Genomic DNA, 72089 nt, shown 5'->3' with positions numbered 1-72089 from the left:
TAACTGATGATACCGTCCGTGGCTCAGGTGAGGTGCACCTTCTTCCGTATTCTAAAGAGACTTTGTGCAGCAGATTCTCCCAGTGCAACACTTTGCATGATTTCTCAACTGCTGCTTCTATGAGCATTGATTGTGGATCCAAGCAAGTTTAAATCCTTGGCAACATCAGTCTTTTCTTTTCAATCCTGCTATCGTGATGTCACCTGTTTTGGTCTGGTTGTGAAGGTTTTTTGCTTTTGTTTTTACCTTGAGATGCAATCCACACCGAAGGTTGCAGTCCTTGATCTTCCTCAGCAAGTGCTTCAAGTCCTTGCATTCAGCAAGCAAAGCTGTCTCATCTGCAGATCGCAGGATGCTAATAAGCCTTCCTCCAACCCTAATGCTGAATAATCTAGCTTCTTGGATTATTTGCTCAGCATGCAGATTGAGTAAGTATGATGAAAAGATACATTCCTGATACACATTGCCTGATTTTAAGCCACACAGAATTCCCTTGTTTTTCTTCAAACACCTGCCTCTTGGTCCATGCACAGGCTCCACATAAGCACAATGCAGTGTTCTGAAATTCCCGTTTTTCCCAACTCCATCTACAATTTGTCATGATCCACACAGTCAAATGCCTTTGCATAGTCAGTGAAACACAAGTATCTTTCTTGTCTTCTCTGCTTTCAGCCACGCTCCATCTGATGTCAGCATTGATAACCCCCTTTGGCACGTCCTCTTCTGAATCCAGCTTGAATTTCGGCAGCTCCCTGTCAGTGTACTATTGCATCCATTGTTGAATGATCCTCAGCAAATTGGACTTCCCTGTGGTATTAATGGTATCGTTCAACAATTTCCCCATTGCGTTGGGTCACTTGCCGCTGGAATGGGTACAAATATGGATATGAGTCAGTTGATCAGGTCGATGCCTTCCAAATGTCTTTGCATAAATGAATGAGTGCTTCCATTGCCTCATCACTTTGTTGCTATATTTTGATTGATATTCTGTCAATTCCTGGAGACTTTTTTTTGTTTTGCTAATGCCTTTGGTGTAGCTTGGATTTCTCCTCTCAGTGCCATTGGTTCTTGCTCACATGCTACCTACGGAAATGGTTCAGTGTGAACTAGTCCTTGTTGGCGCGGTGACTGTGTTCTTTCCATTTTCTTTTGAAGCTTCCTGCTTCATTCAACATTCGACCATAGAATTGTTCAATATTGCAACTCAAAGCATGCATTGTCCTCAGTTCTTTGAGTGTCTTCTCGCTTTTCCATTTTCTAACTCCAGGTTTTCACACTTTCCATGATCATATTTGTCTTCTTGGGCTGCTTTTTGAACTTTTTGATTCTACTCTTTTGTTGCCTAATTTCTTTCATTTTCTTTAGCTACTCTACGTTCAAGAGTAAATTTCAGGATCTCCACCCATTCTGATCTTTTCTTTCCTTCCTGTCTTTTGAATAACCTTTTGCTTCATGTATGTCGTTCTTGCTATCATTCCACAGCTGGCCAGGTCTTCTGTCATTAGTGGTTAATGAGTCAACTCTATTCTTGAGATGCTCTTGAAATTCACATGGGATATTCTCAAGGCTGAAGTTTGGCTCTTGGGACTTTAACATTTTTCTCCACTTCAACTTCCATAACAGTCAGCCCCTAGTCTTGTTTTGGCTGCTGATCTTGAACCTCTCGATTGTCTATTTGACTTCTGTGTTTGCAGTTGTTTCTTCTCAGTTTGAGTTGTGCCATATCAGCAAATGAAGGTTCTATCTGATGAGAATCTGTGTATAGTTGCCAATTATGTTATTGAAAAAAAATGATATTTGCAATGAAGGAGTTGTTACTTGTGCAAAATCCTATCATGCCATTTCCAACTTCATTTCTATCACGCAGGCCATGTTTTCCAACTACTGTTTCTTCCTCTGTTTTCAACCTTCTTATGCTCATCTCTAAGGAATTATCAATGCATCTTCAGTATCACATTACAGAATTTCATAGAATTCTTTCATTTATTTATCACTAGATTTAGTGGTTGGTGTGTAAATTTAAATAATAATTGTGTCAATTGGATTTCCTTACATTTGTTTAGATAGTATCCTATCATAGACAGCGTGGTAGTTACATAATCTGCTGTCAATTTGAGGATTAAGAGTGTAGGGGTGGGGTCTAGCCTGTCAATCAAGATATAGCCAATGAGGCCTCTGTGTGGGCATGGCCTTCCCCTGAGATTCTGGGAACTCCGGTATTCCTCCTTGGAGGCAAGAGAATCTCTCTCTTTCTTGGCTTACTCCCTGGGATACATCCCTGCAGAGAAGACACATGGAGAGAAGCTCACCTCTGGAGTTGGAGAAGCCACATGGAGCCCCTTGCCAGTGCTGAGATGCTTACAATGCCACTGGCTCCACAAGACATCCCACCTACTGACCTGTGATCTTTCTGCATTCGGTGTCATTGCATGTGATTTGTGAGTCTGAAGAGGCTTTATAGATTGTATTGGACATATGAGCTAATATTAGACTTATGGACTTGATCTGGACTGGGCTGGGATGTTTTCTCAATATTCAATTGCTCTTGTATATAAAGCTCTTTCTTATACACTGTGTTAGTCTGGGTAGACTAGAGAAACAAATCCATGGACACCATATGTATGTAACGGAGAGGTTTAGATACAAGAGCAATTGAACATTGAGAAAACATCCCAGCCCGGTCCAGATCAAACCTATAAGTCTAATATTAGTCCTTATGTCCAAGACCAATCTGTAAAGTCCTCTTCAGACTCACGAAGCACATGCAATGAAGCCAAATGCAGGACAATCACCAGCCAGTGGGTAGAAAGTCTTTGGGTAGTGAGCATCTCAGTGCTGGCAGAGTTCTCCACGTGGCCATTCCAGTTCACAGGGCTACATCAGGGTAGGTCCATGTGGCATCTCCTCAGGGATGCTTCGCAGGAAGTCAGCCTTGTCAGTAGAGAATCTCCAAGGTAGTGAACGAGAGAGATAGTATATCCTGCCTCCAAGCAGGAATTCCCAGATTTCCCAGAATTCTCAGAAGGCCATGCCCACATAGAAGCCTCATTGGCTATCTCCAGATTGACAGCCTAGACTCCACCCCTACTCTTAATCCTTAAATTGACACCAGATTAGGTGACTACCACATACACATATGAGTCTCCCTGGATTTGTTTCTCCAGACTATCTGGACTAGCACAGACAACAATGTATTTCAGATAGATGTTGAAATATTCTTCTTGGATATGCCATTCCTCTTGAATTTTAGTCATACTAAATATAGTATATCATATGATTATCTGATTCAAAATGACCCAATACCTGCCTGTTTTAGTTCACTAATGCCTGCCTGGGATATTGATATTTATGGGTTCTGATTCATTTTTGATGATGTACAAATTCCTGGATTTGTACTTCATATTTCCACTTTATGATTAATAATAGATGTGCACAGTTGTTTCTATTCTGTTGAGTCATGCTCCATCAGCAAACGAAGGTCCTGAAAGCTTTACTCAATCTGTAATTATTATGGTGTGCTCTATTATTGGGTAAATCTGCTGCATAAGTCATTTTTAGAGCGTTAAAAAGCAAGGAGGTGACTTTGAAGACTAAAGTGCACCTGACCCAAGCCACGGTATTTTCAGTCTCCTCATACACATATGAAAGTTGGACACTGAATAAGGACGACTGAAGAGGAATCACTGCATTTGAATTGAGGTGCTGGACAAGAATATAGAAAGTACCATGGACTGCCAAAAGGAAAAACAAGTCTGTCTTGGGAGAAGTATGGTCAGTGCTAGCCAGCAGTCTCTGTGTGGCAGTAGCCTTTGCACCTGATGCTGGAATGTGAAGTCTGCAGGGCAGGCAGCTGGAAGATGATGTCAAATAGGGCAAAGTGCTTGAGCGATGGAGGTGTCCAGGCCCCTGGAGTGAAGATATGCTTTCCTGGCAATTCTGTAGTCACCTTCTTATTTGGTTAGGTCTTCATGGTTTATCAGTTTTCAATTTCTGTGTACAAATATTTGGTTTCTTTCCTTCACTGTAGGTCAATAAGAAGATATTACTTGATGCATTTATAGCTTATCATTTAGGTTGGACTGGTCCGGGGTTTTGTTATGGCTGAGCTTGGGAACACCTCCTGAGATTTCTCTGACATAATGATTTATCCCTTTTCTCTTGGGAAGAAGATAGAAAATGATAAACTGTGACAGGCAAGATTCACACAGTTGATTTAAGAAGCCCCTCCCTGCCTTGTCTAGAAATTATGTTTACATTTAATATTTCTTTTAGAGAGAAAAAAAAGAGTCCTGGGTGTCTTGGGACTTCAAATGAGGTAGCCCAAATTAAGCCAACCCAAACTGGTTGGCATCAAACCAATTTCAATTCATGGCATCTCGTGTCTTACACAGAAGACCTACTCCATACGGATTTCCTGTCTATAAGCCTAAGAAGGTTGCCAGCCCTTTTGTCTGTGGTGGGTGCTGATGATGGACTTGAACTACAAGTGTTAACAGCTTGTACAAAGCCAAGCACAAAGCATTGGCATCACTCAAGGACCTTGCACAGGAGACCAGACTTATTATTGGGCATTGCCATTGAACTCAGGCTCAAGTGAGATTATAATGGAAAGTACAACTAACTATCATTTTGGAACCAGTTTTTCCCATCGGGGATATGATAAAAGGCAGACTGATCATTTTCCCATTAAAGCCTGTTACTGTGATGCTTGGTTATAGGCTACTGCCAAAACTCCATCCTTGCCTAGACCACCCAAGCCCCTAGCTTGGAGGTCCCGCAGGGCCAGGAGCATTCCACTTTCTACCTTACCACGAAGCACAAGTAGAAAGGCAATGAGGACATTCCTTGAAGAAAGGGACAGGAAATTTCTCTTGGACTCTCTCTGTTCTTGAGGTCCTCAAGAATCCATCTGAACAGCCTAGAGAAGAGGCAGCCCTGATTTTGGCTTCAAATGCATAGACTCAGAACCTTATTACAGACCAGACCCCCTGCTTCCTAACAGTGTGCGTGCACTGGTAATTATACATTATAATCCTTCAGGTTGGTCAATTTTAACTTCTGTAACCACGTTTTGAAGGAGGTTTTGTGGAAAAATAACTTACACATTGAGCTGCTTAGGCTAGCAGTTTGAATCCACTCACTTGCTCCTTGGGAGAACTGTAAGACTGTTTGTTCCCATAAAGATGTAAGACTTTCCTCTGTCCTGTAGGGTTAGTACGTCAGCGTTAACTAGAGAACACAGTCTAGCTTAATGTTTCAGATTGAAGTAGTGAATCCTTTTCAGAAAGTGGGGGTTTATTATGCTTTCTGTGTAGGAATAGTAAAGATTTTCTGTGAATATGTGTCTATGCTTTTTGAGTTAATGATTACTTAATATTGTATAAAGACACCTGTGCTGTTGAATGGAATGTGGTCCCTTTAGCTGTTAAGTACTATGCACAGGTGGCTCCTGAATACTTGAAGTATGGAGAAGTCTTACTTAAGACACGCGGTGAGTGTAAAAGACACAGCTGGCTTCACAGCTTAGCATAAGAAAAGTAAAGTAATCTCATGAATGATTTTCATATTGAGCACATGTTGAATTTATAATAATTTAATGTGGTTCAAATAAAACATGTACTATTAAATTTAATTTTATTCATTTAAAATATTAATACAGCTATTAAAATATAAAATTACATATGTACCTTGTATTATGCTTCTGTTGGACAGGGATGATACAGCATGGTGAATTTATACAGAAAATATCAATTCAAAATTCTAAAGAATGTATACCTGGAAATATGCCTTTTCACTATTTCTTGACTGCTCTACCACTGCCTTTGGCCATCCATCTCTAGTTAAGCCCAGTCAGGTTCAAAATCTGGGTTCTCTTGGTAAAAGCCAATTTCTCCTTCCAGGGGAACTGGGGAGTGATTTTCAAGAAAGGAGGAAAGGGGTTGTACCTGGGCAGTCCTTTCTCTATCTTGTAACAACTCCATCCTGTAAGAGTCAAAGCTGCTTCTTAGAAAACCTGGAAAAATATTCAGCTGACCCTTTGAGAGTGTTAGAAACCCAAAGAGTCCATGACATTTCCGTGTTATGGTCTCCTTGGTTAAATAATATGAGCACATTTCTTAATTAGGCAAGGGTTCTTTTTACTGTTGAGTAATTTTCCTTCTTCTTCTACTCAACATACCAGATCTGAGAACGTGTTCTGTCAGTTTACTTTTATGTACTAGTGTGATCACTGGTGGAGCAGTGGTTATGCTTTGGGCTGCCATCCTCAGGGTCTGCAGTTTGAAGCTACCAGCTGCCCTGAGGGAGAAAGACAGAGGTCTCTACTTCGGTAAACAGTTAGTCTCAGAAACTCACAGGGGAAGTTCCACCGTCCCATAGGGCTGCTCTGAGTTGGCGTTGACTGGGTGGCAGTGACTCTGTGATGGCTTCATTATTGTTGTGAGGTGCCACGGTGTCAGTTCCGACCCATTGTGCCCCGTGAGCAGCAGAAGAAAACTCTGCCTGGCCCTGCCCCGTCCTACCTGTGCTTGGGTCTGTTGTGGCAGCCAGTGAGTCAATCCATCCTTTGAGGCCTTTCCTCTTTTCTGTTGCCCCTCTACTGGCCTAATGGTTATGAGTTGGGCTTCACATGGCCAGGTCTGAAGTTCAAAAGCACCAGCCACTCTGCAGGAGAAAGACTGCGCTTTCTCCTCCAATAAACAGATATAGTCTCAGCAACTCACAGGGACAGTTCTACCCTATCCTATAGGGTCCTTCTGAGCTGGCATTGACTCTATAGCAGTGAGTTTCTACTTTACCAAGCATGATGTCTTTCTTCAGGGACTAGTCTCTTCTGACATGCCCAAAGTATGGAAGGCAAAGTCTTGCCAGCCTTGCCTTTAAGGAACAGTCTGGCCTGACTTCTACCAATATAGATTTTTTTTTTGTCCTTTACATTTCCCATATTCTTTGCCAGCACCATAATTCAATGCGCTGATTCTTTTTCAGTCTCCCTTATTCACTGCCCAACTTTCACAAGCACACGAGGTGATTGAGGAAACCGTGGCTTGGATCAGGCACATCTTAGTGCTCAGAGTAACCTCCCAGCTTTTCAGCACTCAAAAGAGGTCTTGTACAGCGGATTTACCCAATGTGCCTTTCGACCTCTTACTGCTGTTTCCATGAGCATTGATTGTGGATCCAAACAAGACAAAATCCTTGATAAGATCAATCGTTTCTCCATTTATCTTGATGTTACCTATTGGTCCAGTTGTGAGGACTTTGTTCTTTTTGACATTGAGTTGTAGTCCATACTGCAGGCTGCAATCCTTGATCTTCATCAGCAAGTGCTTCAAGTCCTCCTCACTTTCAGCAGGCAAGCATGTGTGCCCTGCTTATAAGCCTTCCTCCAGTCTTGATGCTGCATCTTCTTCATGTAACCCAGCTTCTCTGAACATTTGCTCAGCAAATAAGTGTGGTGAGAGGATATGATCCTGACACATACCTTTCCTGATTTAAAACCATGCTCCATTCCCAAGTCCTCTTAGCACAACTGCCTGTGATCCACTTGCAAAGTGTCCTGGAATTCCCATTCTTCTTAATATTATCCATGTTCGTTATATGATCCACAGACTTTATTATATGACTCACAAGTCAAATGCCTTGGCATCGTCAATAAAGCACAAGTAAACATCTTTCTGGTATTCTCTGCTTTCAGTCAAGATCCATCTGATTGCCTTCCAATTTCAGGTATTAACAAAATGGTAAGAGGAAATTAAATGTGTTCAGCCTGGGTCAATGTATTCACACTTTTACCTTGTCAACAATTCAATCAACAGTACCTGAATGAGAGACATCACTGTTGCTGGAGAAAACTTAAGAAAAATAAATCCATTTTCTATCAGTCTGTGTAGTTGAGAAAGGGAGACTATCAATACTTCTGAAATTACCTTTTCTTGTCTCCCTATAATTGCTTATAAGAAGTTCTTTTTGTGAAGAAACAAGCTTATTACTTCCTCCACCTCCACCCCCCCCACTGCTTTGAGATGAAAATAGTAACACACATAATGTAACTCAAAGGGAATTGTTTGGTGAATACGGTGTTCTTAAATTTAGGGACGCTTACAATTCTTTCAAGGAGTCCTGGTGGTGCCGAGGTTAAGCATTTGGCTTCTGGAAGGGTTGACAGTGCAAACGCATCAGCCACTCTGCAGGACGAAGATGTGGCAGTCTGCTTCTGTCCACTGATAGCTTCGGAAACATTATGGGGCAGTTCTACTCTGTCGTACTAGGTTGCTATAGGTGGAAATCTGCCCAGCAACAGGCTTGGGTTAGTTTTTGACAGCCGTCTCTAGAATGGCTATGGTTAATTTGCTAACTGGCTTTAACGTGAACAAAGCCCCTTGTTACTATGTCTAAAACTATGATACCTGTTGGCAGATACTGGCTTTGGTAGTTGGAATGAAAGGGAGGCAACCACCCCTAAAAAACTGGGTCAGCGGTTTTTTTCTGAGAAGATGTACAAGTAATGGCCAACCAAGGGCCATGTGGCAAGTCAGGTGTTACAGGGCCTGGGAGAGATCCCACCTGCCATTTGTTGAGGAGTTGCTTTAGGCAGGAAATGCTTTAATCTCTGAGGTTATTTACTCCATTAAGAAATAACCCAATTCTAACTCATAGCCATCTTATAGGACAGAGTGGAGCCTAAAAGAAGCATAGAAACCCTAACCCTTAGGGTCTCAGACTGTAAATCATTATGGAAGCAAAGAGCTTCTACTTTCTCTTGTGAAGTGGTTGGAAACATCTGCCTTGCAGTTAGCAGTCTAGCACTTAACCCATTGCGACACCAGGGATCCTCTGATAAATCATACCATTAAAAATCAAGGGCAATGGGAAAACAAGTGGTGTGATTTAAAGTCAGCAAGAATTGTAGCGTTTGAAGGAGGGTTTGACATTACGTATAAAAGTTTAAATTCTGAATACTCTTTAATTGAGCAATTCTCAACTTAATGTTTAGAAACAATATAAAATTATACAAAGCATAATTTTCAAGGATTTCCTCTAAAGTGTTGAATGTTTTTATCAGTGAAAAATTTGAAATGGTAGGATTGCTCAAAAGGGAATTGGTTAAATGAAGTATTGTCCTTCATTAAAGTCTCATCTGTCATAGCATGTGTAGATTTATGTTTATTGCTATGTAAGGCCATGCGGTATGGTATATTTTAACATGTTCCCCATGGTTTCTTGTCCCTGTGATCACTAAGACTGTGAGGATGATGGATGTTCCTGGGCGGCACATCTGTTAATGGTTAAAGGTCTGAGAAGTCAGTCAATCAAATGTACCCAGAAGCATCTTGGAAGACAGGCCTGGCCATATCTTCAGGAAGGCAATCACCTTGAAAATCGCAAGGGCCAGCTCTACTCTGCACACACACGCTTGGCATGAGTTGGAACTGAAATAAATAGTTTTCAGATGTAGCTAAGGTTATAAATCAGTTTGTTAGAAAATATGTAAATTATCTGATGGGCCTAACCTATTCACCCAAACTAAAATCAAATCATTGCCAAACCATTGCGTTGATTCTGACTCATTCTGCCCCCTATTTTCCCAGGCTATAAATCTTTATGGGAGAAGTGAATCTCATCTTCCATACTTGGATTAGCTGGTGTGTTTGAATCTTGGACTTTGTGGTTAGCAGTCCAATGCTCACCTGACAGTGTCCCCAGGGTTCTTGTAGATCTTACAGGTAGAGTCACAGACAAATATGTCAAAGGAAGGATAATAAAATGTTGGCAGCAGTTAATACTGGATGGTGAGAGAGTGGTCTTTATTTACACTGTTCTTTACACTTTCTGGATTCTCTGAAAAACTTCAAATAAGCATATATAAACCTAAGTTAAAAATGCTTTAACATCTGAAATGTTTATTAAATAAAAATAAGAAAACGTGAAGCTATTGTTTCTGACCGTATCTTCCACCAAGGTCGATATACCTCTGAAGGCAGGGTTCCCACCTCTAGATGCTGCGACTTGAAGAAGGATGACCAAAGATGGATTGACATATTTGAAATAAGGTGCTGGTGAAGAACACTGGGAGTACCACAGACTGCCAAAAGGGCAAAGAAATCTGTCTTGGAAAAAAGGACAGCCAGAATACTCCTTAGAGGCAAGGATGGTGAGACTTTATCTGTCACATGTATTGTGGACATGTCAGGAGAGACCAGTCCCTGGAGAAAGACATCATGGTTGGTACAGTGGAGCGGCAGCAATAAAGAGGAGGTTCCTTGATGAGATGGATGGACACAGTGGCTGCACCAATGGCCTCAAACGCACCAACAGCAGTGAGGGTGGTGCACCATCAGGCAGTGTTGCCGTCTGTGGTTCATGGGTGTCTGTGAGTCAGCAGTGACTGACTACACCCACAGACTCCTTCCTATCATGCTGTGCTCTTCAATGTGCACATCAGAATGGAGGTTTCGGCATCCTTATGGGACTCAGATCATGTTTTTAAATCCTGAGTCTGCAGAACCAAAAGAAGTCTGAAGGAGCATTATCTGGGCTGGGCTGTAGACTTTGTGAAGTAAGGGTTCCCAACAAAATTCTCAAAGAATGGCCTGTGATGGTTAGGATTCAATGTCATCTTGGCTGAATCAAGATCGTCAGTGGCTTGGCAGTTATGACATAGTCATTTCCCATGGGATCTGATATAATCACTTCCATGATGAGATCAAGGAATTTCTCGTGAGGGGTATGACTTACTCTTTATAGCAACACTGTGGAGAGATTTTTGTGATACCTGGTTAGTACATCTGGCTTATCAACGACTTCCAGGTTTTTGGACTTAAAATGTGCAGCCTGCTGTATTGCCTGTCAATCCTGGGATTTGTTAGCCTCTGCAGCCTTTGAGTCAGCAGTCTGCCATCTTATCTGTCCATCTTGAATTCATCTGCCTTCACAGCCTGCTCTCTGACTTGTTTATCTTTGAGGTTGATCAACCCTTGCTGCTAGCTACGAGTCAGGGGAAGCCTTCATCTAGCCTACAGACTTGGAACCTGTCAACCAGTAAGTGGTAGTCAACTTGAGACTATTCAGAGTGAAGGGGTGGAGTTTAGCCTGTCAATCAGCTTAATGACCTCATTTGGAAGCCTAAGGCGATGACTCAGCAGAGGCCAGACCCACTCTCTGTGCTTCATCTTCCTGCTGACAAGCCACATGGAGCTATGTTGATAGAGCTAGAGCCCTGGAGTTGGAGGAGCCACGTGGAGACGAGACCCACACAAGCACTGAGATGTTTCCACTGCCACTGGATCCACAAGACTTTCAACCCACTGGCCTGTGATCTTCCTGCATTCAGCGTCATTGCATGTGCTACATGAGTCTGAAGAGGAATTTATAGACTGGGTATTGGGATTATGGGCTAATGTTGGTTTTATGGACTTGATCTGGACTGGGCTGGGATATTTTCTCAATATACAATTGCTCATTGATATGTTTTTTTCCTATACATATATAAGTCTCCCTGGATTTGTTTCTCTAATCTACCCAGACTAGCACAACATACAACTAAGTAAACATTTCCTTGAGATAACGCTCCCTGTAGATACATAAGCATATAAAGCTTCACTGGTTTTGCCTTTCTGGAGAGCCTAACCTAAGACAGGCAGTCCTTGCTCTCCTTGGAAAGTGAGCAAGTGCTTTGTCATAATGAGAAAAAAAGAGAAAGAAATTCCTGTGTGCAATGTTCCCGGCCTTCTCTCCATTACTGTTTTAAATGTTCTTAAAACTTCCCCACAAGTTCCTATTATTATCCTGTGTCCTTTAAGAAAACATATCAAGATTACCTACCGGCAATCCTACCCATCCCCTCAAACAAACAAAAAAGACAGTTGCCATAACCGTCTGAGTTCATCTCTTCCTTGAATGTAACTGGCTGAGCAGGTCCCCTCGGAAACCATTGCTTTGACGGCACCGTTTTTGTCCAGTGCCATCGAGTCTGTTCCAACTAAGATGATCTTGTGTTCCAAGGACAAAACACTTGAGCCCTTTGTTGCAGCAACAGTGTCGATCCATCTCCTCGAGGGCCACCTTCTCCTTGCTGCCCCTCTACTTCCCAATGCCAGTCCTTTTCCCAATGACTGGTCTCTCCTGACAACATGTCCAAAGAACGTATGGCAAATCTATCCACCCTTGCCCTCAAGAGACGAAGACGAGTGTATTTCTGAGAGACCTTTTCTACAGCCATCCACAGCTCGCAGAATCCAGTTTAAATATGTCTTGTCTAGTATAAACCCATGTGTGTTTGAACTAGAATTCTAGCAGAAACACATTTTGGCTTACTTTCATATGATTTTAATACTCAGACAGCAAAGTAATTATTTTAAAGGGAATAAAGAAAATCATTACAGAAGTATATCTTAAATTATCCCAAAAGGTTGTAATAAATTTAAATGCTATAACTAATAATAGTATGAATCTGTAAACAGTGTAGTATGATGGATAAACAATGAGGAAAGTCATTCTAAGTCCACGATCTCTCCTCCTTACTTAGAATAAATGATCTGATTCTGTGAGGTATGTTTAATTGTGGGATTTTATTTGTAAAGAGATTTGTATGGTATAACAATGTCTGTTGTACGCTACTCATTTATAAATTTCAAATTTAACATTCTTACCAACAGAAAATTTCTTACAAGTAGAACATTTAACATTTGATCCACAGAGAGCACCACCTTAAAATTCTAGAACAAATTACCATAAAATATTAGGTTCAAAGGAAATTTCTAGGGAACCATAAAGAACCTACAGAGTCCTTTACAGTAAAACCAAAGATAAAATAATTTTTAAGCTGAAAATTTATCAAATGATATAAATTGATTAAAATGATATTTTGTCAACCTAATGGATTAAACACTTTAAAAATTATTAAAATACCAAAATATTAAATTGCATCTATAAGTTCAATAAAGGTCATCATTTCATCCATCCAAAGCATAGAAATATTTTATCAGATAAAATCCATGAGTAATCTCGATTTCTTCATAAAGATTCTTTGATGAGTTGGGCTAGCCTTTGAAAAGCCTAAAACAGAACAGAATAAGAACTGATGAAATTAGGATGCTAATTAAAAAATGTCAACTATTAACATCTGAAATTCCATAAACATCGCATCTACTTCTTAGGTTAAGACAATAAAAAGTCAAGTCTAACATCTGCTCTCTCTAGGTAGGGTATAAGCAAAATTTAAAAGGTGGAGGAAAAAGGAAAGGAAAAAAGAAAGAAAAGAAATGGGTAGTGGGGGCACAAGGCACAAACCCACCCAAGGGGAGTATATTGTTTATATCTCCACAGTTAAAGAGGGACCAGACTTCAACCCAGTGCTCCAAGATGTGAATGCAATATGCCGGCATAGAGTAGGGAAACAGTGGAGAGGTCTCAGGGGCTGGCCCCAATCCAACTACGTGGATACCTGCCCCTCCCCTCCAGAAGAATTTATTTCAGAGGACAGCACTGAATCTGCAGCTCAGGGAGAGGGACCTGTCTGATCACAGCACACTGGAGCAAATTAAGGGGAAGGAAGAGAGAGCGGAGTGTATCCTGGCCCACCAACCCTTGACGGCGAGATTTCCGCTCATAGCAGCCAATCCACAGAGAGGACCATGGCCAGGCCCCACTATGCGACATGAAATCCCTCACTGACCCATAGCCCTACAGGGGACAGCACTGGAGACACAGTGTGGGAATTCCGCCAGATCTGATCCCACCACACCAACGCAAAACACTAAGGGCGTGCAACAGAACAGCTGGGAACTGAGCAACAAAGTCCCCAGGGAATACCAAAAATAGACTTTGGGGCCAGGGCTTGTCACCCCATCAGACTTGACTGGAAAACACTTCTAAAGGTCAACAAACAGTCCTGAACTAACTACAAGCTTTTCTTTCTTGTTGTTGTGTTATGTGTGTGTGTGTGTTTTCATTAGCTTGTTGGTGTTGTTGAGTTTTATTTTCTTTTGTTGCTTGGTTTTGCTCTGTCTTGTGTTTGTGCATGTTATTATCTCTGCAGGTCTGTCTAAATAAGATAGGCTGATGAACAATCTGGAGGAGAAAACAGGACTGACGGTTCGGGGGGACATGGGAGAGGAGGAGGTGGGGGGAAAGGTAGTGGTGTTAACAAACCCAGGGACAAGGGAACAACAAGTGATCCAAATGAGTGGTGAGGTGGGAGTAGGAGGCCTGGTAGGGTGTGATCAAGGGTAATATAACTGAGAGGAGTTTACTGAAACCCTAATGAAGGCTGAACATGATAGTGGGACAAGAGGAAAGTCAATGGAAATAGAGGAAAGAGCTAGGAGGCAAAGGGCATATATAGAGGTCTACATATACATATGTAGATATATTTATATATGAGGATGTGGAAATAGATCTAAGTGCATACATGTATAGGTTTAGTATTAAGGTAGCAGATGGACATTGGGCCTCCACTCAAGTACTCCCTCAATGCAAGAATACTTTGTTCTATTAAACTGGCATCCCATGATGCCCATCTTCCCAACACAATTGCTCTAGACAAACTGGGTGCATAAGCAAATGTGAAGAAAGTTGATGGTGTCTGGCTATCAAAAGATATAATGTCGAGGGTCTTAAAGGCTTGAAGGTAAACAAGTGGCCATCTAACTGAGAAGCAACAAAACTCACATGGATGAAGCACACCAGCCTGCGTGATCACAAGGTGTTGAATGGATCAGTTATCAGGCATCAAACAACAAAATATCATATCATTGTGTCCTCGCCTCCCCGATACGATCGCTGAAGACATAAGCAAATGTGGTGAGGAAAGCTGATGGTGCCCGGCTATCAAAAGATATAGCATTTGGGGTCTTAAAGGCTTGAAGGTAAACAAATGGCCATCTAGCTCAGAAGCAACAAAGCCCACATGGAAGAGGCACACCAGCATGTGTGATTATGAGATGTTGAAGGGATCAGGTATAAGGCATCATTAGAACAAAAAAATCATATCATTGTGAATGAAGGGGAGTGCAGAGTAGAGACCCAAAGCCCATCTATAGGCAATTGGACATCCCCTTACGGAAGGGTTGCGGGGAAGAGATGAGCCATTCAGGGTGTAGTGTAACAATGATGAAAAATACAACTTTCCTCTAGTTCCTAAATACCTCCTCCCCCCGCACTATCATGATTCCAATTCTGTTTTACACATCTGGCTAGACCAGAGGATGTACACAGGTACAGATAGGAACTGGAAACACAGGGAATCCAGGGCAGATGGTCCCTTCAGTACTAGTGGTGAGAGTGGCGATACTGGGAGGTGGAGGGAGGATAGGGGAGAAAGGGGGAACAAATGACAAGGATCTACATATAACCTCCTTCCTGGGGGGATGGATAACAGAAAAGTGGGTGAAGGAAGACATCGGACAGTATAAGACATGACAAAATAATAATTTTAATTATCAAGGGTTCATGAGGGAAGGAGGAGTGGGGAGGAAGGTGAAAAAGTGAGGAGCTGATGCCCGGGGCTTAGGTGGAGAGCAAATGTTTTGAGAATGATGAGGGCAATGAATGTACAAATGTGCTTTACACAATGGATGTATGTATGGATTGTGGTAAAAGTTGTATGTGCCCCTAATAAAATGATTTAAATAAATAAATAAGAAATAAGGGTTATCATATATTTATGGTTTTTGTTGTTGTTTATTTTGGCTCCAAAGGTCTTCCTCCCCCAACTTCCTTCCACACAAGTGATTTTAACGGAATCTCATGGAATTCTTATAGAATCTTATTTTCTGAAATCTATCGCTTGGCTATATGCAGAATATAATTTCATTTGTCCAGCTCTTTTGATATATAAAAACAGAGAGGGCTTATGAGAAGTCTTCTTAGTGACGTCACTGACATATGAAAGCAAGTAGAAAAGAGGCTTCCAGAAACGACTGTCCCTACACAGGAGCATCAATTCTTTCAAGGTGAATGACACTGTTCTGTTGATGATTTTTCTTCTGGCCTTTGCAGACCCACAGTTCTTAGGAAGTACTCTCTTTGCATGCTGTTCTTTAGGCCACAGTTAGACTTGGTGATTTCTGGCTCTTGTTGAGTCCACTCTAGCTCATGATGAGAGCAGGGTGTGCCCAGTGGGACGGTATGCCACAGTCTCCGTGGCTCATGCTTTAGAAGTACAGTAATACTGCAGTGATTGAATGCAATTCACTCCAAAATCATGTTCCAATATCCAAAAGTTCAAGAAAAATTTCCCCATAGGAAATAATGGAAAACTAAATGATTGGTTCTGAGGCCCCCAAATTACACTTACAAGTTCACTATGGAGGTTTTTAGCCATGGGGCCTGTCACTGTCTTGGACACACGATCACCATGGAGCTGTGTCTGATTTACCCAAATTAACAGTAACTTTTCAACCTATTCTGAGTTCTTTGTTTCACAGTTAACAGTTTTATACCTTTCAATACATTAGCTGCTCGAATCACATTTCCCCCTAAAACTATTGATCACGTTAACTCAGCCATGTTGCATTCAGCCACGAAGACAGACCAGCAGTGCCTGTTTTAAAATCTGCAACAATTTCTTTCCTTAACTCTATTGTGGTTCTCCAAGTTTCCCCCCGTAACTTCGTAAGGAGTCCTCGTGGTGGAGGGGTTGTGCTTTGGACTGTGAGCTGTATGGTCGGCAGTTCTAAGCCATCAGCAGCTCCTCTGGATAAAGACTGGTCTTTCGAGTTGTACGAGCCTCCAATAAAATGATTATAAAACAAACAAACAAACAAACAAACAAACAAAAAACACAAAACCACAATGGGGCGTTTTGCTCCTGTGAACAGCTGTGGCGCTGGAAACGCACCGGGGTTGGTTGCTATGAGTCAGTCCTGACTCGATGGTGGTGAGTTTGGTTTGGCTTCCGTTATTGCTGGCCTCACTCACTTTCTTTGGCGCCGTGGTCGCAAGATTTTACGCAAACCAAGCGCAAAAAAAGCACAGTGGGAGGGAAAGGGGAGTTGGTGAACAAACAACCAAAGCAGGAGGGGGCAGGGAGCACTGGAAGTGACTATGATTGTACCACTCATTTTAAAGGCTATTCCACCAAGGGGGGGTAGGGATTGTACTACGATGTGGTGGTGATTGTACAGTCCCCTTGATATGATTGAACGACCGTATGATGTGTAAGTTACGTGCAAATAAAACGGTTGGAAAAACAAAAACAACGCCCACAATAAATCATTAAAAAAGCAAAAGCGCAGCGGGACGTTTTAAACGCGCTATCAAAAGTGGGACCTGCAGCTTGAGTGAGAGCGGTGCTCAGACGGAAGCGCTACCGTGGTGTCTGAGCATAGACACGACGTAGGACTCACTCGGCCGGCACAGGGTTTTACAAGTTGGATTTTTCAACAGGTTTTACGAGTTGGATTTTCAGTGCGACTACTGAGCAAAGTTAGGAACACCAAGCAGATCTGTTTTGCACTTTGCTGTCCGAGTGGTGGAAAGTTGGGGCTCGGGGCCCTTGGCCAACCCAAGGGATCACTGGAGAGGACGAAACCTTGTTTTCCGGGGTGCCCCTGAGTGGACCAGAACTTCCACTGTTTGGTTAGCAGCCAAACACGTTACCCGTTTGCACCACTCAGGGTCTCTGATGGTGATGTTGTGAATGACTACTTAACTCTCACGGGGCCAATAGTCCTCAGAGAAAGAGACGGGTGAGTATTGTGAGTTTGTATTTTCAGCCCAGGTTAATTCCATGAAAGATGGAAGAAGACGTTTTCTGCACAAACACTGCAGGTTCTGAGAAATTACTCACGAGGACAGTTTTAACTGCAACGGAGTCTCCTCATTTGCTTAGAGAAGTCTAGCAACAAAAAATGTGTGTCTTTCGTGATAGCTCTTGACTTTTCAGCAAATACCGGGTTTCTAGAAGCCCAAGGAGACATTAAATAGTGTTGGAAACTTTCAGAAGGAACACACTCACCCAAACAAACAACAAACAAACAAACAAACAAACAAACAAACAAACCAAGGCCTGGTCCCAGGCCCTACTGGAAGCCAACTGTACTTACCACGTCCATTTGCTCTGCAGACGCGATGGAGAAGGATGCTCTAAAGTAAGGCCGAGGAGCTACGCAGTCAATGAAGAATGCATAGCCAGGCACCACCAATACCTAAGAGAGTTTGCGGGAAAAAATGGTTTATCATGAGTGAAAAACGGAAAGCATGCAGAGGTAAGCCTGATGTCAGAGTGAGGAAGGGCATTTAAAGGTTAAAAGTAGTTGCAGAAAACACTAAGAGGAGAATTCAATTTTTAGAAAAATTCTGTATATCATAAAAATAAAACTGAAAACACGGCGAAGCATATTTGAAAGAGATTTACAACCATGGCAAATTCTCCCAAGAGAAAGGTGTGGTCATTGCCTCGATCACATTTATACCCTTGGAAACCCGGGGCAGATCTGCTCTGTCCTTCAGGGTAACTGCGGTCGGAATTGACGTGATGGCACTGGGTACATGCTGCTATTGAGAGGAGAGCAATTAGTGTGGTGCAAGTCCTGCCCTCCAGAAAGATGGTTTGAAGGTCAGAAACCCTCCCAAAGTGGGGGAGCCGGCATTCACATCTAGGCTAAACCCCAAGCAAACTCGCTGCCATCGTGTCCATTCAGCTCCGAGTGACTCTGCAGGACAAGCTCCGCCCCTGGAGAAGGACCGCAGGCTGGGTAAGGTGGAGGGGCGGCGAAGGAGGCGAGGCCCTCAAGGAGAGGGGCTGGCTGAAGGGCTGCCTCAGTGGATGTAGGCAGAGGAACTACTGTGAGGTGGCACAGGACCGTGAGGTGTGCCCTTCCTTTGTGCGCAGGGTTGCTAGTGGTGGGGGCTGCTTCGATGGCATCCAACAACAACAATTTTTTCTTCTTTAAATGATGCAGTCAACATTTTAGAACACATTTTAATATATATAAGTCAATGGATAATTCACGTTAAATGTTCCAGAGGTGGGTCTGAACAAACTTCTTTATAAGAAACATTCTAGTTTTTCCTTTTAAGAGCGTCTGTTGTGTACCAGTGGAGAAGTTGGGCCAGCTGATAACAAGTCTGGAATGTTTTCATTAGAATAAAGGAGTTCGAACTCTGATGGACCGACCCATTTGGGCGTTCAGAACATTTGAATCTCTATTGTACCAAAGCACCAACAGTCCCTCAATTATGACTCACAGTGACCCTCTAGAGCAGCGTGGCATTTCTCCTATGGTTTCCAGGGCTGTGGAAATTTTTATGGGAACAGACTGTCTCATCTGTCTCTTGGAGAGCCGCTGGTGGGCTCAAATAGTGACCTCATGGTTAGCATTCAGACACTGAAGCAACCCACTACACTATCAGGGTTCCTTTCTTATGGCTCAGTACCTCTTATTTCTAGCCCCCTTTTTAGATAACAAATGGGAACTACCTGTTATCAGTTGCTAGGAAAGATGAAGTGATACTTGGGGAAAATTCCAAGTTCCTACAACTTGCAATATCCAAATATCTCTTTGGATCAAAGCAGACCACGTGAAGTATAACGACCTAAATATGTAGTACCACACAAGCTATTTTAAATAAGCCCAGAGTGCACTTCCTTTATCTCAGGCCAGCTGACACAACATTAAAATGTCCTGATTGCTCTATGGGTGAGTTAAGAGGGGCATATGTTCTGGTGTTGTTTTCTGAACGAGGGTGTCACATATACCTAGAAACAAGTCTAACATTGGAGGCACCCGCCTGTGTGCGTTAGCCAGTGTTATTTAATGTGGATCTTCGGGCAGATGCCTTTGTTGCTACCACCAAAAGACCTTCCTTTTCCTGGTGCATCTGGTTAAGGAGGAGGAGGAAGCTGGGAGTGACTGTGAACATGGTGTGGGAATGCCATTCTGCTGAGCTGTCCTAGAAGCAGGAAGAGAGGACCTTATTTAAACTGGAGAAGAGCCAGGAGTGGAGCATGTCCTTTCGACCCCCACCATCCCTGTGCATCGGCCCCCTCTTGATCCAGGACGACTTTGACACCAGAGGCGCAGCAGTGGCTGAACCAGGAGCAGAAACCGAGCAAAAGGCAGAGCAGTGGACTTCCTAGTCCACAGAGCAAGGGGAGCTGCGTCCTTTGGGGCAGAAGGCTGGTTTGTGGATTACAGTGTCTCTGGGCACTTAAAAATGGGCCAGGCTAGGTCTGCTGACGCTTGGTGCTGGACCTGAGGACATTGCGGTTGAGGTTTACAGCGGAGTGGCATGCCCTTGGGGCACTCATTGGTAGCCCTAAAACAGCTTTGCAACACTGCTGATGCAGGGCATTGGCCAGGCCAAGTGGCTGAAGGCTAGAGAGAGGCCTGCCTGCAAGCATGGCACAGAAGTAACTGCACGGACAGAATACTGTATACATTTGAGTATAAGCCGACCCAAATATCAGCCGAGGCACCTAATTTTACCACAAAAACTACATAAAAAATGTGCTGAAAAACGGCTTTTACACGAATATAGACAGTAATTGTGTCCAGAGCATCTGTCATCTGAATTGTAACTGATTGCTTTCCTAATAACCCCAGAATTGGCAACAGCATCTGTGAGTTATGTGCGGCCACTACAGTGACTTGTCCAGCCCAGCACAGACGTAGGATACTTTGGGAAGGAAGGTTGGCGTTAGAGTAGGTGCAAAGAGATGGAAGGCAGAGGACAGGTCTGCCCTTGGCCTTGTGGCAACCGGTCTGGGGACCCAAGGAGGTCAGACGTGGCCCCCATACCAATTTCCACAGCAGTGAGTTTAGTGTTTGGTAAAATTTTTCTTTCTACTTTTGTGTTTTCCAAATTGGCTATCATGAGAATACTTTATCATATTTGGGGAGGTGGGGAGGATGGGAATCTATTTAAAATATTAATATGATGTAAAATACCGATAGTAGTTAAAATGTATTTAAAATACACTTTTCACTAGTCTTATTTTATTAGTCGATTTGGATAGAGTAACTTACTTAATCCTCACAGTAACCTGAGAGAGATGGATTCTGATTAGCCTCTTCTACAGGATAAGTAACTTACCTGAAACCACGTATCCAAGTAAGATGCCGAGCGGGGATTCAAACTCAGGCTCACTGACTCTAGAGACTGTGATTTTAACCCCTGAGCTACTCATTGTCAAAAAGTGATAAGCTAGAAGGCACTATTCCCACTAACATGGACTAGCTGATTAATTAGGACACCCAAAATCTATCATGATTTTAATAACGAGATAACCTATGCCGTGAGCTTCAGTTTGGGGGAAAATGGAATGGCAGGATACTGGACTTTTTGAATCCTCCTATGTGAGTCTAATATCCTGTGTGACATTAAAACATTATGCACTGAAGTACTGGACAAAGAAAAACATCTCTACTGTTATTCAAATAAAGAGTTACTTTAAAGAAAAAAAGGTGTATCTAGATAGGACATTCCCATCTCTCCACTTTACCTGATTCTTCATGGCTTTTTCTTCAATCAGTTGTTTTGTATCAGAAATGCCCTTAACTTTAATCCACAAAAACATTCCGCCAGCAGGAACGTGCCATTCCGCCAAATCTGCAGACAAAGAAGAGGATAATGATCTGGAGCCGTTTCCCATGATGGCAGATATGAGCCTTGCTGCAAGCAGTACATTGTAAGCTAGTATTTCTGAAAGAGTTTCTTCAATGGTAACATTTAAAAAATAGAACTTTAACATGTTCTGGCTTTTATCTCAAAAAAGTAAGTGATGTGGGGGGGCGGGGTGCAAGGAGAAAGGAAGGGCAGGAGGCTGAACGGTTTGTGGGGGTGTCTTTACAAGGTAGTCTAGAAGTGGGGTGCTTATCACAGGGATTGGGATGTGGGTTCCACTCACCACTCAGCCACTTGTTGGCAGCTGCCACCATTGCATCCCGCTGGCTCCTATAGAAATTAATAACCCTAAAAGAGGAACACGGTGACAGGGACGCCATCAATGTACTGACTCTAGGTACGAAAATCACTCTGGGTCTCAGTTATAAACATTTGTCTTTTATCTTGGTTAAAGCAGTGAAGGTTGAATAAGAGAACAGAGCGTATATATTCCGCTAAAGGGTAAACTTTTTACAGTTGCATTTTTGTCTTCATTTTGAAATGAGTTAGTGAAATGAAAATGAATAAAGCCAAGCCCATTTCTGAGAGAAATGGAGAATTTAAAAACAGTTCTCATAGAAGTAGCAGGATATGTCTTTTTTTTTTCATTCTTCAAAATAATTGCTGTCATTTGTCAGAAAGATGAACGTTCCGGGTCAGAGAAAATACTGTTTAACTGACAGGCACACAGACACTCCCACTTTCCTCGTTGTCCAATGGCTAGGAAGTGCCCGATTTCTGTAACTGAAAGAGTTCAGAACTTGTGCCACAACACTAGTTATTTAGGCAAACTGTATCCTCGTGTACCATACTTGAGCCATTTTCTGTGTCACGTGCCCTTCGTGGCTGGCCGATTCAATAAAAGACTCAGGCGCATATGCGTGTGTATACCCTCGAGCCAGTTCAGTAAGCGAATCTTGACCTAGCGAGGATTATAGGTGGTCTCAGCTTTCAAATCCTCTGCCCCCTGTCCCAACCTTATGCTCCCGAGGAGACTTTCTAGGTGAAGGGCAAATAGAATACAAAGAGTTTTTGCTTCTAACAGGCTGCTCCTACTGTCCCTCTTAGGACACATTGGAAGGGAGAATGTAAACGAACCCCTCGGTGTGCACCGTGCATGCACTGCGCTCCTAGGCGATTCAGGAGCTTTTCAACTAATGACCCAGTACCTCTGTACATGATCCAGGAAGCCCTCTTGTCCCCACTGGTGCAGAAGCTGCGAGACCAGAAGCTGAGCGAGAGAAAACAGTAATACACATCACGGTTTATCCCCTAAGATGTGCTTTCTTTAGGACAAATGTCAAAGCAACTCACTCATGGTCACATGTAATCCTCCATAAGACATCACATGCTGAACCCAGCTGCAGGAATGGTCAGTGGTTAAGAATGCTAATGAATAACAAGGGAAAACAACAATTCGAATAAAAAATATGGATGTCGTACTTGTGATGTGCCAGGCACTATCCTAAGACATTACTACGTTTTAATTAACTTAATCTTTAGGCAGGCTATCATTTCCAGCTTAAAGATGAGAAAACCGAGACACAAGGGAAAAGTTCACTGTGCACAGGCACGCAGCTAGGGCCAGGGACCACGTCGACGTCAGATCATGCGTTGCTGCAGCTCTAGTCACATGTCAAACAAACATTTGAAGCTGTACAACCTGTGCAGTTAGGACAGTATCTCCAAATACATTTTAGAGGGGGGAGTTCGAAATGTTTTAAGTAGATAGTGAGATTTTGGATGATAACAGACTTTAAAGACATATGAAATAGTCCGCAGCCTGACAAAACGGAGGGAGATTTATGGACAGAAGGACGCCACAGAGGCACAACATCAAGCAAGTGCTCTGTTCTGCACACACTTTTCTATTCCTTTCGTGTCCTTCAGTAGCAATTTTACCTCTGAGATCCGATTCACAAGACTGCACTGGGGTTGGATGGGAACCAATAATTTCTCAAAGCTTTGTCAGGAAATATATTCCTTCTCAAACACGATCTACCCTTTATTTTAGTTGAAATATATTCCAACCAGTGTCTTTTGGAGGGGGTAGCACATGTGTGTGGGAGGCAAATCATTAGTCACTAACAGGTTTGCAGTCTTAGCTGCCTCCCAGAGCGCAGGACAATAAGTACAAACTGTGCTACTTCACCAAGCTCAGTTCTAGTTTCCTTCCAGCAGGGGCTTTATGGATTTCCTGGACCACTGGCTAGGGACACACAAGCAAACATTCCCTGGCCATCAAGGAATTTGGTCTATGCCTCTCAAGAATACCAGGTCAATTCAACTCTCGTTTACCTTTCACAGTAGGTAACTGAATCTGGTCTTTTAATTAAGTCCATATTGGAGATGAGATTCCATAAAGTTGAGATTTTTTCCCCTCCTTATTGTCACTATAGCTCAGCCTTACTTGACAACACGTATTGTCTATTCTGGTCTGATAAGAACATTTAATTTCCTAAATTATCCTTACCTGTGTAAAAGTGTTGGGATGCATTGTTGAAACTTGTGTGTGTAAGACAACTCTTTCTATCAAGGGTTTTGGACCTGTTATAAACCCTATTCTCAACCTACACAAAAAGAGAAAAGACATGCTCACTGAATATTAACAGTTATTAGTCACATATCCACATATATTAACGACCCAGATGTACTACTTTACTGATTTCATTAGGACAAGATGGGGGACCTAAAGGACAAATTGATCTACACCAGCAGTTCTCAACCTGTGGGTCGCGACCCCTGTGGGGATCAAATGACCCTTTCACAGGGGTCACCTAAGACCATCAGAAAACACATCTTTCTGATGGTCTTCGGAACCAAGACACTGCTCCTCTATTCGTCTCCAGGCAGGTCCGCCCACATGCAGATGCACCCACATATGAGTACCCGGCGTGAAGACTGTTACCCATGCTGCACCATGCTTAAAGACAACATTTCATTGATTTGTCTTTAGAAATAAATATTTCATAATATATAATTACATATTGTTTTTGTGATTCATCACTATGCTTTAATGATATTCACTTTGTAACAATGAAAATACATCCCGTGCATCAGATATTTACATTAAGATTCATCACAGTAGCAAAATGACAGTGATGAAGTAGCATGAAAATGATTTTATGGTTGGGGGGTCACCACATGAGGAACTGTATGAAAGGGTCGCGTCCTGGGGAAGGTTGAGAACCGCTGATCTAGATATTTAAAATAGTCTACTAAAATGATTTCTTATTGAAAATGCAAATTTAAATTTAAGAGCACACTTAACATGTTATGCAATTCTGGCCTAATATAGTTCCAACTATGTGTGTTCGCCTATCAATAGAAAAACCTGAACCATCCCACCTTCACTTTAGGTTGATGGTGAGGGGGTGCCTTTGATTCCTGGTGACGGAGAGGGGGAGGAAGAGCTTATGTTCAGGTCATTAATCAGAGTGGTGTTTTAAGGCGGGTGGAACACTAGTACCTTAAATTTTTTAAAAGTGTGCACTACAAGATACTATGGTACAGCCGCCCAACTCTTTCACACAGACCCTTCAGCGAGAGACGCAGGGCTTACCCGGAGGAGAGGACTTTGGAAAACGAGTCAGCTCGGATGACGCGGCCGTCAACATCCATGGAGAGAAATGTCGGTGCCCAGGGCTTCAGGTGAGACAGAGACAAACCCAAAATGGAAGGTTTCAGAGGGCTGATCCTCACATGCACAGACTTTGCATAGAGACTGGACAGGGCAGGACGTGGGGGTGACAGTCGCACAACCAGCTCGTCCAACACCTTTACTTCACCCCGTTTGAGAGGAATTTGAAACCACGAGGTCACTTCTTAGCCTCTGCCTCTCCTCCTGGATACTTCTGTCCAACACACACATTATGCTTTCCCCTCAGCGTTTTTCCATTTGCTCCAAACCAAACCAAACCAAACCAAACCAAACCAAACCAAACCAAACCAAGCCATGCCAAGCCAAGCCAAGCCAAGCCAAGCCAAGCCAAGCCAAGCCAAACCAAACCAAACTCACTTCCATTGAGTCATTTCCTATGCACAGCTGTGCTACAGTCTGGGTAGACTGTCCCTGGGGGTTTCTAAGATGGTCGCTCTTTACAGGAGTAGAAAGCCTCATCTTTCTCCTGTGGAGCAGTGGGTGGTTTTGAACTGCTGACCTTCTGGCTAGCAGACCTAACACCACCACCACCACCAAATCCTTTTTGCTCCAAGGGTTGGAGCCCAGGTTAGAGAAGGACCAAGCAAAACGAGCTTGGATGAGATCAAAATGAAAAATGGCAGCAGTATTCACGATAATGTACATAGAGAGTGGAGAACCAGCTAGAGAGATAAAACACAAGTAAACAAATAGCCACGACCATGAGGCCGAGGAATGCAGATGAGAAATCTAGCCAGTGTCGAACACGGATTTCAGCATCTGCTTTTGAAGGAGACACACAGGTGTAAGGGGGCCCGGATTGTGCGAGGGTTGGGAGGGGGAGTAGGCAGGCGAGCAATCGGAGTTCTTCTTTCCTTTTAGGTCACTGGAAAGGGCAGGATTCAAGTGTATAAGGGGGATCCAGAAGTGTGATTACAACGGCATTAAAAGATCATGGGTTTTCCCACTAAGTGTTTGAAGCCACCTCCTACTCCCCTCCCACTGCAAATAAAGACGGTGAATGCACGGTGTTGGATTTCCAGGCATTAGGACTCTGTATCCCTACAGTGTCTATGGGAAGCCATAAGTATGGAAAGTGGAAAAGAATATGAAAGCCCGTTCTACAGATAAGATCCGAGAGGTAAGTGATCAGGATGGCAGGCATAGGGAGAGCTGCCTGGAAGGCCAGGCTCCTAGTTCCCTGGTGGACATCATGTCCACCACAGTCCTCTTTCTCCTTCAGCTTGGACACAGCTTCTGGATCCTACCCCAGATATCACTTCAGTTAGCCACTATCAAGGGACTAGAAGGGACACCCATGATGAAGGCCACTTGATGTCCCTGGTATGATGTTTAAGGAGTTGTGAACTAAAACTTGAAGTTCAAGAAGATTACCAGTTCTGAAAAACAAGGTACAGGGAGCCAGCTACTATTTTAAAGGTAATTTATTTCAGGAACAAGCAGTTCTACAAAAAAAAGAGGAAATGTATTGATTCCTTGATAAAATCAAAGTCCTCCAACTGGAATTCACTGCCATGGAGCTGATACTTGCAGTGACCCTGCAGGACAGAGTAAAGCTGCCCCGGTGGGTTTCTGAGACTGTAACTCTTTACAGGAGTAGAAAGCCCATTTTCTCCTTTGGAGGAGCTGGTGGTTTAGAACTGTTGACCTTTAACAGCCTAACTCTTAACTACTAAACACTGAGGTGGTAACAAATAAATACAAGGTACCTGGGTCAGCACAAGCAGCTCGCATTGGACTGCTAACCTGAAAGTTAGCGGTTTGAGACCGTCTAGTGGCTCCGTGGGGAAAGGCCTGTCAAATTGCTTCCACAAAGATGACAGCTAGAAAATCCCATGAAATGGCTCTATTCTGTAGCCTAAGGGCGCAACGGAAGTCAGGGGCGGGCTCGGCAGCAGCTAACAACAACAGCTACAAGTGAACAGTGTTCTCCTTGGTGGCTTAGGAGACGGCGTGAACGTTCAGAAATGGACTCGCATGCTCGCTTACCTTGCTGAACTGGAGAAAAAAGTAAGGATCGTCTTCTATGATGAGGAAGTCGTATTTTCTTGCCAGCTGAAAAGATTAAAGTGATACACTTACTTCCCAAGGACCAGCTGGGATTGGACTCATTTAAAACCACACATTTCTAAATGTACTCACTCAACAAGTGCTTATTGAACTTGATAAAGCAGAGGGCCCAGGTGAAAAAAAAAGGGGATGGGAACCTCCATGAGGTGGATTGAATAACAGCTGGGAGGCTGGTCAGTCTGGTAAGAACCCAAGTTGCCCTGGGCTTGCCCCCAGCTGACCCTATAAAGTTTTGCCCAAGACTGCCCATGTGAGAAGTTCTGTACAAATGGGACACAATGTGTCTTTGCCAGAAACCAGTGAACCCGGGACCATGATATCCACAAAGGAATCACTGAACTATTAAGTATGACAACCGAAAACGAATGCCTGGAGCGTTCATGATGCCGATCAGCCAAGGAGACCCAGCGTGTGTCTTCCACCTCAGTCCCCAGCCCATTCCTCGTGACTGTACACTACATAAAGACACGAGTTCCTGAGCAGGAGGCTGGTGCATGCTTCAGCCACAGCGGGGATGATACACTGTTCTATCTCTGCTCCTCTGCAGCCAGGCAACTTAGAGACTTCGCTGTTTGCAACCCACCTGGCCTGGTGTCTGAATCGAGTCTCTTCTTTTGATCTTACAATAGTGCAGCAATGAATTCAAATATACCAAGGATCATGAAGGTGGCACGGGAACGGGGCTGTGTGTCATTCGGCCTGCTGTGCATGAGGAGGCCAGGAGTTGGAGGCCAGGAGTTGGAGGCGCCCTGATGGCAACTAGCAACACTGTGATGGACAAGTGAGGGTGAAGAGGTACAGAAAACACCAAAGGCTCTTGTCTCCTGGAATTTACATGCGGAGTCTCTTGTAATGGGAAGCAGGCTATACATAAGCTAATGTGTAGCAAAGCAAAGAAGAGTACACAGTTGGGTTTTAAGTCCCAAAGAGATAATTAATGCTGTGATGTCTGAGAGAGACTCAGAGGACTCAGGAGTGACTGAGTGACCTGCCTCTGTGGGATCCTAAGATGTTTACGGGGAGTAGAAAGCCTCTTCTTTCTCCTGCAGAGTGGCTGGTAGTTTTGAACTGCTGACTTTGCAGTTAGCAACTCAATGCGTAACCCACTACACCACCAGGGTTGCTATGAGTCAGCACTGACTTATGACAATGAGTTTGGCTTGGAGAGGGAGAGGGAGAGGGAGAGGGAGAGGGAGAGGGAGAGGGAGAGGGAGAGGGAGAGGGAGAGGGAGAGAGAGAGAGAGAGAGACCAGGCAACTATTTCGGGTTGAATCATTGTGCAGCCTTCTTAATGAGCGAACACTGGAGCTCAAAGTACCAGAAAGAGCTGGTTGTAAGGTATCAGGGAAGAAGATTCTAGACTGAGGAAAGAATGAGCGCAAGTGTCCTAGTGAGAGAGAGAGAGAGAGAGAGAGAGAGAGAGAGAGAGAGAGAGAGAGAGAGAGAGAGAGAAAGTCATGGAATGTTTAAGGGCTAACAAGAAGTGCAGCCTGGCTGGGGCAGTAGGCATGGCTGGAGTAAGAATGGCAAGAGGCATGGTCAAAGATAGAAGGCCAGATTGGTTTTGCTGGGCAGACAGGAATCTGGATCTTAGTTGAAATGCACGGGGAAGCTACTGGAGGGCTGTAGACAGGAGGGTGAGAGGCCTGGCTTTACACTGACAGCGCAGCAGGGACATTTCTACTGGGATGTAGAGAGTGAATTGTGAAAGATCAGGAATGGAATGGAGTGGGTCAGGGTAGTGAGGGTATGCTCAAATTAACTCAGTAAGAACAGGCTTAGAGACCATACTGGATGAGGGTGGAGGCAGAATCCACAATATGGAGTGATTTGGGTGGAGGGAGAAGAGAGAAGGGAAACTTATGAATAAAGGGTCATTCTTCATCAAGCATTATTTATGGAGATGAAGAATGTGCAGATGGAAAATGGGCACCTACATAAGATTGAAGAAGTATTGGGGTATCAATAGAAAGTTGCACACAGAACTCTGGAATTCAAGGGCAAGGTTAACAGTAGCCAATGTAGAGCTATCAGTATAGAGATGGGACGTTTTAACCACGAGTGTAGATGAGGCTGTCTGGGGGTTATGTATGAAGAGAAAGCTCAGGACAGAGCCCTAGAGAGTAGGCAATGTAAGAATAAGACAATATTTTGGATATATGAAAGGGCTTCAAAGAGTTCACGGAAAAATTCCATTATCTTTAAATTATGTTTTCCCTGTAAGATTTTGAAGTCCTCTGATATACACCCATACAAGCATATGTGTGTGTACATATGTATTACGAGCAAAGGGAATTGTTTTAAATCTTTCTTATGATTTCACTACATGTGATTAGATTCCATATAGCTTAATATATGTGTGGGCACTCATTTTGAAAAACGTGTTGTGAAAGGTTAGGGAGAAAAGTCAGGTGCATGAAAGAGACTTCTCTAAAGGCATGGCTTTTATTTGATTTTAAAAGAGTTTCTGTACAAGTCAATATGTGCTTGATACTTCTAATTGTCAATAGTGAGAAGCCAGGCATTGTGGATGGGTACCTATAAGAAATCTTCCAAAAAGAACATTCTTCTTATCTTAAAGAACTGCTTTGTAATCTCAAGTGTCAAGGACTAGGAAAAAGAGGCAAGTTGAAAACAGGACAAAAAAACCCCCATGAAAATCAAACTTGGGGTCAAAGATCAAATAACTGTATGAAATTGAACATCAGCCCTTTTTATCGAATAGCATGAATTCAGGGAAAAGATGAAAAACCTCATCAATAATTAACAAATAAAACATCTACAAAACCTCATCAATATTTAACAAAAACCTCTACTGTGTCTAGGGAGCCCTGGTGGGTCTGATGGTTGCCTGGTTCAGTGCTAACAGTAGGGGCAGCGGTTTAACCTCACCTGTTTCTCCAAAGATTTACAGCCTTGGAAACTCAAAACAGTGTAGCTATGAGTTGGAGCCAATTCAATGGTCGTACATTTAGTTTGGGTATTGTGTTTAAATGTATTGGAATTCTTGGCATAGATGATTTCTTTTTATTGAAAACTAGGTAAGCAGAATGGAATTTGCCTAATAGTCTTCTAACAAGTTCAGCAGAGACAGGAATGCAGGCACAGAAGCACATCCTCCTGAGGTACCTCATAGATTTCCTTTTTGCGGTCTGCGGTCAGCGAGGTTCCAGTAGGGTTGTTGCCACTTGGGACCGTGTACAGAAATTTTGGAGTCTTTTTCTTGGGGTTCTGCGAATCTTCCGGTTTCCATTTAGAAAGTACTTCTTTGAGGGACTTTGGGACAATTCCATACTCATCATTGGACACATTAATAATGTTACAGCCCAGTGGACGTAGCTGTTGAGTATAAAAAAAAAAGAAAAGAAAAATAAACCCCAAGACTCGGACAAGATCTGTTACCAAGGTTTCTTATATTGAGAACATTACCTGAGGTCTCTATGAACTTGTACTCAATGCCAAGCCCCAGAGGGTGGAGGATGGGTAGTTTCATCCTGTTGTTCTCCTGGGGTTGGTTCTATTGTTGTTGAAGAACAGCCTGCTCCTTCCTGGAGCATGGACCCTACTTCTCTGCCTCACGGATGGCAGGGTTGGCCGTGCGTTGGACACTGGCCCACAAATGGTGAGCAGAAGTGATGTGTCTCCTGCAAGTTGAAGCTTTAAGACCCAGTTTATGGTTCTTTCCCCTCCTTCTGTTTTAAGACCCACAGTGCCCAAGAGAGAGGATGGTTCCATGAACTTGGGCCAGAAATGAAGAGAGCATGGAAGGTCGCTGATCTGAGGTGGACGTGAGGTGGGCGTTCGCGTGAGAAATACACCTTGGTGGCAGTGAGCCACTGAGAGACTGGAGTCATTTCCTACATCACAAAGCCAAGCCTTTTTGGACTGGATTATCTTTAACATGATAATGAGAACCGGCAGAACAAAACAAAGAAATACCAAATGAGCTGTCCATGTGGACTCCCGGGGGCCCCCTGTGTGTCGGAGTACAAGGATACTCCATGGGGTTTTCAAAGGCTGGTTTTTCAGATAAGATTGCCAGGTTTTTCTTCTGAGGGCCCTCTGGGTAGACTTAACGTCCAACTTCTCTCTCTGCGGATGAGCACACAACTGTGCGCATCACCCGGGACTCCTACGTGTACTTATTGATCCGAAAGCTTGGTGCCCCAGATTCAGGAATCCTCAACCTACGATCCAGAACGCTACAAGCTAGATGATCAGCTTCCTTACTCCGATGGTCCCGTCCCGGTAGTTTAACACTGGAGTGGGCAGTTCAACTTGTAGCACATTTATTTATCATCACATCAAATTCCCACGTAATAGAGTTGTGCTTACGCAGAGGGTAATAAAAAATAATAAGGAAAAACAAAGATTTTAAGCATTCAGTCACATTCAGAAAACTAGACGTGATTATGCCTGATCTAATTCCTTTGGCGAATGATGTTACACTGTGTACTTTCCGACCGACAGCTATCGTGAGCCTCGCCACATCAGGATGCGCGTCTAACACAGAAGGTGCATGTGACCTACATCCTGCTTACTGATGAAAGTTGTCAGTGAATTTTTCCCGGTGGACAGAGATGATTCTAGATGTGGGGTCATTTCTTCTTCATGCTTTCAGGAAAGAGAGGCGCCTTTTGTGAAAGGGAGCACTCACCGCTTGCAGCGTTCCCGAGTACGCAGGCTCATCTAGCATGATATTGTCTCCAGGACTAACGAGCATCTCAAACACCTAACGAAAGAAGTGCACGTTAGCTCAGACAGGCCCGTTCCATCCTCAGACGCCCCTGGTGCAGCAGGAGCTCACTTGGATCCTAGGGCAGAAGTTTACAACCTTTTTATATAAGCCGTCAGACAGTGGAGATTTGCAGCCTGGTGAGCCATGCAGTGGTTCTCTCGCACCCTCCAGACTGTGCTGCTGCATGGGGGCCTGGCTGTGTCCTGATCAGGCTTCATTTACAAAACGAGAGGGGCTAGATTTGATGCTCAAGCCATGATTTGCCAACCCCTGTTTAGGGTAATGTAAAAAAAATTACCGGGTTTGGGTTCTATAATTCAGTTATTCCATTTAATCCTTTTTGTGTGGGGGTGGGGCGTGGGGATTTCACTAAATGTCTACTGTCAGCAAAGCGGGAATCCTTGGGGGGGGGGTACAAATGTTTCACGTGTTTGCTAACAGACAAGTCGGCAGGTCAAGGTTACCCAGGGTGTCTCGGGAGAAAGGTTAGAAGAGGCAGCCATAGAAAAGCCCGATAACATACAAGTGTGTTCTGAAAGCCATGGTTCCACCTGATGGAGTCTCATCCCCCGCCCCCAGAGGCTAGGCCCATCGGCAGTGTTCGGATCTGTCATGCATCCGATCGCCGTGGGTCAGAGCTGACTTGACCGTACCTAGCCACACCACCAGTTCTGGGTATGCTGCTTGAGAGAAAACGGTAAGCACGACAGATGGCTTCAACCTCACAGAACTGAGAATCCGCTGAGAGACGTGAGCATTAATGGAAGTCTCTCAAATACATGTTTCGTTAAAAACATACATGAGTGCGACCATGTACAGAGGCAGATGGTTCTAGGAACTCACTGTAGGCTGACTGGCCCTGCTCTGAGGATTCAAGGAAGGCTCCCCGAGACGGTGAGGGGACAGGGACGTCTTCTGATGGCCGCAAAAGCCTTCTGTGGCTTCAGGCAGAACATGAAGCGGAGAGTGCACTGAGACCAGGCAGAGGTGCCAGAGATTGCATCATGTAGGCACTGGAGCCAAGGGAGCCTGGCAAGAATTGGCAGCACCGAATGAGCGAGGGGTCACACAGCGGCAGATACGCATGTTGAACAGATCTCCCTGGGTGACGTTTACCAAGAATTAAGAAGGGCAGACGTGCAAAGATTTCTTGGAAAGTTACTCCTGTGTCCTGTTGGATGGACTTAGATCCCCGAGGAAAAGATGCGGAGCGCAGGTTTTAGGGCGTGTTCAGCTTGCGGTGAACTAGGACGGTGCCTGGGGAGATGGAGGGACAAACGGACTTGGCTTGAGAGGAGCCGGCCCGTGACCCGTACATGGTGACCACATGGGTGTGAAGCAAGGTTTTGAGGGAGTGTGCAGACTCAGGAAAGAAGAGGGCCATGGACCGTGCCCAGCCGGAGGAGCTGCAGTAAACGAAGGCTGGGCAGGGTAGGCTGGCACTGCAGGGAAGGCTGAGCAAGTTGCTGCAGACCAGCCTCGCAGTGGGTGCTGAGCGGCTGGAGGCAGAAGGTGCGTCAGCAAGGAGTGGGAGGCCAGCAGGGAGCATGGGGGAGGCAGCGGGCAGTAAGAGTGTAACCCATCTTGGGAAGTTCTGCAGACAGTCCATGCCTGCCTGACATCATGGATTTTTTTTCCCTACCTGAGTCAAGGGGTTGATTGTGAGTGCGTCATACTATCACAGAAGAACCCCCCCATAGCTTGAGAAGCTTCACAATCCCAGTTCAAGTGTGCCCCTTCTATCATCCGTACACGGCGCATCTCACGACACACAGATGGCTGATCTGTTTCCAGTGGGCTCTGTTTCCCATGCTGGCCTCGGATGTCCGTTTGGCCTTCTGTGAGCTGTTGGCATCCTAGCACAAACTGTCGCTTTCTGAAAAGATTTTCTTTGATTTTTAGGCTTTGCAGGCCATCCTTGGATCAGGACAATTATTGGGGTGGCATGTGCGATGTCAACAGAGCACATGAAAAATGGAATTATATACGGTTTCCATGTCAGTCAGGGGACAAGGGGACATGCGAATGCCAAATACTCCAAGTTTCGAGGGAGGAGGCATTACCATTGAATTGCTGTAGACAGAACTACAAGAGCCTAAAACAACATCTCTCCTGGGGAACCAAGTCAAGGAAATACTGGGCAACGATTCGCCGCAAGCTTCCCTGTAGAAAAGCAAATTATTGATGTATCTGGCCACCCATGCAATATCCCTTCTTCACTATGACCGATGTTTCGACAGAAGAGAAAAATCGTCTTGAGCAGCTTTCTGGAAGAAACAGTTCAGAGTGTACTTCCTCACAGCCTGAATCCTGCTGACGTGAACTTCCAAAGTACCAGTCCATAAGGTCATAAATAAATGCTTCTCTCCAAGCAAAACCTAAAGCAGTAACTATTTCTTTTATTTTTCAAAACTAAATATAGGAAGAGGGAGGAAAAACGGTCAAAACTTTCATTGCTACAAGATGTTATTGTCTAATAAAAACATCCTTCAAACCTACTGCCATCAAATGAATCCCAACTCACAGGGACCCTATTTACGGTTTCCAAGGCTGTCAGTCTTTCTGGGAGCAGCCTGTCTTTCTCTCCCGGTGGGTTGGAGCCGCCAAGCTTGCAGTTAGGAGCCTAATCCACAGTGCCACCTTGCCTCCTTGGAAATGTAAGGAAAACTTCATTCATGTTAACGAGGCTACAGTTTTCCTATTGATATGAAAAAAAAACCCCAGAAAAAAAGAAAGGTACCCTGATTAAGATAAGTGAGTTTTATTTTAATCAAGATGGGGCAACTGAATAAAAGGACTAATTATTCAGGTGAAGTGGAGGACCACGGATCATCTCTTTAGTGTAAAGACAGGCCGAGCAGATGCTATGTTTGTGCAGTTCCTGAAGCCAGCCCACCCGGGAGCTCAGTCAGCAGATACAAAACTATGAGTCGAAGCCGCAAGCCACTACTTTCCCAGATTTTACAATCCTAGGCAGGAATACATGAGAAGTCAACCAACCAGAAATTCTGTTGCACATTTACAAGAGCCTCAGTCTGACTATTATACATTAGGTTTATTCTGTTAAAATTTATATCCCTTTTTACTCATCTTTAGCTAGTTCTTTTGCGATCTCTAGACTTTACCGTGTCTGTTTTGAATGTTCCATTTTACTGGTTTTATACTTTTATCCTCTTATTAATTTTTACCCGAGGTGGTTTTTAGCTTTCAGGAAGCTCAGGTCTGTCTACGGTTTGGGGTGTGACCATAATTGCTGCCGTTACTAAGAGGGTCCAGCGTTCCCTTCCTGTGAAGACTTTTCCGACTTTCAAGATGAATTTTATTTCCTCTCCAGACAGAAGGCCCCATTCAAAGTTAGATGACTTTGCAGACATCAAGGCAAGAATTCTCTCAGAATAACATACCGCTGCCTCTTTTATAATTGGCATAGATCATTTGTGGAAATGGCATAAGTTAAAAGTATCACCATCAGCCTGGACACATAAATTCCATTCCATTTCCTTCAAATCTAGGGCTTAACCCTGTTTGGCATGAAGTGACACACACACACAGAGTGTTAAGGCCAAGTTAATCCCTCTTGCTAAGAGGAGCTTCTGCGGTGACCCAGAAGGCTTTTCACCAGTTGGTTTTCAGAAGTATGTGTAGATTGCCAGGCTGCTCTTCCGACAGCGCCTTCGCCTGGATGCTTAGCCCAAACCTGCTGACCACAGTTACCCTGCTACGATGTGAAATGTAAGTGATATTCCATTGATCGTGAAGTTGGCTAGGGATCGAGCAGCACTTCACTCTGTTAGGTTTGTCCTGCGTTGGAGCTCACTTAATTGAAACTAACAACATGAGGAAGGGCACGTGTGTGACCTTACTTACTAACCTATTAACTAATTAGAGGCAAGAGTTGTCACACACACGTTTATGATGATGACATGCACATATTTAAAGTGCTTACCCCAATGGCCGGTCATTTACTAAGTGGTTAGTAAGTGTCAGGTGTTATTATCTATTGTCAGAAAGATGGGCTGACCATTAACTATGACACAACAAAATCACGGCTGTTGACAGATAGTCTTCAACACTGAAACTGCCAATCCAACATCTTTCCAAAGAGCGGGGCAATTTGCTGAGTTATGTAATAGCTGCAGTTAGTTTATCCTTGCAGGCACATCAGAAAGCAGTGATCCTGAAAGTGGGATATTGTGAGGATGCATGGATGGAGTTTTAAAATGTCTTTCAATAGAAGGTGATTTGGGTTAATTGCATTCCCCCAAATATCCAAGTTCAACAACTGCAAGTTCTACTTTCTGTCTAATGATAGAATATAATGAAACCAAGTTCTCTAACATTTTATAACAAGGACCACCTCTCTGGTAGGGCCCCAGTAAGGATCATAATCCTGGTCCTTGTACATGTTTTAGTCATAACCTTGGTACTTATAAATATGACCTTATTTTGAAACAGTGCCTTTGAAAATGTAATTAGTTCACAAGAGGACATACTGAAGTAGCCTTAATCCGCATGGCTAACATTGTCATTATAAAACGAGAACCACTGACAAATACAAGAAAGAAGATGGCCATTGAAGACAGAGATAAAACGGAGGTCTGCTGCCTCAAGCCAAGGACTTCCTGGTGCCACCTGAAGCCACAAGAGACCAGGAGAGATATCCCTTTAGAGCAGTGGTTCTCAGCCTTGCGAATGCCACCACCCTTCAATACAGTTCCTCATGTTGTGGTGACCCCCCCCCATCAAATTATTTTCATTGATACTTCATAATTGTAATTTTTCTACTGTTATGAATCAGGTGACCTCTGTGAAAGGGTCCTTCGACCCCCAAATGGGTCACGACCCACAGGTTGAGAACCGCTGCTGTAGAGTCTTCAGGAAGAGAGCAGTCCTTGTCTACAGTCAAGATCTGGCTTCCAGCCTGCGAGAGCACACATCCCTCTTATTCTAAGTCAGACACGTTGTGGTACTTTTTTACAGCAGCACTAGGAAACGTGCAGCTCTTGGTACTGGGAAGTGCATGAAAGGGTGGACTGGCTCTGAGACTGGGTAGTAGGAACAGACTGGAAAGTTTGGAGGCACATGGCACAAACAGCCTGAATTGTCTGAAGAGGTGGCTGGTAGAATACAGACATCAATGGCACTTTGGGTGAGACCTTAGCAGGAAAGTACAAACATGATGGGCACTGGGAGAAAGGCAATCCTTGTTATAAAGTGTCGGAGAACTTGGCTTAACATTATATTCAGTCACTGGGCAGGAAGTACAACCTGCAGTTGATGAACTTGGATATTTAGCTGAGATTTCCAAGAAAGTGTAGAAAATGTGACCTGGCTTCTCCTTGCTTCTAGAACAAGGTAAGCAGGAGATACTATCAAACGGAAAGGAGCCAGAGCTTACAGATTCGAAGTGCTCTCAGCTAATGCATATTAAAACATCAGGAAGGCTCTGGAGAGAAGACCAAGTGTAGGACTGAATTTTCTTTTCTTTTTTTTTGCTACAGAAATTAGGCATGTGAATGATGGAGCAAAGAACTATCTCAGCAGAAACACTGCCAGCTGAGCTGAAGCAATCAGGGACGGGCCCACATGAAGGAAAGGTGCCGCACTTTTGAGATGCTACAGACAGAGACAGATCAGTAGAGTCTCTCAGCTCAGCCAGCTGAGAGAAAGGGAAGACCATGGCTCTGAGGTTGGTGGGCCCGCTCTTGCTCCCATGAGCCTAATGGAGAGGGGAATACGGGTTGGCTCCCAGCTCCTGGGTTCTGGAGTAAAGGGTCTCTGGCAAGGGCCAGAGGAAAGAGGTTTGAGCCATCCTGTGCTGAGAGGGTGGGACTGGGGCCCAGGGGCCAGAGACTAAGGCCAGTGGGCTGTCCACAGACCTCGAGGGTAACAGTGAGCCACAGGGAACTGCTTTCTAGCCTTGGAATTCAATGGTATTTGCCCTGTGAGTTTTCACACAAGCTTGAGAAGCAGGATTCCCTCTTTATTTTTCCCCCCTTTTACAATGTCTTTCCTATGTCTTTACACCATTGTATTTTGGAAGTACTTTGTACATTGTACATATGTACTTTGTACATCGTGTTTTGTGTTAACTTATTTTCCAGGTTTCACAGGTCCACAGAGAAGAAGGAAGTTTGCCTCACAGATGAAAAGGAATCTTGCTCTAGGATAGATTTGATTATATTTACATATAATTTTTTGACTCAGAGGTAATGCTAGAATGAACTAAGACTTTTGGGGGTGCTAAAATGGGGTAAATCTCTTTTGTACATGGGAAGGACATAAATAGTGGGAGTCAGAGGGCAGACTGTTAGGAGTTAAACTGTGTTCCCTCCAAAAGATAGATTGAAGTCCTAACTCCTGGTATCTCATTTGGAAATAACATCAACAGATGGAATTAGTTATCTAGAGATCATAGTGGCATAGAGGGGACCCTAATCCACTACGACTTGAGTCCTTCTTAAACATAAGAGACATAGAGACAGATGCAGAAAGAAGATGGTCATGAGATGATGGAGACAGAGATTGGAGTTATGCTGCCACAGCCAAGGAAGGCCTGTAGCCACTAGAATGTGGAGCCTGCAGAGAGAGAGTATATTCCTGCCCACACCCTAAATTCAAACTTCTAGCCGTCAAAATGGTGAGTGAACACATTCTCTTCTTGTAAGCTACAGTTTGTGGTACTGCGAAATGATACAGATGGTATTTGTATATTTTTCAATTCAAATCACTTCTGCAATGAAGAGTTCTGAATTTGCAATCAAGTTAAGAGCTAGATTGTATTAATCACCTTCCAGAAGAAAATGTGAGCTGTGCCTACAGGCCTCGCAGCTACATCTCAGCTAAGATGCAGACAACACGGAAAAAAAAATGTCACCTTTTCTTCTTAAATGCATAACTACAACACTCAAACTCACTGCCTTTCAGTCCATTGTGATGCAGAATGATCTCTGTGGGGACAGTGGGTCATGTACTGGGCTGCTTACTGCAAGGCCAGAAGCCTGAAACCACCAGCTCCTCTGAGGGAGAAAGAGGAGGTTCACAGGGGCACACAGACTCCAGGATCAAATATAAAAACAAAATAAATTCCAGGATTATTTTAGGTCTTATTGAGGAAAAGAGAAAGGGAGGGCTTGGAGGAGGAGACCCAAGAGGGAGGCAGGTGGAATAACTGATTGTGCGAGAGAATTAATCCAGAGAGGCCAGAGGCCCCAATATTGAAGGCGATCCAGAGAAGTACAACCCAAAGGGGGACATCATGCATGAAGTGATGAATGCAGAAACGATGCAAATGAGTGACATTTTCATCTCAGGGGCATAAGGATATACCCTCTGAAAATATTAAGAGCATTAAATGAATTTTCATGAATACAGGAAGGAAACAGATCCATCTGAATCTCTGGGCCCTCAGACACTCAGCAGTGCTACGCTGGGCTTTGGGGCAGCTCTGAGGCCAGGCACAGTGTGGGGGCTGCTCGTGGCAGGGCCGGCAGTACCAACCCACCAGGCTCTCCACTCTGCAGGAGAACGACGGGGGCTGCTGTGGAGTAGCCTTAGCAACCCTCCCCAGGGCTCCCTAGGAGTCAGCACCGACAGATAACCCTGTACGAATTCTAGTCTATAGTACATAGGAGTTGGCAGGCGATGGCAAATACGTTTTTGTTTTTTCCCCCTAATATTTAATTAGGCCTGGGGAGTCCTTCTTAGGAATCTTGTTTGATGGACTCATAGCTCTAGGCTATATGTTAAGAAAGAAGGAAATACAGGCAGATAACATTAAGCACTTGGCTGTGGCTCAAGAGGCTGGTGACTGGAACCCACTGGGAGGCTCCACAGGAGGAAGACCTGATTGATGTCCTGCTCTTGCAATGCTGTGGCTTGGAAAACCTTTGGGGGGAAGTTCGGTGCCATCTAGAGTAGCTAGGGGGTGGAAGTGACACCATGGTATACAACCACAGTCTTAAGATCTCAGTGGCAGGGGCTTGGGGGTTGAGATGACTACAGTAAGATCACACTGGATTCTACCTTGGGATACATCTTCCTTTCAGTCTTACCTTACAAAGGCCGTCTTGGCTGCCAGAGGTGACACACACTTCCATTTGTCCTTGAGTGGGCGGATAGTGAATGGTGGGAGGATTGTGCAAATGCACCTGTAACTGCTTTAACCAGGTCAACAGTTCTGGGATTCTAAAACACAAAACACATGTTTATATTTATTGTAGTAAGAATCACACTACTAGCATCAGGAGATAAATGCTTTCTACCAGGCTCTGTTACACGTTCAAATTAAGCCTCAAATGTTTTTAGCCGATATTCTGGTTTAAAAGATGAGAGGTTTAACAAATTCATATAAAGTCATTCAGGGATCAAATGAGCTGAGATTTGAATCTAGAGCTTTCTTTTTCTGAAGCCTGCATTCTTTTATCCTACACCTTCATTGTAAAATCAATTCTTCATAGAAAGGTCTTCATAACCGAGTAGAGAAGTTCATTTTTCAAGTATTTTTTTCCTATCATCCAAAGAAGGCAAGGTCTTCTACGCCCATGCAGAGTCAGACTTGGAAACCCACAGGGGCAGTTCTACCCTGTCCTATAGGGCTGCCACGAGTCAGCATTGACTATGGCAGCAAGTTTGGCTTGGTAATACATACAAGGGAAAGCAAAAAAAAAAGTCTTGCTAGAATACCAGACACCTTTATTAAACAACAACAAATCAAAATATGAAGCTATTGTTCCTTAACATAGCCTCCATCCAGGCCTACGTAATTCTGAAAACAATGTTTCCATCTCTCTAACCCTTACCCAAAGGATTCCCCATGCTTCAATTCAAATGGCAAAGCAGCACTGTGCCATCCTGGATAGACTCAAATCATGTTCCTTTAAAATATTCATTTGAGTTTGGGGAACAAAAAAGAAGTGTCAAGGAGCAAGATGAGGGCTGGAGGGTAGATGAGGTAAGGTTTCCTAAAAGAAGCCTTGGAGACCCTTGAAGAAGGAGGATGTGCCTTGGTGTGACTTTTCTGGTCTTTTCTCACCAGTGCAGTTTTCAATTTTCTTACATTTCCCCCCCAAATACACCACTCTGTTATGTGTCCTTTAAGATATTCTATCAAGATTAATTTTTTGGAATTCTGTAAAATAATTGCCCAAACCTTCTGAGCTGACCGCTCTACCGTGACTTTAACTGTATCAGCAGGCGGCCGATCTCATTGGAAGCCAGTTTTGAGTGGACTTTTTTTTTAAGGCACCCAAAGGAGACGAAGACAATTGCATAATGGAGAGAACTTGGCTGCAGTCATCTGCCAATTGCAGAATGTACTTAAATAGATTTTATCTAGAATGAACTAGTGCATGTATGAGCTGGAATCTCGTTGACACTAGTTTTTAGCTTCCTGTGGGTGTGTGGGTGTACAAGTTAAAGAGACAAACTTGAAAACACATTCATGGCAAAAATTCCATCGTCTTTTAATTACATTTTTTTCTAGGAAATGGTTGAGACCCATATGTATTGTACTCCAGTACATTTTCCATCACAGAACAAAGGCCTTGATAAAGCATCATTTATACACATTGCATAAAAAAACCCTTTATCCTGAGAATAATGACTAAATTTATAACAAATAGTGTCTATTTAAAAAAGGGTGAATAGTGATCAGCAAATTATTTTTTGCCACGGATTTAAAATTGCTGCCTCCACTTCCTGGGTCACCTTTCGTGTTCTTTCGCCCAGCCTCTTTCTTCACCTAGCGATGCGATGGTCTCCTTTTTCAAAGACCCTGCTCCAATGCCACTTCCTTCTCCCGAGGCAGTCCTGGAAGAATTTTGAGATGCTAGATGCTTCTCTTCTCTTTGAAAGCTCTGTGCCCAAAGTCCCAATAGTCGAACTCTTAAAAGACACAAGTCACTTTGTCACTTGGCCACAGTATGATCCAACACAATCAGAACTACTGATAATGACTCAGTTCTTGGAGAATATTTTGATATTCCTTGGAGAATACGGACATGTTTGGTACAGATAATACTCAGCGACTGTCTTTGAATACCTACCCAGAGCTCTGCGAATACTGAAGCGCTCTCTTCATCACGTCTTCTCCAAAGTGGATGGTCTTTCCATTTTTTATGGTGACACTGGCCGTCTTAAAAGGGAACGTGTTCGGATTTGGGGACCCGGGAGCCAAGGAGATGAACGATTTGGGGGCCTTGCTCAGTATATCAGCTACAAGAAACATGGAAGAGAGAAAGGCACATGTTCATTGCGGCCAGTCCTAAAATAACTCGGTGTCCATTGGGCCGGAGAAACTATTAAGTTCAAATGCGTAGCGATAGAATCATGGTCTCAAAAATCGACAAGCGGAGTAACATTTTCTCTTCCCACTCGACTGGGGCTAAGGGTCGAGAGAGGACAAACAGGACGGCAGCGATCAGGAGAACAGGCAAAGGGCCTCCTCAGTTTGACCTGATGCACTCCTGGACCTGTCCCACTTACCCAACGGCCTCCATTGACCTGCACGGGGCTCCCCCCTCGGAGGGCCCGGCCCAGCGCAGCCTGTGCCCAGGACCGCTGGCTAGTAGGAGTCCTTTGAAACCGCGGCCGGTGCCCGGTTCCTTTGCGCCCCAGAGCCTGGCTGGCTCTCGGGCCGTTTTCAAAGGCATCGCGACTCCTACAGGTGACCGTTGAGACCCTCCGGGGCCACCCGGGGCCACCAGGGCGGGCGCCAGGCGCCCTACTCACTCAGGACTCGGATGGCAGAGGGCTCGCGGGCTGCGCTCGTGGCCGTGAGGAACCGGGCGTAATTCATGGCTCCGCGGTGCGGGCACCGGGCTCCTTTCGCTAATGGACGGGCACTCGGGTGCCTGTGAGTCTGGGTTTGGGTTTTGGGAAGAGCCAAGGAGCGCAGCCCAAGCCCCGCCTCCCAACGCCTGACTCTGGGGACGCCCCACCGCGCCAGCGCCCCGCCTCCGGCGTCCAGTTTGAGCGCGCTGGACCCGGCTGCCCCGGTCCCGGGGTCCCCGCGGGCGGGCAAGCGCAGCGCCAGGTCCCTGCGCGAACGGAGCGCGCGCACCACGCGGCGCGGCCGCCACGGCGCAGACGCCGGTTCGCCCCGTCCCGCCCCGCGCCGCAGCCTATGGTCGCCGGCCGTGCCCCTGCCCCTGCCCCTCCCGGCTCGGTCACTGCCCCGGCCAGCGGGCGGACGGGTGAGTCCGGGCGGGCGCGAGGCGGCAGTTTGAAACAATTCAAAGCAAGTAAGGCCCTTGACCTCGCAGTTGGGCGTGGTCGAACGAAAGCGTCCTGGCTGGCCCAGTGTGTCGGCCTTGAATTAAGAATTTTTGCTCTGGGGACTTAGGGGGCGGAAGGTGTGTGTGGGTGTGTGGGAGGGGGTGGGGTAGGGGTGCTCACTGGTGAGCCTATCCTTGGGTTCCATCTAGTGGCGGCATGGGTGCATTGCACAAGGCCCTTTAAACTGCACAGCGCCGCAGGCTGCGTGTTCCCTGGCTTGGGTGATTAGTGACCACCGGCCATCGGTTTCATGTCTGCTCATAGCGACCCTATAGGACAGGGTACAAATGCCCCAATGTGAACTGCCAAGACTAACCGTTTTGCAAGTAGAACACCCGAGGAGCGGCTAGTGGTTTCGAACCATCGACCTTGTGCATCATGGTCCAACAAGTAACTACTACAACCTTTGTTAATGTAGGCAGCTCATTTTACCTACTCCGCTCTTGCTGTGCTAGTGCCGTCCATTGACCAATACAATTGTCAGTACTACTTGAACCAACAGATCTGTCTTGGAAGAAGAATAGCCAGGGTACTCCTTAGAGACAAGGATGGCCTGACATCCTCTTACATACTTTGGACATGTTGTCAGGAGAGACCATTCTTGGTAAAGTAGATGGTCCGCAAAAAAAAAAAAAAAAAGGCCCTCAAAGAGACGATGACACAGTGGCTGTAACTATGGGATCAGGCATAGGAACCAGTTTGAGGATGACATAGGATAGGACCGGGCAGTCTTTCATTCTGCTGTACATCAGGCCACTGTGAGTCAGAACCTCTTGACTGGTCCTTAACAGTATAACATAGCACTATCTTGGAAAGTCACCAAACTAAACCAAACAAAACCCTCTGCAGTCCAATCGATTCCCACTCATCGTAAGGAGTAGAACTGCCGCATAGTTTCCAGGGCTGTAAACCTTTCTTGAAAGCTCTGCCATTTTTCTACCTCGGACCTTATGGCTCGTAGCGGAGGACGTTAACCACGGACCACCCAGCTCCAGGAAAGTCGTTTGGGGTCCAGGCCACCCAAATGCATTCAAACGTTTCTTTCTCTAAGAAACGGGTGGTTTGAGGGGGAGCTTAGAGTGCTGCTAACAGATGTCTGAAGCATCACCGTGGGAGTCTCCGCAAACTTTGATGGTCTCCCTGCCCTTTCACCAGAAGGGTCCCCACACTGACTATCACCACGGCGCTTTCCCGGGCAGGGGTTGTTTTGTTGTTTATGGGGCCCTTCCTCTGATTCCACGGCACCCAACAACCATCTTCATGGCGGATTTTTCTGACTTTTCATGAGGAAGCGTTAGGTTGAAAGTGTCCATCCAAAGAGCGTACACGAGCGTAAACTCTTCACGTTCCTCATAGAGTGACCTCCGTCTTCACCTCCAGCACTGGCCAAGATTCTTCTCCTTCCCGAATCATGGAAATGGAGGTGGCAGCATCCCATGTGAGCACTTCAAGAGCAATTTTGAGACCATTTATTTTTCCTTTGTGAGTGAGTATAAAAGGGTCATATATTTAAAACAATTTCAGAATTTGTAAACATTTATTGAACTCTTCTTGGATGACCTTTGTCACATTGCCAAATGGTTCAGAAACTATATAAAAGTTATAAATAGATTGGCCAAGGAGCTGTTTCTGATCTTTTCTACATCCTGCCAACAAAAGGATTAGTTACAATTTATGTCATGGCCGGAAACCCAAGAGTTAATCTTGTTCTGGATTCAGGCCTCTTAGACTTAAATCCCACTCGATCTTTTATTAGCTGTGGGTGTCTTTGAATATGGTACTTAACCTGCCTGTGCATCATTTCCCTCAAAGAATTATTGCAGGAGTGAAAAGGATGCTCTATATTAAACGGACTAGCATAGTGACCTGCCCATTATGAAAGCGCAGTACGTGTTACAGCTGTTCTGAGCAGAAACAGTGATTTTAGCTTCCTCTCAGGAATCGGCCTCCAACCACTTTTGGCAACTTCAAGACAAATTGTATTCTAAGTTAATCCATGTGTACAATTAAGGATATTTTTGTACAATTAAGGATATTTCTCAACAGAGTAGACCTGTGTCAAAAATGGGGTAGAGGCCACATCTGGCCTCCTCTGACTTTATAAGGGAAAGAAAGACTCACCATCAGTCCAAGCTTAAGGTTGATTTGTATGAGACAGGGGTCAAATATGCCTCCACTCTTCAGCTCTGCCACTAAGCATCCCTCCCAGCACTTTTCAATGCTCTGCTGCTTATGATAATTTGTTGTATTGACCACACAAAACTCACAGACCATATTCACGACTATGGGTTTATTAAGGAAGTTAACATGTTACAATTCAAGATTAGAAATGTTCAGGGCAAAGTTCTTTAGTCACGCAGCCTCTTCTCTGCCATGCCCTCCACCCTGATGTCTTCTACTCAGACTTGGTACAAAAGTCTTTTAGCACTGCCAATAAATGCCCAAAGGGCCCTCTACTCTTCCCCAAACCATAAGCTGTAGCCCAAAGAGCCTCAGCTCTAGCTTCTTGAGTTAGCAAATCTAGCTTCCTCAATTAAGTGACTGGAGGCATTCCACTCCGCAAGCAAGCCTCCTGCCTGAAGGCATTCACCTTTACTCTTTGGTGGGCCTCCAGCCCACCATTGTGCCTCCTGCTCTGGGCTCTTGGTTCTGCTACGCCACTTGCAGCCGCTTCTCTGGCGTCACAGGTCTCTATCCTGGATCAGGAGATACAATGTGTAGGGATCTCGAGATCCAAAGGTGTCACTCTGCTCCGAGCACTTGTTTTTCTATGGTAGCGATAACTATCTCCTTTCTGCTTCTGAGATGACTCATTTCACACAGCAGGATAGTAACGTTGACCAATTGCCATGTTAGATTTCCGAGTTTTTAAAGCCACATTTAACGCTGTTAACAATCACTCATACCGAATCATATAATCTATCATTGCCATGGCTTGGGCCAGGTACACCTTAGTCCTCAACGTAACATTCTTGCTTTTCGACGCTTTGAACAGATCTTGTTCAGCAGATTGACTCAACGCAATGCATCATTTGATCTCTTGACTGCTGCTTCCATGAGCACTGAGTGTGGATCCAAGCAAGATGAAATCTTGACAACTTCAACTTTTCCTCCATTTATCATGACGTTACCTACTGGTCCAGTTTGGGGGATTTGTCTTTACATTGGGTTCTAATCCATCCTGAAGATTGCTACCCTTCATCTTCACCAGCAAGTGCTTCCTTTTCTAACTCAACTAGGAATTCCTGTCCCAGTTACTAATCACTACCGTCCTTCTACTTCTCCTAGTAGCTTGTTCATTCTCTTATATAGCTGGTATTATATTAAGTGACAGATGACTCAACATACCAATACATCCTGGACTCTTTAAGAACAGTGGCTCTTAAACCTCAGTTCAGTTCTTTTATCTTCACCTGGGTTACTGTGATTAAGGATCAGCCAGAGACTGGAATAGAATTCATACATAGAAATTAAGGTTGTTCTTCTAAGGGCCTCTCCTTTATGAAAGATAAAGAATTAACCACACTCTTTCTTTAATTTTGTTGTGTATTGTGGCAAGGTGTATGAGGGGTACCCCAAGCCCCCCAAAAAGCTCCACTTGGCACAGCGTTTTTAGTACAACACCCCTCTGCTCCCAATAGGCGTGCATTGAGCAACTTGCTCTGAGTTAGTGCACCCAGTGGCGTTACCTGGGAAGGTTCTCTCTGGTCACAGTGAATTTTTTCATGAAAGCAGTTTCACTCGAACCTTGTTTTTTGGTGATGGCTGATTTAAGAGAACAGCGTGTGGCTGTGAAATTTTGTTTCCTGCTCAGGAAAAATGCTGCAGAAACTGTTGTGATGTTGAACACAGCTTACAAGGACTTCCCTATGAGAAAAACTCAAGTGTACCAGTGGTTTTCTCATTTCAAAAAAGGCGAAATGTTGATTGATGGCAAACCTCATTCTGGACATTAGTCAACTTCCTGAATGGACAAAATGTCGACTCATAGTGCATTTTGAGTTTGTTTTACCCGATCAGACTCTTAATAACAGTGTGCGACAAAAAAAAAAAGGGTCTGATTTGTGGCAAACGGGACTGGTTTTGCCACCATGACAATGCACCTGCTCACACAGCCATCTCTGTGTGCTACTTTTTGGTAAAAAAACAGCATGCCTCTCTTGCCCCTCATACCTGACTCTCCTGACCTCACTCTGTGCACCTTCTTTTTTTTTCCACGAGTGCAGAGGGACATGAAAGGACAGAGATTTGTTGATGTGGAAGGTGAAGAAAAGAATGAAGGAGGTGCTGTCAGCCATCCAAACATGAGTTTGAAAAATGTTTCCAAGAATAGAATCGCAGATTTCACAAATGTATTAAGTGTAATGGTGAGTACTTTAAAGATGATATGGTTGTTTTGTTAAAAATATTAAGTACATAACTTTGAGGGAAAAATCCATTTTGGTGGGGTACTCCCTCATATTCTTCTGCGCTATAGTAATAGGTATGAAAGCCATCTGAACTCTTAAATTTGAATAAGAAATCTCTCCTCAAAGCCGAATCAGGGAATTCTAGAACAATTAAAATCAGATGTGAAAATAAAGAACCCTTTTAAGCACAGGGCAGAGGAGGTGTGAGAACCCTGTGAGTCAGCAGCCCATCAATGCCAACAACATGGGAGACAGGAGGAAGTCAAAAGGCCACCAGAAGATTTTAGTACTGAATGGCAGCCCTCGTGTCCTGCAGAAAGTGGATGGACTTGTTAGGTTCCTGTATTTGGGAACCTTGGGAGCCCAAAACCCATCCTTGCGGCCCCAGGCAATCCTAGGGGCCAAGAGAGAGCGGTCCCCCGAGCAGGTCCTGGGCAGGCATGCAGATGCATGTACCCCCACACTCCCACCCTCTTCCTGCAGTGCACACCTGAATGAGAGAGAGGTAAAAGAGCCGTGGTCTTCCTGTGGCTGGCCTTTACTTCCTATGGCTGGGTAGGCATGGTTGAAAGTATTGGCAATCTTACTGACTGAGTTTAGGCCCATCTGTGTGATGCCATGTGGCTGGGCCTAGTTTTGCCCCCAGATAGACCTCCCACCTGGGCCTAGGGGACTTGTGTCTGAGCATGCTCAGTTCTTGATTTTCCCATAGGTGTCTAATTAATGTGCCTGATTTCTTTCCAACCCCTTCTGTGGCCCTACCCCTTCTGTGGCCCTATGCAGGCATTGGGGAGACAACTTGCCTGCCGCCCCCCCCCCCCCCCCCCGCCGCCTTAGTTCCTATTCTGACTAACAGACTTACTGGCAATATCCACACATACCCACATCTCCTGAGTGTGATGTCAATCGTGTTGCCAGAGGGGTTAAGGAACCTGGGTCCCTTCAGCCAGCAGAGTTTGTTGCCGCCAACACTCACAAGCTCAGTGTCTTGAACTCTCACACGGGAAAGCGATGGATGGAGGCTTTTGTCATTGGCCCATGTTTCTGGGAGGGTCTCCTCTATGACATTCACCCTGGACATGACCTTAATAGGCCACTCAGAGATGGGGCCCTGGGGGATGGGCAGTCCTCCCTCTGCAGAGACTCAGGGCTGATAATGGCCACAAAATCAGTTCTAATAGGGACTGAGCATGATAGTGGGACAGGAGGAAAGTCAAGGGAAATAGAGGAAATAGCTGGCAGGCAAAGGGCATTTATAGAGGTCTAAATAAAAACATGTACATATGCAAATATACTTATATATGAGGATGGGGAAATAGATTTATGTGCCTATATTTATAGGTTTAGTATTGATAGGTAGCAGAAGGACATTGGGCCTCCACTCGAGTACTCCCTCAATGCAATAATACTTTCTTCTATTAAATTGGCATTCTATGATGCTCACCTTCCCAACACAACCGCTGAAGACAAAGCAGGTAAATAAGCAAATGTGGTGAAGAAAGCTGATGGTGCCCACCTATCAAAAGATATAGTGTCTGGGGTTTTAAAAGCTTGAGGGTAAACAAAGCGGCCATTTATCTCAGAAGCAACAAAGCCCACATGGAAGAACACACCAGCCTGTCTGATCACGAGGTGCCTAAGGGATCAGTTATCAGGCATCAAAGAACAAAAAATCATATCATTGGATGCACACCTCCATGATACGATCGCTAAAGACAAATGGGTGCATATGCAAATGTGAAGAAAGCTGATGGTGCCCGGCTGTCAAAAGGTATAGTGTCTGGGTTCTTAAAGACTTGAAGGTAAACGAGAGGCCACGTAGCTCAGAAGCAACAAAGCCCACTTGGAAGAAGCACACCAGCCTGTGAGATCACGAGGCGTCGAAGAGATCAGGTATAAGGCTATCATCAAAACAAAAAAATCTTACCATAGTGAATGAGGGGGGAGTGTAGAGGGGAGACCCAAAGCCTATTTGTCGGCCACTGGAGATCCCCTTGCAGAAGGGTCTTGGGGAGGAGATGAGCCAGTGAAGGTGTGATGTAGCAATGATGAAAATACAACTTTCCTTTAGTTCCTAAATGCTTCCTCTCCACCCCCCCCCCCACTATCATAATCCCAATTCTACCTTGCAAGTCTGACTAGACCAGAGGATGTACACTGGTACAGATAGGAACTGGAAATCCAGGGAATCCAGGGTGGATGATCCCTTCAGGATCATTGGTGTGAGTGGTGATACTGGGAGCGTAGAAGGAAGGTGAGTTGGAAAGGGGGAACCAATTATAAAGATCTACATGTGACCTCCTCCTTGGGGGACAGAAAACAGAAAAGTGGGTGAAGGGAGACGTCAGACAGTGTAAGATATGACAATATAATAATTTATAAATTATCAAGGGCTCATGAGGGAGGGAGGGGAAAATTGAGGACCTGATGCCAGGGGCTTAAGTGGAGAGCAAATGTTTTGAGAATGATGAGGGCAATGAATGTACAGATGTGCTTTACACAATTGATGTATGGATTGTGATAAGAGTTGTATGAGCCCCTAAAAAATGATTTAAAAATCAGTTCTAATAATTTTAGCCTTTTGGTTTTCTTCCTTTTCCTTCTCTAAATCCCAGTGTGGTCCATCAAAGTTGGTGCCATAGAAGCTTATTTGGGTCAGTCTGAGTTCCCATAGCTTTACATTGCAGTTCCTTGTGAACAGGTATTTAGAAAGCTTTTCTGTGATAGTTAGGTTTTATTGTGCCGATTAGGCCTACATAGGAACAAGTGGGTGGCATCTAATCAGGTCACAGCATGATTGGAGAGTGACAAGATAAATGTCTTTCCAAGGTTGGCCTCCTTCCTTCTTTCTCCCTGGTGACCACAGCAGCACTCTACTGCCCGAGCTAGTCTTGGTGCACTGTGCTGTTGTGGGCCGAGCCAGCTTGTGGATCATGTCGCCTTGCTGCACCTACATGGCCAGAGCCGGAGCTTCCAGTGAGACCTGCTTCTCCAAGCTTCCTGAAGATCCAGGACCGCTTCCCTATGCTCCTGGGCCACCAGCCTCTGCCAGGCCTCAAATTTCTCCTCTGCCTGTGGTTGCTGCCCCTACTTGCTTGGCTTCCCTGAGACCAGACTCTGCTGTCTGCTTCCTTGACCTTGGACCAGCAGCTTGCTGAGTTGAAGGACCTTCAGTGTATTAACAGTTCCAAGAAAGTGAGTTGAACTGAGCTCTCTGTACTGCTGTGTGGACTAATTAGCGCTTATATTCCTTCTTGCTATATAAATCAATTGATCTATCTATCTATCTATCTATCTATCTATCTATCTATCTATCTATCTAATCATAAGTGCCCTGGTTTTGTTTCTCTAGAGAACCCTGCCTAACACACTCTCCTTCAGGGGTTTCTGGATCTATATTGGTAAATCTCTGAATTGCCTCTACTAGTTTTTTTGAAAACTGCAGAATTCTCATCCATGCCCTGGACCACTTCAGCTAATTTTGAATAATCCACGGGTTTAATGAGAATGTCTTTCATTCCTTCTAGGAGGTCGATTTGCATGTACTCTCAAGTTACCCTCCATTCTGCCCCAGTTGGACCCTCCTGATCCCGTTCTGGGACAGCTGTGGCCACATCAACGAGGTTTGCATTTGGGACATGAGGTCAGCTCTGTGCCTAGCAGTTCTGATACCGCACTGTTTCTCGTCCGCAAGATGGGAGGACCATGAGGTTCTCCCAGGTCAATTAAAAAAAGAGTCATTATTGCCCATTTTATCCGTGCAAGTTTTCAAATCTATACTAAAGGGATCATGGGCTTTCTGTTCCTGTAACAGTTGTAGTGTCAGAAGCCCATAGGGGTCAGCACTGGCTCGATGGAAGAGAGTTTGTTTAGTTTGCTAAAGGGAACATATGTTCTCATGATATTTCCAGTACTTCCTGACACTTTAAGTAGGAGCTTAGTGCAGGATCTAGGCTTCCCGCTCTCCAGGAACTAAAGTTAGGATGGTTACTGCTTAAAAAAAATCATTTTATTAGGGGCTCATACAACTCTTATTATAATCCATACATACATCAATTGTATAAAGCACATTTATACATTTATTGCTTTCATAATTCTCAAAACATTTGCTCTCCAATTAAACCCCTGGCATCAGTTATACATTTTCCTGTCCCTCCGTGCTCCCCCTCACTCATGAACTTTTGATAATTTATAAATTATTATTTTGTCATATCTTGAACTGCCCGACGTCTTCCTTCACCCACATTTCTGTTGTCCCTCCCCCATGGAGGAGGTCACATGTAGATCCTTGTAATTGGTTCCCCCTTTTCAACCCACCCTTCCTTCACCCTCCCAGTATTGCCACTCTCACCACTGGCCCTGAAGGGATCATCTGCCCTGGATTCCCTGTGTTTCCAGTTCCTATCTGTACCAGTGTACATACTCTGGTCTAGCCAGATTTGTAAGGCAGAATTGGGATCATGATAGTAGGGAGGGAAGAAGCATTTAGGAACCAGAGGAAAGTTGTATGCTTCATTGTTGCTACACTGTACCCTTCTCCACTACCTTTCTATAAGGGGATGTTCAATTGCCTACAAATAGGCTTTGGGTCTCCACTCTGCACTCCCCCTCATTCACAATGATATGATTTTTTTTCTCTGATGATGCCTGATATCTGATCCCTTCGACACCTTGTGATCACACAGGCTGGTGTGCTTCCTCCAAGTGGGCTTTGTTGCTTCTGAGCTAGATGGCTGCTTGTTTACCTTCAAGCCTTAAAAACCCCAGACACTATATCTTTTGATAGCTGGGCACCATCAGCTTTCTTCGCCACATTTGCTTATGCAACCGTTTGTCTTCAGCAATTGTATCAGGGAGGTGAGCTCACAATGATATGATTTTTGTTCTTTGATGACTGATAACTGATCTGTTTGCAACCTCGTGGTCACACAGGCTGGTGTGCTTCTTCCATGTGAGTTTTGTTGCTTCTGAGCTAGATGGCCGCTTGTTTACCTTCAAGCCTTTAAGAACCCAGATGCTATATCTTTTGATAGCCGGGCACCATCAGCTTTCTTCGCCACATTTGCTTACTGCCTTATCATCATGGAACCCGATGGCTGCTGTTGGTATGCTGGGGAGGAAGTTTCTCAGGGGACTCCACTCAGGCTGGTTTATCTGGTTCTATTAGGGAAGATTTTTTGTACAGGTTTCTGGGCTGAGAACATGACAACCTGCCTATAAGGTACTTCACTCCATTTGCCTCATTTTGAGAAAACAAATCTCATTGAAGGATGAATTATAACTTAGAGATCTGTTGACTGGTCAGGCCTTAGAACCTCCAAATTGATATAAGGGTCAAATGATGTTACAAAGGAAAACCATTCTCTTCTGCTTCAGGCGATCTAGACAACTCATGTCTTGTCCAGCATTTCAGCAGACATTCCCAAAGAGTCAGGCACTGCACTGATGGATTCTGCCCATTTATTGTTAAATATGCTAACAGGAGAGGTGTCCATGAGCCTCAGATTCCAGCATCCCAGGAGCAGAGATTCTTCTATAAATTACAACTTTTGAGGGGACTTTGGGGAGCCCCTCTAGTAGCTTCCTTATCTCTACTTACAGAAGACTGCACTGAGGCCCAGGAGGGGTTCCCCCTGAACCCGCAGGTAGGAATTATTGGGTGTAGGTCAGCTAATTCCATTCACTGCCCCACCTCTCTCTCATAGCCAGTTCTGAATAATCAGGGAAAAGGCTGCAGTCAGGTGTAAATGACATTTCTTAGCCTTCTTCAGAGCCCTCTTCAGTGGAAAGGGTCATTTCTAGATGAACATATACCAACCAGATGAAGGCTTAACCAGCCTGTAACTGGGAGTTACCATCTCTAGGATCTCTATAATTGATCACTTATTATCAGGCACTTTGTAACTGATGGCTGAAGAGCAACAGGAAATGAATCAGTTTAAAGCAGTTTCCATCAAAATCTTAGTAAAACCCAACATTTGTAGAGTATATCAAGACTTTCAGAGTGAGCTTTCTTTAAGGCTAAAACAATAGACAATATTTTTTTAGCACATCCAATCCCTGGCAGTGTCACAGATGAACTAAAAAGTGGTGCAGGCTTCTAACAGAGCCTGTCGAGAGTAAGAATTATAAAAATCCTCTCATGATTTACTGCAAAACTCACTGAGCCATTGGCACTCCTCCTCCGGCCTACCAGGGCTTGGAGGGTGTCTTGCGGACAGCAACTGATGCACAAACAGTAAGAAATCTGGGAGAGAAGTCTCAGCTCAAGTAGAAAGTTGAACAAGCAAAGAGCTCGTGGCTCTTCTCAGGGGTCCCATGCCAAGGGTCGGTGAGTGTGTTGGTTTTTGGTTTGGAGGCTCCCTGGAAGTTACTTGAGGAGTCAGCTTCCCGCTACACCTCTCAGAAATTGCTCTCCCCTGATGGAAGAGAGACCTGGGCTGACCGCGACCAGCTGACTCGGTTTCCCTCCTCTATTTCCGGACCACACATGCGGACTCGTGGACAATCTAATTTAGTATTTTGTCTATCCATCGGACAGGAGAGGGCTCATTCTCCGACAGCTTCATAAACGATACAGGGAGCCCTGCCTTTCTTGGATCTGTAGGGAGATTTCTTCCCTTTCATAGCCTCCTAAACACTCTTGGAGAGGAAGGGAGAGGGGGAGGGAGAAAAAGGAGGAGGAGATGAAGAGGAGGAGGAAGAGAGTGAGGGAGAAAGAGAGAGCACGGCTCAAAACAAAGTAGCAAGACAGGTGTTGGGCAAACCATCCCATTCCCCCATGGAGTCACTCACACAGCCGACCACTGTGATGGATGACAGTCGGTGCTGGTGTCTCTGCGGGGTCTGCTGTCTTGACGGTGCCTGAGGTATGAAGAATGGGTCTAGGCTGTCGGTCCGTGGGGAACTAGCAAGCTCAAACCCGGGTGGTTGGTTATGCCCCGAGATCAGCTCCGTGCGCTCTCACATGTGCGTCGCAGCGAAGAGTTAAGCCAAGGTTTGATTCAAGCACAAAGTCCCTTCAGTAGGAGAGAAGCAGGTCCTTCTCTGGAGGTGAGAAGGGACCACCTTGAGCATATAAGAGGACCACCTTGAGCATATAAGATACACTTCGGCTAGGGAGGCGAAATGAGCCCCCCTCTGGAGGTGAGAGGGGACCCCTAAAGCAGAAATGAGATACATTTCACACTACTCTGGGAGTGAAGCGGGTCCCCCCCATCAGTTGCGATGAGGAGGTGGTCTAAGGGGACACTTCTGGTTCTTTGACAGCACGTTCCAGTGGGAGGGGGTTGCCCCTCTGGCTCTGCAGATGGCCAAGCAGCTTTCTAATTAGTTACTCAATCTGTTTTGGGGCCTCAAGAATCATATCTTTCATTTTAATCTGAGCTGCTGCTCTGGGTCGGCCCGTGTCGGAATGTTTCAGGATTATCGCCAAGCACAGTCCTGTGTAGGGATTTTCACTCGGGCTTCGCTGGCTTCAAGGTTAAGGTGCTTTGCAAGCCACTTCTCACCAAGTCCTTTGTCCATAACTTGTTTCACCGAGTCCTTTGTCCATTAACAGGCTGAGCAGAAGCCCCTGTTCTGTCCCTGTCGTAGCGAATGTTCGATATTCAGGGAAAAGAGCGTATGTTCTGTTTTCGAGTTCCCTCACAATACTCTTGATCTTTTTCTCCATCTGTTGAAAGTACCTGAACATCATTCTTCTGAATTCTGCATTTTGCAGTTCCAACGCCCTCTCTTCCTCAGAATGGCCTTTTAGTGTTGTCTAGGGCTCCCTTTTTTTAATGCCAGGCTTTCTTCTTTCTGTGGACTGAGATGGACTCTCATCGCCACAGCTTCATGATACAACTGGTAGGGGTAGGAGGGCCATGGGCAGAAGTAGACTCTGTGAGTGGAATGAAAAAGGAATAATAAAAACAACAAAAACAAAATTAAAACATGCTGCCACAGTGACAACGGCAACAAATTAAAAAAGAACAGGTTAAAGTAAATTTACAAATGGCCACTTAAAGGGGAGCCCCACGCACTCACTCAGCACGCCCGGGACCATCAGCTGCCTTCCCTTCCTCATTCACCAGACTCCACCCAACTGGAGAGCGCGTTCCCTGGTGTGTGAGGCTGGAACCTGGTGTCTTTTCTGGTCATCGTGGGCCCACGTGACGTTACGGATCCTTATTGACTGTCTCTTTTGTCCTGTCTGTCTCCACAGGTGGTTTATTGTAGGAAGAGAAGTGCATGGTAAAAAGCAAAAAAACAAAACAAACGACACACAAACAACCTTGCTGCTCTTTTTCCTACACGCCTGTCGCATGACTGCCTACTGTGGTTGTCAGTAGGTGTGGCCATTAGGCTGGCTGTTGTGGATGGCAGTTTATCAATACAGAGGACTGAAAAAGGGAAACGAAAACATAAAATCCCAGCCACACAGTTGCTTTTAGTCCTAGGCAGTCCAGGAGTTCAAGGTCTCTGTCATAGCCCAATTCTGGGACCACATGGGTCGTCCCAGCCTTTGGCATCTGTAATTTATGACTGGGCACCAGGGAGGTAGCCCTAGCCTTCGCTGTATTTCCTGTGCTGTCCTTTGCTGGGTTCCTGCATGGCCTCTGCCTTTGTCACTCTGTCCCTGGTGCCTTGGAAATGTGAAGGGAAGGACAAAAACAGCTACTGGGTCCCCCAACTGTGGGGCAGTCGCTGTCCTGTTAACCTGGAGGGTATGGGGAGCCAGAGGTGCCTACCTCTCTCTCTCATTGGCTCTACGACGGGACGGGAGTTGTTTTGCTGGTAGGTGCAGGGGTAGGTGTTCGAGAGCTTGCCCAGTACTGTAGTTCTGTACCGCCAAGCAGGGATTGGAGACTCGTTGGTTGATGGCTATGGATTCTGCTCCCTGATTTCTCCACACTCAGTCCCCGTTTCCTCAGAGAATCAGAGCTCCTCGTTTCTCCTCTGCCTGCACTTTCTGGCTTTTTTGTTGTGGACGGAGCAAGTAGCGTGGCTGTGGACATCACCATCTTTTATTGGAAGTTGACTCTAGTCTTTGTTTTTATTAAGGAATAGGACACAGTGCAGAATAATGAGAAATTGTGTCTTTGGACCCAGACTGCTTGGTATCAAACCTTTGTCTTATTCATAAGTTGTGTGTTTCAAGGAAACAATGTCAACTTTTTAATTTTTGTCATTCGACCCGCAAAGTAGGATAAAAATGTTATGCATATCAGGATGATTTGGAGTATTAAATGCATAAACATTCTCTTGGCAGTATCTGAGTCCCTTGGTTAGTTAAGTAGTTGACTACTAAAGATTGGTGGTTGGGGGTGTGGAGCATGAGGGGAATGGGGAGCAATCAATTAATTCAAGAGCGGGGAGGGAACCTTAGCATTGATGGTGAGGATGTATATACAACTCTTTAAAAGCGATTTCATGATGAAAAAATAAATGATGGTACATATATGGAAGGGATTTCAATACGAGATGAAACAAAATTTGTATGAATTGTTGAATGGAAATGGATGTGCTCTGTAAATCTTCACCCCATCCCTCTAAAATTACAAAAGAGAGATGGGTGGTTTGGATGCATCTGTAGGTACTTTGGAAGACAGGGCTAGTGATATGCTTTTGAAAAGTGACAGCCTTGCCAAGCCTGTGGAGCAATTCTAGAGTACACATGTGGGGGCACCATGAGATGGAGTCTTAACCATTAATTGCCACTCAATGGCAATTAACAATAACAAGTAAATGTTGGCTGTTTTTGCAATCATTATTATCAATAATATTAATAGTGATAAGAAAGAGTTCAGTATATTTTGAGAAATCATACTTGGGGAGGACTTTACTTAAGCTTAAGAGCATTAAATCCATATAAACCCAATATATTAAAAATATTGAATACTTATCAAGTACAAACTGTGGATTGAGTTTACAGAGGTAAATAAAATATAATTCTTCTTTTCAATGGACAAATATATAATTATACAAACATATATTTGTATTGTGGTGTTGGCAAAAAATACTGAATATGCCATAGACTGCCAAAACCAACAAAGTCCTAAGGACAGCCAGAATGCTCTTTAGGAATGAGGCTGTTGATACTTCATGTCATGTACAGTAGACATGTTATCAGGGCAGTCCCTGGGAAAGGACATCCTCCTTGGTAAAACAGACGGCTCCTGGAAAAGAAGCCCTCAGTCAGACAGATGGACATGGTGGCTACAGCAGTCGATGCAAACAAGGCAATGGTTGTGAGACAGGCACAGGGCACGGCAGTGTTTGGTTCTGTTGTCATCATGAGCTGGAACAGGTTCAACTCCACCTAACAACAACAACAACAACCACCGCCCCTCGATGGGTATACAAAACAACAAATAACAATAAAACAACCACTGCCACTCAATGGGTATAAAAAAACAGCAAACAACAATAACACAACGAGGAACATATAAAACACATGTGCATAGCATGTATACACACAAATAAAGGAGTGATTAATCACCAAGGGAATACATCTTTGGTGGGGAAGTAACTTAATATACTTATCTTTTTTTGATCCTGACATAGGGTTGACAGCCTCAGTCTACCGCCAGACATTCTTATTTATGGTTATAAATCAATGATTAAATAGGGAAGACACACAACTGTCTCTTTTTCCTCCTTTTCCTAGGTAATTGAAGTCTAGTACTTAAATGCCAATACTCTGACACATCAGTCACTCAATGCATTTATCATAAAATATATCTATAATCTGACTGAGATTTACAAGTCAAAAAATCAAGTTTTTTGGTGAGTATTGAGGGCTTAAAATAAATATTGCATGTCTCTCTGAGATAAGGGCGGCATGCACTCTTATCCCATTCAGTCGCATACTGGTCCTTGGAAGAATGGGCAGAACTTGAGAGAGGAAGGAGGGAATTTTGTCTTTTTATTTACAGATAGAAAGATATATGCAGGTAACATATGAAGCAAAATGACAAAAGAATAAACTAACAATCTTCGGAGAAATTCAGTCATAATATTTCTTAGAAGAAACACAACCAGAAGATTTCTTACCAGCATTACTAAACTCTGACTCATGTAGTTTGGACACATCATTAGGAAAATTCAAAAGCTAGAAAAAGCCCTCATGTTTGGTATAGGAAATGGTCAAGCAAAAAGAGGGAAGCCCTTTTTTGGATTGACACATTAGTTACAACAATAGACTTGATGCAGCAATGATCACTAAGATGGACATGCTCATGAGGACCAGGCAAGGATTCTTTCTCTTAGACATAGAGTTGCCTTGAGTGTAGCTGACTCAGTAGTCACTGTCAGTGGTCACCAGCATGTGCCACAATTGCAGTAGGCCTTAGGTAGATACAGTTTCATTCCCTGCCTGTAAGGGATCTAAAGTCTAGTGGAAAACACGTAGTATACTAACCTCTGCTCTGTCTTCCACAGCACTCTCTACTTTTGTTGCTCTCTCTCCCACGGCCTTTTCTGCTTTCTACTTGTGTTTGATAATTCCTTGGGGTGGCCACAGAAAACTCACAGACAATACTCAAGATTATGGGTTTATTCAGGAAGTTCCCAGGTCACAATTCAGGTGAAAAATGATCAGAATATAGTAGTTAGAACAGCTTTGCCATGCCACAGATAGGCCTCTGTCTGGGTTGTGGTCTCTTCCTTGTTCGTGCAATGCTACAAAACATCTTTATTTGTTTATTTAATACGTCACTTATCGGGGGGCTCTTACAGCTCTTATAACAATCCATATGCCAATTGTATCAGGCACATTGGTACATATGTTGCCATCATCAGTTTAAAAACATTTCATTCTACTTGAGTTCTTGGTATCAGCTCCTCTTTTTACCCTTCTTCCCCACCCTCCCACCCTCGTGACCCCTTGATAAATTATTAATTATTGTTATTTTCATATCTCACACCGTCCTCTGTTTGACTTCACCCATATTTCTGTTGTTCATCCCCCTGGGGAGACGTTATACATCAGTCATTGCAATCGGTCCCCCCTTCTCCCCCCACCTTCCCTTTATCCTCCTGGTATTGCTACTCCCATTACTGTTCCTGAGGAGTTTATCGGTACTGGATTCTGGGTTTCTAGGGTTCTTATCTGTACCAATGTACATGCATCAGTCTAGCTGGCTTTGTAAGATAGAAATGGGGTCATGATAGTGGGGGGAGGGAGGAAGCATTAAAGAAGCAGAGGAATGATGTGTGTTTCGTCAGTTCACTACAAAGCATTTTTAAAGCTGCCCATGGGCTTTGTTGCTTCTGAGCTAGATGGCCGCTTGTTTACCTTCAAGCCTTTAAGACCCCAGATGCTATATCTTTTGATAGCCCAGCACCATCAGCTTTCTTCACCACATTTGCTTATGCACCCATTTGTCTTCAGCGTTGGAAGACACTCAGATGCAGGCCTCTGGGTCAGCACACCCAGCTCCCCCAGCTAACTTTCCAGAGACCCCCAGTTCACCAGCCAGCTTCCTGCCCTAGAGCACTTCGTTTTACGCATTCTTTGGGCTCAGCATTCTCTGTCTGTTTGTCCTTCTGGTTCTGCGGTTGCGTGCCTTTGCCGCTCCTCTGGCATCACAGCTGTATCCCAAATCAAGGAGGTTTCATGCGCAGGGATCTTGGGCTCCAGAAAACACACTGCACTCTTGGCTCTTCATTCTGGACAACTCCAGACTTTTCCCATTTATCAGATGCTACGTATTGGTCCAGTTGTGAAGATTTTTTTTTACATTAAGTTGTACTTTATATTGAAGGATTCAATCCTTGATCTTAATTAGCAAGTGCTTCAAATCCTCCTCAGTGTCAGCAGGCAAGGTTGTGTCATCTGAAGATTGTTAATGAGCCTTCTTTCAATCGTGATGTTGCATTCTTTTTCATATAGCCCATACATCTCAGATTATTTGCTCAGCATATAGATTGAGTAAATGGGGTGAGAGGATACAATCCTGGTTTATTGACTTTAGACCATGCAGTATGCCTTTGTTTTGTTTGCAAAACGCCTCTTGATCCAATTACAGTTTATGGATAATTAAGCAAAATTAAGTGGCTGTAATTCCCCTTCTCAATGTCATTCATAGTTGGTTATGCTATTATTATTATTTTACATAGGAACCTCTTGGAACAAATCCTGGCCATTACTGTCTGACTCAATGGCCAATACCAATACATTTCAACCCCAAAGTGCCTAAGGCATCTACATTTCTATGAATTTCATATAATTAAAAAAATCATTTTATTAGGGGATCATACAACTCTTATCACAATCCATACATACATCAGTTGTGTAAAGCACATTGGTACCTTCATTTCCCTCATCATTCTCAAAACATTTGTTTGCCAATTAAGACCCTGGCATCATCTACACACTTTCCCCCTCCCTCCCTGCTCCCCAATCCCTCATGAACCCTTGATAATTATTAAGTTATTATTTTGTCATATCTTGCACTGTCCGAGGTCTCCATTCACCCACTTTTCTGTTGTCTGTCCCCCAGGGAGGAGGTTATATGTAGATCCTTGTAATTGGTTCCCCCTTTCCAACCCACCCTCCCCCCAACCTCCTGGTATTGCCACTTGCACCACTGTCCTGAACAGATCATCCGCCCTGGGTTCCCTGTGTTTCCAGTTCCTATCTGTACCAGCGTACATCCTCTGGTCTAGCCAGACTTTCAAGGTAGAACTGGGATCATGATAGTGGGGGGTAGGGGATGGGGAGGAAGCATTTAGGAACTAGAGGAAAGTTATATGTTTCATTGTTGCTACACTGCACCCTGATTGGCTTGTCTCCTCCCTGAAACCCTTCTATAAGTGGATGTCCAGTGGCCCACAAATGGGGTTTGGGTCTCCACACTTCCCCCCTCATTCACAATGATATGATTTTTTTGTTCTGATGATGCCTGATACCTGATCCCTGATCCCTTCAACACCTTGTGATTACACAGGCTGGTGTGCTTCTTCCATGTGGGCTTCATTGCTTCTGAGCTAGATGACCGCTTGTTAACTTCAAGCCTTTAAGACGCCAGATGCTATATCTTTTGATAGCTGGGCACCATCAGCTTTCTTTGCCACATTTGCTTATGTACCCATAAGTCTTCAGTGATCGTATCAGGGAGGGGAGCACATGATGGTAGGATTGTTTGTTCTTTGATGCCGGAGAGTTTTGTATCATTTTTGATGACTTTCAATTTTCCAAGACTTGTACCTCAACAATCTGTTTTCTGATGGCTTACAGATTTTTTTTGGTTATTTCTTTTTGAGTCATGTCCCATCATGAAAGATTCTAAAAGATTTTTGCAACCCATGTCATTGTGGTTGACTCTACTTTGATAAGACAGCTAGCTCTTTCACTATTTTATTTTGGTTTCCTTCCAACCTAAGGATTCATCCGCTGGTATCTTATCTGGAAATGTTTTTTCTGCTATTAATAAAGCTTTGAATATATCTGATAATGTTCTGCTGTTCTAGAGGAGGGTTTCAGTTACTGTGTTTGCCTTGAGAAACAAACCAGTGATACAAATCTCTATACACAAAATAACTTTATATTAGAAAGCAACTTTACATCAAGAAGGTACCCAAATGTAGTCCAGCTATAGTCCAAGAATTTAACAGTAGCCAACCCTTTTTGAGACTCGCTCACAGAGGTGGAGGCCAATGTTGCAGAAAGGTGAAGCGGGAAGTAGGGAGATCACAGGCCATCGAGTGCAGATCCAAGGCTATCACGTGGATCCAAGGTTGGTGGGAACAGGGTGCTCAAAGGTCTCAGGGCCAGGCGGTCCCTGGAGGGACAAAGAGTCCCAGTGAAATTCCAGCGTGGAGGAAGGCAGAGTGGCCTACAGGAATCCACCCTGCTCCATCTTACACAAGGCCACACCCCCATGGAGGTGTCCTCAAGCTACCACCTGAATGACAGGTTGAACTCGGCCCCCAGCCAGCATTGTCTGACTGAAACAATATCTACCTACAACAGTGGCCAATCCCTCAAAGTGGAAATCCTCTTCCTCTATACAGTCTGTTACATTTACTAGTCTGTTCTTAGCCTAGAAGCTGCATGCAAACCTGTTTACCTGGGGTGACCCTTCCAGCATCTGAAATACCAGTGATGTAGCTTCTAGTATTAAAGTAACATGCCAGTCACCGTGGTCTGACAAAGTGACAAACCAGTGGCAGAAAAGTTAAGAGATTAGTATAATAGTCCAAGTAGGAGATTATTTTATTTTGGTTTACAATTGGCTGTGAGTGTGAAAATTGAGACACGTGGGCAGATTAGGAGGTAAAACTGACAGAGCTGAATGGATTTAGGAGAAAAAGAAGTCCCAAATAAGAGATACGAGTATAGGGTTTTGTTTGGCAAAATCAGATGGCCAATGCCATTTCCTGTGCTAGAAATCAGAAGAGGAGGTTTCTATCTGCGTGGTGGTGCTGTGGGTTTAGAAAGATTGGCAGTGCTTCTTTTATGTTGCAAGAATCTAGAAGGCAGGGTAAGAATGGTAAGCATTGTAATGACAAAAGCATTGGATGACTTTATGAAAATATGGGGTTGGCATTACGCTTCTTGCTGGTTTTGCCATGGGTCTTACTTCTCTCGTGCTTCTATAACAGAAAGTCCCCAAGTGGGTGACTTTCCTGAACAAACATTTATTTTCTGTCAGTGTAGAGGCTACAAGTCTGAATTCAGGGGACCCATTCCAGGGGCAACCTTCCTTTCTCTGCTGTCACTGGAGGAAAATCTTCATTTCTTTTCAACTTCTGTTCCTTGATCTCTTCCTGATATTTACATGGCCTGGCATCTATCTTCTCCATCTGTTTGCCTTTGTGCTTAATCTGCCCTTTCATATCGCAGAGACTGATCGAAGGCACATTGTACAGTAATCGCCCTTCATTATCATATCAAAGAAAATCCATGTGCAAATTCGGTTTCACCCACAGGTATCCTTCTGAAAAGCCAAACTCACCGCCACAGGGTTGTTTCCAGCTCATAACAAACCCACATGCCAGAGCAGAGCTGCCCCTATAGGTGTCTGAGGAGTTGAACTCTTGACAGGAAATCTCACGTTGTCTCCTGTGGAATGGCAGGTGGGGTCGAATATCTGACTCACAGGTAGCGGGGTTAGATTTTACAACATGCCTTTAAGGGGAGCACAATGCAATCCAGAGGACCAAGTAATGGAATTTTAGAAGGGAGAAAGGATGAAACATGACAATATTGGTTTTGAGAGATGAACATAACTTCTCTTCTAAGCGCCCTGCTCAGACAAGGGCATGTAGAAGCGATTGACAGATGGAAGACATGGGAAATGGAAGAGTTCGGTCGGCAGCGAGGCAGAGACGTATTAAGTCTTGGTTTTATTTAATCCGTTTTTTGGGTAACTCTTCCATCTCCCAGAACAGTGTAGTCCCAATGACTCAAGTTGGGATGCCTAGAGCATGTTTACTTATACATTTAGCTTCAGGGCTTGGCTCAAATGTCTCGTGTGACTTTTCTTTCTTTTTATTTGAAATGTACTTTTTTTGTCCCTAAAGACTCCAAGTCTATTTCAATTTTGTTTCCTCCTCTTTTCTTTCTTTCTTTTTCTTTTTCAGTCACTCAGACCACTATTTAGGTTTTTAGGATAAGGTATCTGTAGAGATTTCTTTCTTTTTTTTAAAAGAAACATACTGTATATATATTTATACACCCATTTCAAGGAATGGAATAAAAAACAATATCCTTGTCAAACCCTGTATATGTGTGTTTGTTTTCATGCCCCATCTCCTCTTTCTTACTACCCTCCTCAATAATCTATCCCTGACCATTTCCAATTCCTGTCCTGTCCCTGGCCTCCTTGTGGTCATCAAAATATTGTCTACTGGTGTATAAACCATATTTCTTTTCCTTTGTTTTTTCTTATAACAGCGAGGTTATTAAATAATTATCATTGTAAGATTAGCTGAGTTTGCTAAGCATAATGTTCTCTACCTGTGTCCATGTCTTAAGTGATTAAGAGAGTTTCATTGGTTTTTGTTGATGCATCATATTCCATAGTATGAATGTACTTGATTTTGCTTGTCCCTTCCTTTATAGTTGGGATTTTTGGTTCTTTCCATGCTTTTGCTATTATGGAAATTGCTATAATAAACATAGGTGTAATTTATCTGTTGCTGTTGTATTCTTTATTTCTTTAAAGTATGCACCCAGTAGAGAGATTGCTGGCTATTAAGGTACTTGGATTGGCGGTTGTTTTTGGAAGTGCATACTGCTTTCCTTAATGCGTGTACAATTCTCCAGTCCCTCCAGCAATATAAAAGTGTTCTCGTCTCTCCACATCCTCCCCCAAATTTATAAGTCTCTGTTTTATTGAATTTTGCTACAAGTATCCATGTGAGGTGATATGTCATTGTTGTTTTATTTTGCATTTCTCCTATTGCTAACAATCAGGAGCATTGCTTCATGTTGTTGTCAGCCTGGATATCGTCATGGTAATTATCTATTCATATTTAGCAACCCCTTTTGATTGGGTTATTTGTGCTTTTCAGGTTAAGATGTAGCTGTCTATATATTTTGTATTCTGTGTCACTGCATGTGTTTTGTGAGAGTGAAGAGGACTTTATAGATTGGTATTAGACATATGGGCTAATACCGGACTTACAGACTTGATCTGGACTGGGCTGGGATGCTTACTCAATATTCAATTGCTCTTGTACCTAAAGCTCTTTTTTTATACACATGAGTGCCTATGAGTTTGTTTCTCTAGTCCACCCAGACTAACACAATTAGCAAACACATGAAAAAAATGCTCATGATCACTAGCCATCTAGGAGATGCAAATTAAAACTGTGAGATACCACTTTACACCCACAATGCTATCCCAGTGGGGGAAAAAAACCAGAAAATAACAAATGCTAGAAAGGGTATGGAGAGAACAGAACTTGCATACACTGTTGATGGAGTTGTAAACATATAAATATATACAACCACTATGGAAAATGATAAGGTCATAGTTAAAGCAACTGCGAATTGGAATCCCATACAATCGAGCACTTTCTCTTTTAGGTGTTGTGTTCGTCTGGGTAGACGAGGGAAACAAATCCACAGAAACTCCTATGTATAAGAGAGAGTTTTATACAAAGGATAAGTGAATATTAGGAACACATCTCCACCCAGTGCTGCCCAAGTCCATAAATCCAACATTAGCCCATATGTCTAACACCAATCTAGAAAGTCCTCCTCAATCTCACAAAACACATGCAATGATGCCGACTGCAGGAGGAAAGCCGAATCAGTGAGCGTGCAAGCATCTCAGTGCTGGCAGGGGTCTCCACACGGCTGCTCCAGCACCCAGGGCTGCATCGGGGTAGGTCCATGTGACTTATCCTCAGGGATGTCTCACAGGAAGTGAGCCTTGCCAATTGAAGCAGGGAACTGGCTAAGGCAACTGCACCCTGGTCCAACCATCAGAGAGCAAGAGACCCGAGAACTAGAAAGGTGAGGCTCACTGCACCATTTATCTCTCTGCCCTTCAGTTAATCCCACATGTGTTTATCGGTCAGGTTGGCACAATTAACCTTAATTTATCTCAGGTGTATACTCCAAAGAAATGAGACAAAACATGAGTGGATGTATGGTCACTCATGTTTATAGCAGCACAGATCACAATAGCAAGAAACTGGAAGCAGACCAAATGCCCAACAATGGAAGAATGGTAAAGAAACTATGGTGCACACACACAAACAGTGATGGAAGCATGAAACATCGCATGACATAGAAGGGTCAGACAACCTTTATGCTGAGTGGTTTGTCAAATATTGTATCAATCCACTACAATAAGGAGAAACACCAATCAGACAAATCTTAGAGACCAGTTCCCACACAAAGGGGTAGAAAGTCTGCCTACAGGTCATGAACTGTAAACTACCACCCATATCTGCACTTTATAAGAATCACTTGGGAAGAGGAGACCCCACCTCAGCCGTAGTCACTGCATCCCCTTGGGGGATGCACTTGCTGCTATGCAACACCGAGTGACAACTCAACACATACTCCACACGAATGAGAGGAAAACCTTTCTGGAAAATCAAGTTAAAACCAGGGGAGGGTAGCAATTACATTTCAAATGAGTCACTTATATTTCTGTTGGTGGCTGTGGTGGGAAATGGGGAATAACACCTTCACACCAGGAAGGGGTTGAGGAGACAGCCATGAATGCGGAGGGAGGAGGGAGCACAGAGCTGATTGAGATGCAGCCTATACGACTCTTTAAAAGCGACTTAACTGTGGAAGTGTATGATATGTGAATTTTATATCCATAAAACTTTAAAAAAAAGAAAATTTACAGATAAATCCTCTTAACACATTCTTATGAAGTCATAAACATTTTAATTAAAAAGTCATGTATCAAAGAGACCTGATCCAGGTAATCAATCTTTGTAATAATTCTGTTATGAGTCTCTCTAATGTTTTGTTTCTTTTGTGACATAAACTGAGAGCTTGCAATTTGAAGCCTAGACTGTTATTTAGTTATTTTGTAGTATAGTTATTTAATTTTCAGAAACCAGATTTTCTTATTTAGATAATTGAAAATTTCTAATGGGCACCTTATAAATAGTCAACTATGTCTTAAAAAGTAGGAAAGAAATTCTTAACTGGAATTAATGTCCTGGAAGAAAATGGTTTGGAGTACATAATCCATGACTGTGTTGATCTTCTGGGAATAAAAAAAATATGGCTTCTTTAAATATTTGCTAGAATTCCCCAGTTAAACCATCTGTACCTGGACTTCTTGTTGATGGGAGTTGTCAATGACTAGACCTATTTATTCTCATGTTACAGGCTTGCTGAGATTTTCTACATCATTCTGTGGTCATTTAGGTACAATGCATTTCTACAAATTTATGCATTTCTTCTAGACTTTCAAATTTGTTGCAGAAATTTTTTTCATAGTATTGTGTGACTATTCTTTTGAACTCATTGGTTCTGTTGTAATATCATCCATTTAATTTCTTATTCATAGAATTTAGCCTGTATCATTCGGTTCCTTTGTTAAGCTTGCCAGTGGTTTATCAATTTGGTGATCTTTTCAAAGAAATAGATTCTTGTTTTACTGAGTTTTTATACAGTTATTTATTTTCTGATCCATTTATTTCTGCTTTAATCTTCATTGTTTCTTTCTTTTCTAGTATCTGATGGTTTATTTTGCTGCACTTTTCCCAATTATTACAGTTGATGTGTTAAGGTGTTTATTTTAATTCTTTCTGCCTTATTGATGTATGCAGTTATTTCTTTAAACTACTTTCTGAGTACTGCTTTTGCCATGTTCCAAAGGTTTGTATATGTTGTACTTTTGTTCTCTTTTTTTTCAAGGAATCTTTATATTGTGTTATTTATTTCTTCAATTACCCAGTGCTGCTTAAGTAAAGTATTGTTCAGTTTCTAAGTATTTGATTTTTTTGGCAGTTGATCATTTTATCGTTGATATTCTTTTAAAAATTTAATAAATCGTTTTATTGGGGGCTCTTACAGCTTTTATAATAATCTCTATGGTTGATTTCTAGTTTTACAATGTTATGATCTGAAAAGATGGTTTGTATTATCTCAATGTTTTTAAAGTTATCGGTGCTTGCTTTACCACCGTAACTATGGTCTATTCTAGAAGACCTACTGTAGGCTCTAGAGAAGAAGTTGTAGTGAATTTTTGTTGGGTGAAGTGTTCTATATATGGCTATGAGATTACGTTGATAGATTATGCTTTTTAATTTTTTTGTTTCTTTGTTGATGTTCTTTCTAGTATTTGATCTTTAGTTGAAAGTGATGTATTGAAGTCTCCTAGTATCTATTTGTCTCATCATTTGTATAAGAGTTTGATTAATGCATTTATATGGTCTTTCATTTAGTAGCGATATATTAATAATGGTTCTGGTTTCTTGTTCAGTTAAAGCTTTCTTTAATTATATTGTGACCTTTCTCATAATGTCATTAACGTTGATGTTTATTTTGTCTGAGATTAATATTGCGAGTCCAACTCTCTTTTGACTGCTGTTAACCTGATATATTTTGTCCATCCTTTGATTTTTAGTCTATATTTATCTTTATATCTAAGGTGGATTTCTTGGAAGCAACATAGATTCATATATTTTTAAACCATTCTGTTAGTCTTTGTCTTTTAATTGGTGAATTCAGTCTGTTTATAGTCAGTGTTTTGTTAACATTCAGTTACTGATAAATATTGTGATGTTAGTGTCATTCTGTTCTTTGTCTTAAGATACTAATCATTTCCAATGGAGGAAGATGAAGCTTTCTATTCCTCAGTCAGTTAGAGTGTTGGCAGCCCAAAGGGCAGTGCTGCCCTGTCCTATTGGGCTGCCGTGGTCAGAATTGAGTCTATGGCAGGGAATATGCTCTGGTTTCAGTTTTCAAGAGGAGTTTTTGCATTGTGTTCTTTTTGTTTCTTGGCTGTCTTTTTGATACTCCCGGGTTTTTAAAATATCATATTGCTAGTCTTGCTTATATGCTTTTTATCTTGTTACTTTTCTGGAAGGTTTATTTTTTTCTTTGTAGGTTGTTTTTTTTATAGTTTTCTTTCCTATCTCAAAACAGTTTACTGTATTTTGTGAACCATTGGATATCATCTCCATTTGAGTGTTTGTTGTTTCTTTTGTTCTCTCTGCTTTTGAACATTTGTTTATGTTTACCTTCATAGTGAAATGTGGTCTTTGGTTTCTTGTTTTAATAAATTTATTTCCATTTCTCTTTCAGCATTGCCTAAGAAGAATTTTTTTCCATAATTGTTTCTTTTCTAATGCTTTTAGGTTGCTGTCTGTTACAGATTTTCTGTTCATAGAGTTCTTTTAATATTTTTGTAAAGGTGGCTCTATTTTATATATTCCTTTAATTCTTCTTTATCTATAATGTTTTCTGTAACTGTTTCATTTCACCTTCACATGTGGGAATAATCTTGCTGGATATAGGATTCTGTGTTGGAAATTATTTTCCTTCAGAATTTTGAATATAATATTCCACTGCTTTCTTGCCTGATTGGTTTAGTTAGAAAACTCTGAACTTCTTGGCCTTTAAGTGTTAATTACTTCTTTCTTTTTTTGTTGCTGATCTCAGGATTGTTTCCTTATCTTTAACATTAAGAGTTTAATTATTACATGTGGACGTGATTTCCTTTTAGGGTCAATTCTGTTTGGAGTTCTATGGACGTCCCGCAAAATTAATTATCATGATGTTAAGAAAGTTCTACCTTAATATTTTATCGACTATTTTTCTGTAGTTATTATTTCTACTTTCTGCTCTGGGACTTTTATCAGGTATATGTTGTACCTTTTTTTGGGTATCCTGTAGATTATCTTTAGCTTCTTGGTCACTTTTATAACCTGGTCTTCTTATATTTTGTTCTTGAGAGATTTACCTTCAAGATCCCTGAGACTTGATTCTGATGTTTCTGTCCTGTTCTTTTGTTCGTTCCTAGAGTTGTCCAGTTATACTAGTTTGGTGTCTGCCTTTTTAATTTATGTTTTTAGGTATTGCCTTATACCTACGCTTTCTCCATTTGGTCAACATGTTCCTTCAAGAACTTCTGACTTCCCGAAGTATGGGTCCTGCTTCTTTTCTTTATCAATATCAATTGTCTTTCCGTCGCCCTGAGTGACTCCCGACTATAGCTCCGTCTCCCTCTTGGGAGAAGCAATAGTCCTTTCTTCCTGCAGGAGGTGCTCCTCTGAACCCACCCTGTGGGTGGTGTAGTTACTTGTGCTGTTTCCTGCTTCCACAAGTGTGTTGACTGTTGCTTCCAAGACAAAGTGTTATCAGTAGCTAACTTATTTTTTATGCTTGCCTCTGAATCCGGAGTTATCCCCACATTCCTGCTTCAGAACCTGGGTGTCTGGGCAATTCCGAACCAGCCTGACCTCCACAGGGGCGAAGTCAGAAACACTGAAATACGGGCTCTGTCAGAGTCCTGGATTTAAGAATGGCCCCCAAGCCTCCAGTGGGTACCTGAAGATTATTGTTAATTTTTTTTCAAAGCCTCTTATTAGGACATTATCCAGATATAACACAATCTCATAGTCCCACCATATTACCTGAAGACGATTGATCAAACCAGGCCATTGGGGGAGAAAAGTGACTAATTAGCATTCACCAAAACCATCTCCTGTGACACGGACATCGGGGTTGACCGAACTGCTATTTGGGCACAGGTTTGTGGGCTGGTAATTGTTGCACAAGTTTGTGGGCTGGTAATTGTTAGCACTTTGCGTCCTGGGCGAGAGGAGAAATACTAATATGTGTCTTCTTGATCCTGCTCCCGCTGGGAGATGGTCAGTGTTTCAGACGCCCCTGGGAAGCCTGTGGCCCCAATCCGGCAGATGGCCGGTCTCCCAGTTTAGAGACCTCTGTATCCTCCTGGTCAAGTTGCCTCACAGCAGCTCCGCAGTCATGCTGTGTGAGCAGATTAGCTCAGCGATGGGAGAGGAGGAGGGCACCGTGCACTCAGCACTGTGGCTCTGAGCTGCTCCTATTAGGCAGCGCCCTGGCAAGGTGGAACCGAATCCATGACATTGTTTCTCACCCACCAGGTTCTTTAGTCCCTTTCTCCCTGCATTGCCTTCAGCAATTGGTTGCTTTTCTTAGAGCCTGTCTGGAACAAGAGCTGGGACAAAACTTTCTGCAAGTTCAAACGCTTTTCTTGACGGAGGGCCATGACGACGTGGCCCTGTGGTTCCTGAATGGTAACTTTGTGTGAGCCGGGGAGAATTGTTGGTTCTCAGGCTGATCGTGAGTGATGGTTTATTTGGTGGCAGCTTGAATGAAGTTTAAGACTGTCTCCATGGGAACAATGTTATTCAGCAGTCGTTGAGTTTTTTAAACATTGTTTCTATTAAATTGCCTTCTGAGTTGAAAGTTATATTGCTTAAAATGATGTAAAAAACAACAACAACTATGCACTGGGAAAAAAAGCAGCAAAAAAGTAGTATTTCTGGAAGAAAAGAAAAAAAGATCAGCTTTGGTCTAATACACCTAAAAGGAAATTAAATCTAGTTTGTGACATGATTTCAACAAGCGTTTATGGAGTACTTAATATTGTCTGTAACATTCGCTGCCAGGCACTGGGCATGCACAACAGGACCCGATGACAGGGCTGGACAAACTCTCATGAAGCAGGTTGTTGATGTTGGGTTCCGTCCAGTCAGTGCAGCCATAGCGACCGTCTACCCCGCAGAACGAAACAGCGCCCTGTCCTGTGTTCTCCGCCACTTGTTCCTATGCCGGAGCCAGTCAGCTCATCGAGGGCCTTCTCCTCTTTCCATGCCTCTCGACTCTACCAAGCATGGTGTCTCCTGACAGTATGTC

General features: G+C 43.6%; 1 protein-coding gene and 1 long non-coding RNA gene across 3 annotated transcripts; one reads left to right on the top strand and one right to left on the bottom strand.

Annotated features, from left to right (window-relative positions):
• Nucleotides 1-12539: 12539 nt before the first annotated feature.
• AADAT (aminoadipate aminotransferase) lies at nt 12540-43088 on the bottom strand. 2 transcript variants are annotated; one of them, XM_075556877.1, is made up of 13 exons: nt 42564-42795; nt 42125-42293; nt 40133-40265; nt 31998-32072; nt 30470-30679; nt 27260-27325; nt 25172-25254; nt 24083-24179; nt 22779-22840; nt 21854-21918; nt 21449-21555; nt 18048-18149; nt 12540-13056 (listed from the first exon to the last, which is right to left on the bottom strand). In XM_075556877.1, the coding sequence occupies exons 2-13, from the start codon at nt 42157-42159 to the stop codon at nt 13015-13017; spliced, it is 1077 nt and encodes a 358-aa protein (XP_075412992.1). In that variant the 5' UTR covers nt 42160-42293; nt 42564-42795; the 3' UTR covers nt 12540-13014. The 2 variants fall into 2 exon arrangements, with proteins under 2 accessions (XP_075412992.1, XP_075412991.1); XM_075556876.1 differs by lacking the exon at nt 42564-42795 and adding an exon at nt 42810-43088 and having other exon boundaries at nt 12541-13056.
• On the top strand, nt 43066-47715 carry LOC142455210 (uncharacterized). Its single transcript, XR_012785752.1, has 3 exons — nt 43066-43273; nt 44712-44841; nt 47582-47715. It is a non-coding gene; the product is annotated as an uncharacterized LOC142455210 (long non-coding RNA).
• Nucleotides 47716-72089: the final 24374 nt, after the last annotated feature.

The sequence above is a fragment of the Tenrec ecaudatus genome, chromosome 8, assembly GCF_050624435.1.
Source record: "Tenrec ecaudatus isolate mTenEca1 chromosome 8, mTenEca1.hap1, whole genome shotgun sequence".
NCBI lineage: Eukaryota > Metazoa > Chordata > Mammalia > Afrosoricida > Tenrecidae > Tenrec > Tenrec ecaudatus.
Note: the sequence above shows the minus strand (reverse complement) of the source record. Positions and strands in the feature narration are given on the sequence as shown.

Excerpts from the sequence above, each read along its gene's own strand:
- AADAT (XM_075556876.1), bottom strand. The coding sequence starts at position 42,876 with ATGAATTACGCCCGGTTCCTCACGGCCACGAGCGCAGCCCGCGAGCCC. Across the intron at positions 18,150-21,448 it reads AAAAAGCCATGAAGAATCAG|GTATTGGTGGTGCCTGGCTA; the intron begins GTAAAGTGGAGA and ends AAACTCTCTTAG. Across the intron at positions 13,057-18,047 it reads CTGCAGAGCAAATGGACGTG|GCTTTTCAAAGGCTAGCCCA; the intron begins GTAAGTACAGTT and ends GTTCTGTTTTAG.